Source organism: Sarcophilus harrisii, chromosome 2 (genome assembly GCF_902635505.1).
Source record: "Sarcophilus harrisii chromosome 2, mSarHar1.11, whole genome shotgun sequence".
Taxonomy (NCBI): Eukaryota; Metazoa; Chordata; class Mammalia; order Dasyuromorphia; family Dasyuridae; genus Sarcophilus; species Sarcophilus harrisii.
Genome location: NC_045427.1, coordinates 655,049,270 through 655,121,358, shown reverse-complemented (window position 1 = coordinate 655,121,358; position 72,089 = coordinate 655,049,270). Strand labels below are relative to the sequence as shown.

General features: G+C 39.9%; 1 protein-coding gene across 1 annotated transcript; it reads right to left on the bottom strand.

Moving 5' to 3' along the window:
- Nucleotides 1-28,504: 28,504 nt before the first annotated feature.
- On the bottom strand, nucleotides 28,505-49,591 carry NPS (neuropeptide S). Its single transcript, XM_031957024.1, has 3 exons — nucleotides 49,400-49,591; nucleotides 33,319-33,400; nucleotides 28,505-29,586 (listed from the first exon to the last, which is right to left on the bottom strand). Exons 1-3 carry the CDS (start codon nucleotides 49,513-49,515, stop codon nucleotides 29,407-29,409), a joined length of 378 nt encoding a protein of 125 aa, XP_031812884.1. The 5' UTR covers nucleotides 49,516-49,591; the 3' UTR covers nucleotides 28,505-29,406.
- Between the last annotated feature and the right edge of the window lie 22,498 nt (nucleotides 49,592-72,089).

Here is a 72,089-nt window from a genome sequence, read left to right as displayed (position 1 = left end):
AGCTCCCGTCCTGAGCACCTGCCACCTGAAGCCCAAGATCTGGGCTCAGCTAAGGAAACGAGGAAGGGGAAGCAGAAAAGATGATGATGGAGAATTAGAGTTGCCGCTGAGGGTGTGCTAGAGACCAAGGAAGGGAGAGAGGACCCCGGAACGCTTGGGAGGTTGCCCCCATCTGTGAGAGTGGCGAGCGAGCTGGAGAAGGACAGACAAGGCCTAGACTTGCCTGGGTCTGTGACCTTCCTGGGAAGGTGAGTGTAAGAGGCCCCACATGGCCGTGGGGTTGGCTCATGGGTGGCCATCCTGCTTCCCCGAGATGCTCAGTCTCAGGGGGCTGTGAAGCTTCTCAGATCCCTCCTGGGAGAGCTTTATCTCACCCATGGGCAGCCACCTTCTCTACCAGGAGTGAGGGAGGGAGAAATTTGGATTCTTGGTCCAGTGTGACCATGTCAAGAAATCTGAGACGTGTTTCCTTAACAGGCGTCAAGTTCACCTCCCCCAAGGGAGCACAAGAAACAAGGGGATGAGTGGTCGGCCTGGCGTCTTTGGCCCAGCCTGGCCCTGGGAACAGACAGTTAAGTTCTATCTAGGGTTGAATGGAAGAAAGACTCTTGGAGATTGTCTTTGGGAATGGCCTGGGACAGTCAGTCACCTCAGGCTGCCTCTTAGGCCCCAGGCTCCCTTGCTGGCAGCCATCTGTCCCTGGGGTCCTGTGTGGCAGAGACCTTGCAGTGCCATCTGTTCCCAGGGGCAGGAAGCCCGTCTCTTAGCTAATAATCATAACAAACACTTTCTAACCGCCGGGACCTGACGAGCTGGAGGGGATGAGAGCGTGATCATTTCTTCCCCCTCCACTCAACTCCAGGAAAACTACCAGGTCTCCGGAACATGGGCCCCAGCAAATGAGTCGAATGGACTGAGACGCTGTCCCTCACAGGCCAGGCCCGCCCTGTTCAGAAATGTCACATCCTTCAAAAAGCACAATACCTCCCGATTATATGTTGGATTAGGGTGGGCCTCTGGGGCCCAAAGCAGGTAAATGGCTAGTCACAAAGCACTGAGCATCAGGAGCAGGTTTGGGACCAAGTCCTGGGAAGGCAGAGCTTTTTCTGCTAGAATTCCTACAAGGGGCTAAATCAGTGGAAGTGATAGAGACAATGGTTGGTGCTTGACAGTTTTCTAGATGTACTTGGTACTTACTACAATTCCACAAGATTCACACCTTTAGGAGAGCGTATATAAGCCAGGAGCCTCAGCCAGGATTCAGTCGGGGACATTCAGAAGCCAGAGAAGGCAGGCGGGGAGAAGGCAGGAAGACAGAAGAGGTGGGAGGCTGTCCTGGGGAGAACAGGGAAACCAAGACCCAGAAGGCCTCTGGAAAAAAAGAGACAATAAGGATCTGGACTTGAACTCCTGGCTGCCTTCGGGGTGATTACTCTGAACTGAAAGGACGGTTGCCTCCAGAAGCCCCCAAGAAACCTGCTCCCAGAGGACTTTATATTTTAGAGAAGAACATTTTCCCACTAGCACGCTGCATTCTGAAATGGCACAGGACTTTTCATGCAGAAGGTAAAGAGTGGTAATCCGGGGGCTTCTGCAGAAGACCCAGACAAAAGGAAGAAAATTACTGATCACTTGACTAGACCCAGAGCAGTGGGCAGAGGGTAAGGACTCAAATCTTTAGAGGGTTTCTTTTCTCATTCTTTTTCCTGGAGATCGGAGCACCAGCTGATGGGCAGACAATGAATCTAACACAGATTCTCTTTCCCTTTGTCCTTCTTCACTTCCTCCTTTCCTCACTCTTTCTTCTTCTATTGTTCTCTTCCCTCCTCTTCTTTTTTTTAACTCTTTTCTTTTCATTCTCTCTCCTCTCCCTTTTTCATCCTCCTCTTCCTCTCTTTCTCTCTCCCCCTTCCTTTCTCCACCTCTCCATCTCTTTCTCCCTCCCTTTTCCTTTCTCTTCTCTTTCAATCTATATCTTTCCTCTCCTTCCCCCTTTCCCTCTCCCTCTTCTCCTTCCTCTCTCTTTCTCTTCCCCTGCCTCCTCACCCTTAGTTTTTAGCTCAGAAGTTGCCATTACTCGGAGTAAAGGTTCCATGAGCTCACCAGACATTATCGAATTCACATTGTTTACTGGAATGCTTCTTGCCTTATATCCTTAGGGTTCCTGTTGAGGATTATAGTCTCAATTTATAGAAGTCATTTTGATGGATTCATATGTTTGTACTGAGCCATAAATTTCCCCAAAGAATCCTTGTGTGGCCAGTTCTCGTTATACAGCTCTTTCCCTTTCCTTCTCCAGCAGAATGATCTGTTTGTTCGGGGGGTTTCAGCCAGCTGGGTGTCCTGTTCAGCATTTTCAAAAAGAAGCCCAGCTTCTAGGCCAGAGACACCGTAACTGGGACCAGAAAATTGCACCCCCAGGCAGAAGAGGCTTTAGATACTACTCTGAACCTCAAACGATTCAAGGTCTCTCACACAGTCCAATGCAGATTTGAGTGCAACCAACATATAAGAAATGTTTTAGATTTTGCCATGGACATGACACTCCAAATCTTGTCACCAAGCCTTTGCCTAGGCTGTCCCTCAGCCCTGCGATGCCCTCTCACCTCCCTTCTACCTCTTAGAATTCTTCATTTCCTTCAAAATCCAACTTCTACCACCTCCTACACGGGCTCTTCCTGATCCTTGCCCAGCTAGGAGCACTTCCCTTCTTGCAATGACCTTGTGCTTACCTCGACATGTGCACATGGACTCCTCTGACAGGGATCAGCTTTGAGGTCTGGGGCCTGTATTCTCTTTGTGATACTAAAAGCTAGCACAGTGTCTGGTACAAAGAAAAAAGCCTGGATTGGCTGGTTGATACCAATGGTGGGCACCGGGTCTGTCTAATCTCTAGGGACTTCTGCCTTTGGGGCAAACTCTCTTAGAAGAGAATGCAACAAGTTCAGTGCTACCCTACGTGGAAGGTGGGAGCCCCAGCCAACTGGTCCCAATGGGTAGAGACTCCATTGCACTGGTGCCCTCAATCCATGGACTCATGACAGAACTTTGTCTGGGGCAAAATCCTACTTTCCTTTCCCCCAACCCCAGCTTAATTCTACTCTTTTATCCCCAACTTTTTTCCTTCATACCCTCCAGCACCATTGCTCAATTATTCTTCACCAATTTCTCTTCTTCTCATTCCTCCTCCTCCTCCTCCTCCTCCTCCTCCTCCTCCTCCTCCTCCTCCTCCTCCTCCTCCTCCTCCTCCTCTTCTTCTTCTTCTCTCTCTCTCTCTCTCTCTCTCTCTCTCTCTCTCTCTCTTTTTCCCTCCCTCCCTCCCTTCTCCTCTTTCTATATCACAGAAATCTGGTTCCTTCATACATGCTTTGGCCACTTTCTTCAGGGCTCATTGCTCCTGTTCTTGTGGCATCTGACACATTGGGCCAAGACGCAGAGGAAGCACATTCCCCACTTCCTCACTGCCCTTTCCTGACCCTCCCTTGGCTACTATCACTCAGCAGCCTCTCCTTTGAGGGCCTCACCATTCAACCATGTTATCTAGAATAATTGCTAGTATCTGGATCATTTTCCCTCCTTGCTCCAAGATTTCAGGACCTGGCACAGTTTTACTTTCCAAGTCAGCTCCAAACAGGTTTTTAAATAGTGATCATGAAACTGAACTTAAATGAGTACTTAGGGGCTTTAACATAAATACTCTCCCATACCTTGGCCTCCCAGTTCATCAGCCTCCTAAAATCTTATGGCCTGCAGCTTCCCCTACCCGGACTGCCCACACAGTTAGCAGCATTCTGTGTAATAGTGTGAGGGCTCTCAGCCTGCACCCTTGCTTCTTTTTGTAAAAGCTTGCTTGGGCTGCCTCTCTGGACATGAATTCTACTTTTATGATAAAGTGTAGGCCCATATGGCTCAGACTATGGCCTGAGGATGAGCCCACCAGAAGGGGTGAGATGAGCTCCTATAACTAATATGGTCAACGCTGAAATTGCTCTAATCCCAATCCCCTGCTTCTCTCCTCTCACTTATTCTCCTGACAATCACTTCACCATCACTATTCATTTACGCCTCCTTAACATATCACTCTGGCTTCATTTTATTCTCTTTGGAGTCTTGACCTTCTTGAAGAGAACATTTACACACTGTCATCCTCCCATGCCCCTTGTCCTGTTTGTGCCCTGCCAATCCACAGTCTGGGAAGGCCCCCATCATCTACCTTCCCTTCTATCCTGGCCAAGAATAGATCACCAAGGGGTTGTTTGACTAGTGAGGAAGCTCTCTGGGCTCTCCTGGCCCTTGAGTCTTTGCTCATTGTCAGGATAAGGCTTGAAGCCTTTTGCCACCTAGGAAGCCTGTGAAAGGTTGGTCTCAGCTGACACAGCTTTCAAAAACTCGGGATGCTTAAGTAGACATCCTGGAGCTCCCCATCCAGTGAACACTCAATATTTGATTGTTGAATTGAATCAAGGAAAGAAAATTTAAACTTGAACACAATTGATAGAGAAATTCAAGAAGTATTGAAAATTGTATTGCTGGGAAAATGTGGTCCCGAAGTTTCAACTGGGTTGATACAACCAGACTGTAGCGAGCTTAAATGACATATTGTAACATATGTGTACATAAAATATATATACATATACCTATAAGATATGTATGCAATATGCATAAGATTTATTAAGTGCCAGAGAACACATGACCCTGATTAAACAGTATGTAGTTTGGAGATGAAACAATTTTAATAATGATGATGACTTCATGAGACTTACAATCTAATGAATACAATTTAAATTAGAAAGAATATATTGATAAATTATAGATCACCTCTTACGTCATTAATATGACGATGGAAGAGCAGAGAATATTTTTTTGTTTTCCTTTTTAATATTTAATATTAATTTTTTCTTAATTATATATAAACAAAAATTTAACATATTTTATTAAAACATAGAATAAAAAAGAAAAACAAAACAAAACAAGACAGAATATTGTCATGTGCCCAGCAGAACATCAGGGAGGATTCAAAATATAAAACAATAAATTACCGTTTCAAGAAAGGATATATAATACTAAAATAAATTATATTCATGAATGTCCATCTTTTCTCTACTTCTTTGTAGAATATTCTTTTGTTCTCTGCTGCTTGCTTTTTAAATTTTATTCTTTTTGCCCCCTTTCACTCTCCAATGCAGGCTGTAGTTAAGTAAGGATATATTATGTGTGTACACACACATACACTCACCTTTCTCATCCCTGCTAACTCTTCTGCTTTAATTCTGCTCCTTAACCTGCCTTGATATTATTTAACTCTCCCCCCACCATGGATCTCTCTCTCTTGTCTTCTTCCCCCATCCTTTGCTTCCTTATCTGCTCATTCCTCCCCCTTATTTCTTTATAGATTTTGGAGGATGCTATATCCTTCACGGTATAGATGTAGTGCTGCCTATTTAACCCATGCCTGATGCGAGTAGGTTTCCAGAACTAGGAGCTCTCCCTGCTCAATTTCTCTATGTCTGTTCTTCCTCTGCACCTTATTTGTATAACTTGATTACTATTTTTACCTTAAACTGTTTCAGTCTTTCTTTGAGTTACCCAAATGCTGATGTCAATCTTAAATATATGATATATATTTCCATGTAGAAAAACACAAACAATTTGTCCATGTTAAGTTCCTTTAAATTGATATTTTATATTGGCTTTTATGTATTAAATTTTCTGTTGAATTCAAGTTTGGCTGAAAGTAAGTCCTGTCACAATATAACATTCTCACTATTTTTGATGTTGTTCTCCTAATCTTGTTTTCTTACTCATTTTCTTTCCTTTTTGATCTGATTTTTTTGTACAACAAGAGAAATGTATAAATATGTTTACATATATTGGATTTAACATATATTTTAACATATATAATATATTGGATTGTTTGCCATCTAAGGGGGGGGACGGGGGAAAATCTGAAACACAAGGCTATGCAAGGATCAGTGTTGAAAAATTATCCATGAATATGTTTTGAAACTAAAAAGCTTTGAAAAAATAAGAAAGTATTTAACATGTATGGGACTACCTACCATCTCGGGGAGGGGGTGGGGGGAAGGAGGGGAAAATTTGGAACAGAAGGTTTTGCAAAGTTCATTGTTGAAAAATTACCCATGCATATGTTTTGTAAATAAAAAGCTATAATAAAAAAAGGAGAAAAGAAAGTAAGTCCTGAAAATCTGCAAGTTTGTTAAATATCTATTTTTTCAGTCAATAGAATAAATAATTTTGCTAGATATATTTTTTGATTGCAGGCCTAGTTTATTTAATTGTTGGTAGATGTGATTGCAGGGCTTGCAGTCTTTTATTGTGGCTCCTGATAAGTCCTATACAATTCTAATTATAGCTCAAATATGTCTGAATTGTCTTTTTTTCTTGTTTTCTTGCAAAATTGTCTCTTTGATCTGGGAGTTTCCAAATTCAGCAATAATATTCTTATGTGTTTCACAGAGGATCTCTTTAAGGTGGTGATCAGTGGATTTTTTCTATTTCTACTTTCCCCACATGTTCTATCATTTTTCTTGGATAATTTCTTACATCACTGTGTCAAGGTTCTTTTTTTGATCATAGCTTTCAGTTAGTCGAATTATTCTTATATTTTCTCTTCTTGATCTATTCTCCAGATCTATAATTTTTCTTATAAGATGTTTCACATTCTATTCTATTTTTTTTCATTTTTTTAAAATATTCTGTTCTGCAACTTCTTGATCTCTGATAGCTTTATTGGCTTCCCTTTGCCCAAGTCTAATTTTCAAAGCATTATTTTCATCTTTAAAACTCTGTACCTCCTTTTCTAGTTGGTTAACTTTTTTTGTAATCTTATTTTTTCTTGGATGGTTTTAATTTTATTTTAGTTTTTCCTCAATGTCTCTCATTTGATTTTAAAATTCTAGTTTGAGTTCATCTATAAATTCTCTGAGAAGGAAGCCATTTCACATTACTCTTTAGGGTAGAAGCTTTTTTTTTTTACTCCAATGTCCTGCTCTCAAGATGAATCCCAATCTTCCCTGTTCCCAAAATAAGTTTCTATGGTGAGGGTCTTTCTTTTTAACTGGTGCATTTTTTGTTTTTTTGATAAGAGGTATTAGTGTAAGGACTTCTAATCATTGGGTGGAGGGATGGTGCTTCTAGCTTCACCTCAGCTCTCCCCTTTGACCTGGAAGCCCAAACCAAGAGCTCCCCCTCCAGCAAGTGTTCCAGCCAGCATCATCTTTTCCCTCCTGTCTCTGCAATCCCAGTGTGCCCATTCCTTCTCACCTAGGACCCTGTCCCTTTGGCAGTTGGGCCTGACATTCCTCACTAGCCCAGGTTCACTCAGTCTTCCCGGACCCAGACCCTGACTCCTCATGCTGTCCTAGAGGTAAAAGTCTCTGTGATTCTTGCTGAGGCTCTAGGTACCCAGGCTCACCTAAAGTACCCCACTTGGTGTTTCTATGGAGTTCAGAGGTTTTCACACTTCACATGGGTTAATCCCAGCCTGCGGTCTTTCTTTCTTTTTATTTTCAAAACATATGCATAAATAGTTTTTAACATTCACCCCTGCAAAACTCTGGGCTCAAATTTTTTTCTTCCTTCCTTTCTTGATTCCCTCCCCTAGACTGCAAGTAATCCAATATAGGTTAAACACATGCAATTCTTTTACACATATTCCCACAATTATCATGCTGGACAATTGGATCAAAAAGGGGAAAAAAGTGAGAAAAAAGCAAAGTTCAAGCAAACAACATAAAAAAGGTGAAAATACTGTTATGGTCCACCCTCAGTTCCTACAGAATCCTCTCTAGGTGCAGACGGTTCTCTCTATCACAAGGCCATTGGAACTGGCCTGAATCATCTCCTTGTTGAGAAGAGCCTCATCCTTCAGAATTGGTCATCACATAATCTGTTTCTGTGTACACTGATTTCCTGGTTCTGCTCATTCCCCTCAACATTAGCTCACGTAAGTCTCTCCAGGCGTCTCTGAAATCATCCTGCTGATTGTTTCTTACAGAACAATAATATTCCATCACATTCATAGACCATCACTTATTCAGCCATTCTTCAACTGATGGGCATCTACTCACTTTCCTGGGGTCTTTCTTGGGCCCTTTTGGTTGTTCCAGGAGGATCCCTGTTCTGGCCCAAGTATTCCTGATTTTTCACAAGTTTATGTTCACCTTGAGGTGCAAATTTGTTCTGTTTGAGGGGGAAATCTGGAGAGCTTGAAATTTACCAACCTCCTTCACCATCTTCCCAGAATCTTCCCCCTTGATATTCATTTTTTAAAATTTTAGTTCCAAATTCTCTCTACTCTTTACCCTCTGATCCCCTCTTTTTTTTCCTGAAGCAATTGGGATTAAGTAACTTTCTTGCTCAGGGTCACACAGCGAGGAAGTGTTAAGTGTCTAATCCTAGATTTGAACCCAGGTCCTTTTGACTTCAAGGTAAATACTCTATCCACTGCAATGTATAGCTGCTCCACTCCTATTCTCTCTTTGAGAAGGCAATTTGACACAGACTATACATGTGCAGTCATGCAAAACGGTTCCATGTTAGCCATATTGGAAAAGAAAATACAGATACAAAAAAAAAACCCAAGAACAAGAACAAAAAGTAAAAGAAGTATGCTTCAATCTCTAGTCAGACTCCAACAGTTCTTTCTCTAGAGAAGGTTAGCACTTTTCCTCCTATGTTCTTCAGAACAGTTTTGGATCTTTGTCTTGCTGACAAGTCACTCCCAGTTGATCATTGTACGCTATTGCTATTACTCTGTACAATGATGTCCTGGTTCTGCTCGCTTTGCACTAGTTCATGGAAGTCTTTCCAGGTTTTTCTAAAAACCTACTCTTAGTCATTTCTTATAGCACAGTAGAATCCCATCCACCTGTTCAGTCATTGTACATCCCCTCAATTTTTCATTCTTTGCTACCACAAAAGAGCTGCTATCAAACATTTTATACCTATTTCCTTTTTCTTTGATCTCTTAGGGGTACAGACTTAGAATGGTGTTGCTGGGCCAAAGGGACGCATATTTTTATACCCCTTGGATGTAATTCGTAATTGCTCTCCAGAATGGCTGGATTAGTTCATGATTCCTTTAACAGTCCATTAGTGTCCTAATTTTCCCACTTCTCCTCCAGCATTTGTCGTTTTCCCTTTCTATCATATTAACCAACCTGATTGGGTACCTCAGAGTTGCTTTAATTTGCATTTCTCTAATCAATACTGATTTAATACATTTTTTCATCTGACTATAGAGAGCTTTGATTTCTTCCTCTGAAAACTGCCTATTCATAGCCTTTGGCCAGGAGCATAGAATTTCAATGAGGAAAGCAAAGATTAGCCAGTTATTCCCCTGATTTTATAGGTGAGGGAGGGAACCAAAGGTCAGGAAAGGAAAGGGCCTTGTCTAGGATCAAACAGTCATAGAATCAGGGTCGGGATTTAAAGCCAGGAATTCTGATTCCAAATCTTAGGCTCTTCCCATTATAACTCATCTGGGGCTCCTCAGTTGACCTTGATTGAGAGAGGGGTGCAGTGTAATTGTCTGGAAATATTTTAAAAGATATTTTGGTTAAAGGACATGTAGAATTGCCTCTGTGAAGAGGTAATAATAAGAACAATAATAATAGCTATAATTTATATAAAACATTAAGATTTATAGAATATAAGTACCCATCTTGGAGTTATCTTATGTTTTTCTTTCTCCTGCATCTCCCGCCATATTTAATGCCTTCCCCCAGCTCATAACCAATATTTCTTGTAGCCATCTTGTCATTTCTATCCAAGCAGCCCCTCCACCCGAGTTAAGGCTTTTATCACTTCTCACCTGAATTCTTGTAATTGTCCCCTAACTTGCCTCTTTGTTTTGAGCCTCTCTGTATATAATTCACCTACTGCATAGCTGTCTCCTCTGATGTGTTTTTTTTTCCTGAGGCAATTGGGGGTAAGGGACTTGCCCAGGGTCACCCAGCTAGGAAGTATTAAGTGTCTGAGGCCACATTTGAACTCAGGTCCTCCTGACTTCAGGGCTGGTGCTCTATCCACTGTGTCACCTAGATGCCCCTCATTTGACATTCTTAAGATAATAGATCTCACCAAGTCATATCCACCACTGCTCAACAAATTTTACTGGCTTACTATTAGCTCTAGGATACAAAAAAAACACAGCCTGTCATTAAAAACCCTCAATAATCTGACACTCACCTATCTCTTTAATTGTATTTCATGTTACTTGCTATCATGTATTTTTAATTCTAGTAAAACTGGAATATTAGCTTTCTCCCATCTATCACCTCAACACTTTTGTACAGACAGTCTCCCTCACCCTAATCAACAAAAAGCCTGTACTTCTCACCACTATAGTAGAGAACCCCTCATTTCCTTTAAAGTACTGGGCAGATTCTATCTCCTTTATGGGGTTTTTCTGCTCCCCTCTTTGCCCATCTCAGTCTGTAGCGCTTCTTACCTCTTGGAATTACTCTGAATATCTATTTTATTTATTTCTTTGGGAACATGCATTCTCGCAGTAGGTCAGTTCCCTGAGGACAAGAATGGTTTGATTTATGTCTGTACCCCCAGGAGCCTGCACAGAGATGATGATTTGTAAATCAGTGTTGAATGAAAAGGAATCAACCAGGACCATAACAAACTATCAGGTTAGAATCAAGGTCATCAACACTTTCCTGACCCCTACATTGGAAACTGCCTGGAAATCCCTGCTAACACAAACAGTGATTAGGGATCTTTCCTAGAAGAACCAGGAGCTCCAAGTAAAGACTTCTTAGCTACTTGTGACCTGATGTTTGCATTTGTGGCCAATCTGTGGGCCGTTTTTAAAACACTTTGCCTTCTAATGGAGCATCATGGTTAGCATGGCCCTATTAGGAAGTGAGTAGAGGTGATAATATTATTTAAGGAAAAACGATCTCAGGACCAGCATTTTACCCCTACGATCAACATCCCCTTTTCTAATTGTGGTCTAAGTGCAGGTTCATAGAATTTCAAAATAGAGAAGAGATTTCTAGGTCAGTGTCCCAAAGGACCCTAGGAACCACTCTGAAAGGTAAGTATTCAGCTTTGGTTTGATTTCCTTTGAAGGAAATCTCACTCTCTCACAAGAGAACTTGGAGATGGCTCTAACAGCTGAAGACTGGAGGTAGCACAGGATAAAACACTGCATTTGGACTCTGGAACACCTGGTAGTCTCCATAAAAAAGAAGGAAGTTCGGGGGAGCAATATATTTGGAATAAATATAGTGAGTTTCATTTTTGATATTTGAGTTTGAGGTGCCTAATTCAAGTGGGTAATGTTGTAGTGGGAACAATATCCTATCCCACCCCATGCAAGTTAGTATATTTTTTCCCTTAAAAGTATTTTAATTATCCCCAGAGTTGGGACTGTCAAGTGTGACTGGTAAGAGGGCAAAGAATTAAGGAATTCAAAAGCTGCTGATTTGGAATGTTTGAATTAGGTAATTCTGGAGTAAAGAAGAGCTAGGAGCTATAGTAGATAGAACACCAGGTCTCAAGTCAGAAAGGCTCATCTTCCTCGGTTCAAATCTGGCCTCAGACACTTCCTAGTGTAATCCTAGGCAAGTCACTTCACCTTGTTTGCTTCATTTTCATTATCTGTAAAATGACCTGGAGAAGGAAATGGCAAAACTACTCCACGATCTTTGCTAAGAAAACCCCAAATGGACTCACAGAGAGTTGGACAGGACTAAAAAACAATTGGACAACTGTTAAGAATGTGAAGGGAGGGAAGGGAATTCAGAGCAGGGGAAGGGTAGGAACTGGGAGAACAATAAGTGGAGGGACTGGAGCTCCAGGTCAAGACAAATAATTTGGGGAAGTAAGAGAATGGGAGAGTTTAAAGAATAGGAGAACAGAATTTCAAGGCTCTGGATAATGAGCATAGACCACATTTGGGTGATGGTGTGATCAAAGGCACGACCATGTCCTTGTCTTAACAGGATGGGGTGAAGAAATAGATCATGTGAGCATAAGAGGCTGATAATCTGGGAGGCTGAGTGCCCTAAGAAACATCAATGTGCATAGAGAAAGTGATGTTTGTGAAGTATTTGGGGACTTTAAAGAGTTCAATAAATGTCTGCGATCACAATAATGATGATGAGGACAAACATGCGTGCTTAAGTCTGTCACTGCTTGGACTAGAATAGAGAGTTGCAGGAAATCAGTATGGAGAAGACTTTCCACTATGGAATGAAACAGGATTTATTGGAAAGATCCAAAGAAGCCAGTATTACTCAAGAGCTTTGGGTACTTACAAAAAGATACAGATCCGGGACAGTTAGGTGGCACAGTGGATAAAGCACCAGTCCTGAAGTCAGGAGGACCTGAGTTCAAATCTGTCCTCAGAAACTTAACACTACCTGGCTGTGTGACCCTGGGCAAGTCAATTGCCTCAGCAAAAAAATAAAATAAAATAAAATAAAATAAAATAAAATAAAATAAAATAAAATAAAAAAAGAAGGTACAGATCCAAGTGGGCCATATTACCCCAAATCCCTGATTTCTGATAACTGAGGACTTGGGAAGCACCAGCATCCTGCTGTTCCTGCAGGAATCCTCCCTAACTCTCCCAACATCCATATCCAAGGTGTTGCCAAGGCCTGGTGATTTCACCTTTGCAGCATCTCTCATAGATTCCAAGTCTCTACAACAACTCTTATTAATTTCACCTCTGCAGCATCTCTTGTTGATTTCACCTCTGGAACATCTTTTGACAATTTCACCTTTGCAGCATGTCTCATAGATTTTAAATCTGCAACATCTCTTGTTGCTTTTACCTCTAAAACATCTTTTGTCTATTTCACCTTTGCAGCATATCTCATAGATTTCAAGTCTGCAACATCTCTTGTTAATTTCACCTCTAGAACATCTTTTGCTAATTTCACCATTGCAGTATCTCTCACAGATTTAAAAATCTGCAACATCTCTTGTTGATTTCCTCCAGAACATCTTTTGCTTATTTCACCTTTGCAGCATCTCATAGATTTCAAGTCTGCAACATCTCTTGTTAATTTCACCTCTAGAACATCTTTTGCTAATTTCACCATTGCAGTATCTCTCACAGATTTAAAAATCTGCAACATCTCTTGTTGATTTCACCTCCAGAACATCTTTTGCTTATTTCACCTTTGCAGCATATCTCATAGATTTCAAGTCTGCAACATCTCTTGTTAATTTCACCTCTAGAACATCTTTTGCTAATTTCACCATTGCAGTATCTCTCACAGATTTAAAAATCTGCAACATCTCTTGTTGATTTCACCTCCAGAACATCTTTTGCTTATTTCACCTTTGCAGCATGTCTCATAGATTTCAAGTCTGCAACATCTCTTGTTGATTTCACCTCTGGAACATCTTTTGACAATTTCACCTTTGCAGCATGTCTCATAGATTTTAAATCTGCAACATCTCTTGTTGCTTTTACCTCTAAAACATCTTTTGCCTATTTCACCTTTGCAGCATATCTCATAGATTTCAAGTCTGCAACATCTCTTGTTAATTTCACCTCTAGAACATCTTTTGCTAATTTCACCATTGCAGTATCTCTCACAGATTTAAAATCTGCAACATCTCTTGTTGATTTCACCTCCAAAACATCTTTTGCTTATTTCACCTTTGCAGCATGTCTCATAGATTTCAAGTCTGCAACATCTCTTGTTGATTTCACCTCTGGAACATCTTTTGACAATTTCACCTTTGCAGCATGTCTCATAGATTTTAAATCTGCAACATCTCTTGTTGCTTTTACCTCTAAAACATCTTTTGCCTATTTCACCTTTGCAGCATATCTCATAGATTTCAAGTCTGCAACATCTCTTGTTAATTTCACCTCTAGAACATCTTTTGCTAATTTCACCATTGCAGTATCTCTCACAGATTTAAAAATCTGCAACATCTCTTGTTGATTTCACCTCCAAAACATCTTTTGCTTATTTCACCTTTGCAGCATGTCTCATAGATTTCAAGTCTGCAACATTTTTTATTGATTTCATCTTGTTAATTTCACCAGTATCTCTCCTAGATTTCATCTCTGCAGCATCTCTCCAATATGCTCCCCTTCCCTCCTTTGACACTGTCCCTACCTTGGTACAGGCTCTTATTATCCGAGGCCTGGATTATTGCACTAAGTGCTAATGGCTGCAGTATTCCTGCCTCAGATCTCTCCCCGCTTCAGTCTATTCTCCATTCACTTGTCAAAGTGATCTTCTTAAAGTCCCTCCTCTACCCAATAAACTTCAGGGTCTCCCCTTTGCCTTCTGAAGCAGGTACAAAATCCTCTATTTGGCATTCAAGGCCTTTACTAATCAATCTCCCCCACCTTTCCAGTCTTTTAATACCTTGTCTCATAACATCTATTTTGATCTAGTGACTCTGTACTCATTTCTGTTTCTTTCAGCTACTCCTCAAATTGAATAATCTCCATTTTCTCCACCCCTACCCCTCCTGAACCATGTTTATCCCTCTCTGATTTTATTATGTCATTGTTTGACCAGGTAAAGAACAAAAGGTCAATTGTCTCCTCCTTCTGGACACCTTGCTTCTTCTGTCATTCTCTTTTACTTTAAGTATCTGGGAAGTAAAATAGAAAAAAATTGGGACGGGAAGAGGCAACTCTACAGTTTTTTTACTTGTCAGATCAAGAGCAAGGGTTGATGGAGTGGATGGTGGGATGACAGTGTGGGAACAGAAAGGCTATATTAAAGAGTTGTCTTTTAGCCCCCAAAGTCAATAGGAAATGAAGTTCAGTCATTCTCCGACTGCCCCTTCTCAGACAGAGATTCATCTCCCCTGTCCCTCCCATGTGGTTCCCTTCCTCACCCACTCAAATATTAATGGGATTGAGTAATAGAAGTGGAAGTTTTATGACTCTATCTGAAAAAGTCCCTCTACCGAAGGCTTCAGCAAGATAGGTGGCTGCCACTTCAAAAATAAATCTCACACAAGCGAGCTGCAAAAAGAGATGAACCCTTCTGACACATGCCTGGAATCATAAAGACTGGCTATGCACTAACTTAATGCTGAATTTCAACCTATTAGATTTCTGCCTCTGTTTCTCCATTTGCAAATTTAAAACCTACTCTTAATAAGGGTTTTAGTGATTGAGATTTAAATTCTTACACTGCAGAAAACTTTCTGAAAGGTGATTCACATTTTAAAATAAATATTATATATCACCTAGGATACCTTCTTTTATATATGAGAAATCAAGAGTCATCTTGGGTTCAAGGCACTTGGTGAGTCAGTACTTGTTCAAAACTACAGTTCTTGAGTCCCCACCTGTATGTTTCCTTGATGAGTCAGCCAGAGGACAAAACAATAGATGTTTAATTAAGTAACATAACAGTGACAAAAAGTCACACCCACACACACATACATAAATATTCTTTCACACAGTGGGAAAAAAAAACAGGTATAGAGCATACATATAACCAAGAAACATGGGAAGGGCACACAGGTAGAAATGGCCTTCAGCCAGAATACACAACTGGAGGGAGCACATATGGCCACTTCCCTATAGAGAAAGGGCAACTCAAACCACCCACACCATAGAGCTTCTGGAGACCTCGGGCAATATTGCTGTACTGCTCTCTGATGCTCCCTGCTGAGTATCAACATGAGCCCTCTGAGGGAGACCTTCCTGTGGAATGTCTGCATTGGCCTCTTAGTCCCTGAACTTCCTTCTATTGTATTCTTCTGAACTTCAGCTCTGTGGGGCATCTTTTGGGATGTTGGCTCCTACATCTTAAGGTTCAGGGTCCTAAAAGTCTCTTGATGATAAGGTCAGTACATAGCCAAGGCAATGATTTCCATAACGAGCAAAGGCAACCGAGAGAGTGTTCCCAGTTAAGATGAACAGAATCATAGAATTTGAAAGCTGAAAGGAATCTCAAAAGCCACCTAGTCCATAGATCATAAACCAAAGAAGTCTCCACTTTGCCAGCCTCCGCTTAATGACCTGCAAGATCACTCACTTTGGGACAGTTCCAACTAGAAGTTTTTTCCAGTGTTGTTTAGTCCTCTCAATTTTGTCCAACTCTTGGTGGCCAAATTTGAGGTGTTCTTGGCAAAATTATTGGAGTGCTTTGCCATTTCCTTCTCCAACTCATTTTATAGATGAGGAAACCGAGGCAAATAGACTTAAGTGACTTTCCCAGGGTCACATAACTCATAAGTATCCAAGGCTGGATTTTGATTCAGGTCTGAATCCAGGTCCAGCACCCTATCCACTGCACCATTTCTCTACCCTGATATCAAGCCTAAATTTGTTTGTTCTCAACTTCAGTCTGATTCTGCTGTCTGGGACCAAGTAGAATAATTTGAATCCCTCTTCTTCTATATGACTGCCCTTGAAACATTTGAATACAGCTATCATTTCTTCCCTAAATTTTCTTTTCTCTAGGTTAAAACACCTTTACTTCCTACAACCGATTATCATGCCATCAACTTAAGGCTCTATTATTCTAGAAGGTTTCCCCTAGACAGTCTACAGGTGATTGACATCCTATTTTGTTTGTCTTAAATTTATTTGAATTCTGAGCTTAACAAACACTAAATAAAATAGCCTTTTCAATTTCCTAAGGACAGAACAAAAGAGAATTGCACATGAAATTGTGGATCTCTTTTTAAATATACAATATACAATATGGTTTTCTCTTTAAATATATAATAAAGTCAACCTGTAGTGTTCAAAGCTATTTTGTCTTTGATTATTTCTGAACTTCTGTTCTCTACACTAAAGAAAAGAGGTCTCAAAGACTCACCTTTTTCCTCCTCCTCCTCCTCCTCCTTCTCCTCCTCCTCCTCCTCCTCCTCCTCCTTCTTCTTCTTCTTCTCTCTCTCTCTCTCTCTCTCTCTCTCTCTCTCTCTCTGTCTCTCTCTCTGTCTCTCTCTTTCCTTTCTTTGTTATGCTATCCCTCCTTTCTCCATTTTCTCCCTTTCACTACTCTCTTGACGTCACTGATCCTCTTTAAAATGAAGGATGAACAACAACATTCCTATTAAAAAAAAGGGAAAACAAATTCTCTGTAACAGATACATTTGGCCAAGCAAAACAAATTCTTGTATTACACATTCCTGAAAATATGTCTAATGTAGTATCTTGAAATTACTTATGCCAAAAGGTATGTATCATCTTTCATCAGTCATTTCTTAGTAATGTCTGATGCTTCATAACTCCATTTGGAATTTTCTTGGCAAAGATACTAGAGTGGTTTGCCATGTCCTTTCCCAGCTCATTTTACAGATGAACAAATTGAAACAAAAAGGGTTAAGTGGCTTGCTCAGAGTCACACTGCTAGTCCCTAAGGCCAAATTTGAACTTAAAAAGAAGAATCTCCCTGACTCAATCTGGCACTCCAACCACTGCCTCACCTAGCTGCCCTTTAATTTTTTCATTAAAAAAAATTCTCTGGAATCAAAGATGATCCTTGCATGAATCAGAATGCTCAAGTATTTTATTTTTATTTTATGTTGTTATTGTATAAATTGTTCTGATTCTGCCACTTTTTCTTCATTAATTCATAAAAGTCTTCCCTGGTTTCTCTGAAACCGTCCCTTTAATTTCTTATGACACAATGATATTCTATTAATTCGTGTACAATAATCTGTTCAGCCATTCCCCAATAGATGGGCACCCTTTTAGCTTCAAATCTTAGTAAATCAAAAAGACTTGCTATATTTTTGTATGTATAGGTCATTTCCCTATTTGTTTTATTTCTTTGGTGCATAAATTTGTCGATATCTTTCTTCAATAAAGGTGCTCAGAAATGAACTTCTAGATGAGATCTGATGGAGAGAGAAAGCAGCAGAGCTATTACTTCCTCCCTGTTGCTGAAAACTGTGCTCATCAATATAGTCCCAAATTGCATTAGCTTTTTTTGGCTTCCACATCACATAGCTGACTCAAATTGAGCTCAAGGACTACTCAAACCTGAAGTTCTTTTCCTAATCAATGTTATTTATCCTTCCCTCCTAGCTTATACTTGTAACATTAGTTTTGTTTTTGTGTTTTCCACCCAAGTGCAAGACTTTACATTTATCCTATTTGAATTTCAGCTTATTAGATTCAGTGATGATTTGTGTCACACACACACACACACACACACACACACACACACACACACACACACATATATATATATTTTTTTTTTCTGAGGCAATTGGGATTAAGTGACTTGCCCAGGATCATACAGCTAGAAAATATTAAGTAGTCTGAGGCCAGATCCTTCTTACTTCTGGGCTGGTGCTCTATCCCACTGCATCACCTAGCTGCCCCTTATAAATCTTTTTTAAAAAATTCATTTTAAAGTGGAGATTAATAAAATTGAAAGTAAGAAAACTATTGAATTAATAAATTAATAAATAAAACTAAGAGTTGGTTTTATGAGAAAAAACAACAGAATTGATAAACCTTTAGTTAAGTTGAATAGAAAAAGGAAAGAAGAAAATTGAATTGTTAGTCTCAAAAATGAAAAGGTAGAACCTTTCACAGATGAAGAGGAAATTAGAGAAATAATTAGAAGTTATTTTGTCCAATTATATGTCAATAAATTTGATAATCTAAATGAAATGGAGGAATACCTATAAAAATATAGATTGCCCAGGTTAACAGAAGAGGAAATACTTTATTTAAGTTGTCCCATTTTAGAAAAAGAAATAGAACAAGCTATTAATCGAATCTCTAAGGAAAACATTTTTAGGGCCAGATGAATTTACATGTGAATTCTACCAAACATTTAAAGAACAATCAATCCCAATACTTTGCAAACTATTTGAAAAATAGAGATTGAAGGAGTTCTACCAAAGTCCCTTTATGACACACATATGGTGCTGATACCTAAACCAAGTAGGGCAAAAACAGAGAAAGAAAACTATATAACAATTTCCCTAATGAATATTGATGCAAAAATCTTAAATAAAATATTGACAAAGAGATTACAGAAAGTCATCCCTACGATAATACATCACAGCCAAGTAGGATTTATACCAGGAATGCAGGGCTGGTTCAATATTAGGAAAACCATTATCATAATTGACTGTATCAATAACCAAAGTAACAAAAATCATATTATTATCTCAATAGATGCAGAAAAAGCATTTAATAAAATCCAACACCCATTCCTATTAAAAGCACTAGAGAATATAGGAATAAATGGACTTTTCCTTACAATGATCAGTAGCATCTATTTAAAACTATCAGTAAGCATCATATGTAATGGGGACAAGCTTGAACCATTCCCAATAAGATGAGGAGTGAAACAAGGTTGCCCACTATCACCATTACTATATTATTACTATATATATTGTATTACAAATGTTACTTTTAGCAATAAGAGAAGAAAAAGAGATTAAGGTAGGTCATGAGGTCATGAGGAAACCAAATTATTATTCTTGGCAGATGATATGATGGTATTATTAGAGAACCCTAGAGAATCAACTAAAAAAACTAGTAGAAACAATTCACAATTTTAGCAAAGTTGCAGGATACAAAATAAATTATCAGCATTTTTATATATTACCAATAAAGCAGCAAAAGATACAAAAAGAAATTCCATTTAAAATAACTGTAAATAGTATAAAATATTTGGGGATCTATCTGCCAAGGGAAAGTCAGGCACCATATGAACACAACTACAAAACACTTTCTACACAAATAAAGTTAGCTCTAATCAATTGGAAAAATATCAAATGCTCATAGTTAGGCCAAGCAAATATAATAAAAATGACAATACTGCCTAAATTAATCTATTTATTTAGTGCTATATCAATCAAACTCCCAAGAATTATTTTACAGATATAGGAAAAAAATAAAAATAGTTCATCTGGAAGTCAAGAATTTCAAGGGAATTAATGAAAAAATGCCTAGTTGTGGCAGACCTAAAACTATATTATAAAGCAGTGGTTATCAAAACCATTTGGTACTGGCTAAGAAATAGAGAAGTTGATCAGTGGAATAGGTTAGGTTCACAGGACAAAATAGTCAATGACTATAGCAATCTAGTGTTTGACAAACCCAAAGACCCCAGATTTGGGGACAAGAATTCACTATTTGACAAAAACTGCTGGGAAAATTGGAAACTAGTATGGCAGAAACTAGGCAATGACCCACACCTAATACTGAATACCAAAATAAAGTCACAATGGGTTTATGATTTAGACCTAGAGTGATATTATAAGCATATTAAAATAATTTACCTATCTATGGAGAAGGAAGGAGTTTGTGTCCAAAGAAAAACTGGAACTCATAATTGAACACCAAATAGATAATTTTGATTATGTTAAGCAAAAAAAAATTGTATAAACAAAATGAATGCAGACAAGATTAGAAGGGAAGCAATAAACTGGGAAAACATTTTTACATGTAAAGGTTCATTTCTAAAATATATAGAGAATTGACTCAAATTTATAAGAATTTAAGCCATTCTCCAACTGATAAATGATCAAAGTTTATGAGCAGACCATTTTCAGATGAAGAAATTGAAATAATCTCTAGTCATATGAAAAGGTGCTCTAAATCACTATGATCAGAGAAATACAAATTAAGACAACTCTGAGGTGCCACTACACACCTCTCAGATTGGCTAAGAAGACAGGAAAAGATAATGATGAATGCTGGAGGGAATATGGGAAAACTGGGACACTGATGCATTGTTGGTGGAGTTGTGAACACATCCAACCATTCTGGAGACCAATTTGGAACTATGCTCAAAAAGTTATCAAACTATGCATGCCCTTTGACCCAGAAGTGTTACTACTGGGCTTATATCCCAAAGAGATCTTTGCCATTTTGTAGTATCAAGAAACTGGAAACTGAGTGGATGCCCATCAGCTGGGGAATGGCTGAATAAGTTATGGTTTATGAATGTTATGGAATATTGTTATTGTATAAGAAACAGACAGCAGGATGATTTCAGAGAGGCCTGGAGAGATCTACATGAACTGATGCTAAGTGAAATGAGCAGAAGCAGGAGATCATTGTACACGGCAACAAAAAGACTATATGATGATCAATTCTGATGGACATGGTTCTCTTCAACAATGAGATGCCAGTTTTAATGATCTGGTGATGGAGAGAGCCCTCTACACCCAGAGAAAAGATTGTGGCAACTGAGGATGGATCACAACATAGCATGTTCACTCTTTTTGCTGTTATTTGCTTGCATTTTATTTTCTTTCTCATAAGGGGGAGAAATTGGAACATAAGGTTTTGCAAGAATTAATGGTGAGAATTATCAAGGAATATGTTTTAAAAATAAAAAAGCTTCAATAAAAATTTTAAATTTTTAAAAATTTTGAACTTAAGAAATAAACCAAGCATTTACATAACAAAATAGAATGGGAAAAAAGAGGGTTGCACCTGAAACTGCAGGTCTATTATGTACAACTTGTTATTTCTTTCAAATCTATAACAAAATTATTAGGTAATTTTCTTTTTTTTTCCCTTCCCTCTCCTCCCTCCATCCTAGAGATAGCAAACATTAGAAAAAATTATGTATAGACATTCATATCTATCTACCTCCCTATGTGTGTATGTACATGTACATATATTTATATATAGACAGTTCTTAAATGAATATGAGTTATGCTTTTTAACTAAGTCATTTTTAAAAAGTGTCCTAGAGTGCAGAGCAGGACCGAGGGCAGGGAATTCTATTAGAGACTGCTGCATCACACCAATGAGATTGATGAAGATGAGAAAACTAAAAAATGATGGTTGTTGTGCTGGTAGAGCTTGGATAGGACCAACCCTTACAGAAACCAGTTTGATTGTCTTACAAATGAGATTGAAGAAGAGCACAAATTAATACAAGTAGGCAACTGCATTTTCCTTCATTCTCCTGGCCCACAGGCCTCCCTTTATTCTGTATCACAACCATAACAACGAATTGGACCTCTGTGCTGTGTTCTGGTCAGTACCTATCGTACTTGTCTCTCTACAGTAACATTACATGGAGCAATATTGATTCATCCATTATCCTCGGTGATCTGAGAGAAACATCAGATGCTTCTCCCAGCCTTCGGTTTGGCTCACTTTTCACTTAACTGCTTAAAAATCCTCTGCTCGGGGTTGTTTGCTGCCCAAATTTGGAAGCAGATGAGAGATCTCGGAGGTCATCAAGTAAAACCCCTTATTTTTTAGAGGAAGAAGCGGGGACCAGTGAGGCAAAGGGACTTGCCCAAAGTCAAGCAATCAGCTGCTTGATGTTAGACTGGATCCCAGATATCCCAGATCCCAGGTCAGGAATCTTATCTGCTCCAAAATGACAATTCCATTAATTCTCTCCTGAACCACTGCATTGAGATAGGATCAATACTAGTTGATTCTTATTATGATACAACCAAGTATCCAAAGGACAATATTTTTAAAAGATTTAGGGATGGGCTTGTTGCAAGCTAATTAATACTTAGTGCCCTCCCCCCCCCAATGCTTCCTTAGTGGTCTATGCAGCATTATGAGAATGCAGGGGAAGCCTCCCTTCGGGGAGGATGGGTACAAGAGCTACCAAGAGCCTGCAGGTCTAAATGGGTCGCCAAGTACCACATAGGAAGAGTCTGTGTCAGTGAGATCACAGATACATTTCTTGGAGGAAGAGGAAGGGAGCTTTAATTTAGGGACATTTGCCAGCACTTGGGTAGGAGACAGGGGTGCGTTTGTGGGAGCACTGGGACCTTTCCCCTTTCTCCTTTCAGAGGGAAAGTCCCTTCCCTTACTCCATGTGCTGACAGACCCGGTTATTTCTTGTTTGTTGGGATGTCCAACTGTGTAGTCCCTTAGACTCAGTCTTCTAAAAGGGTTTTCTCTCACTATCTTTTTTTTTTAATTTAAAAAAAATTTCTTTACAACATTATCCCGTGCACTCACTTCTGTTCCGACTTTTCCCCCCCTCCTTCTATCCCCTCCCCCAGATGGCAAGCAGTCCTATACATGTTAAATATGTCACAGTATATCCTAGATACAATATATATGTGCAGAATCGAACAGTTCTCTTGTTGCACAGGGAGAGTTGGATTCAGAAGGTAAAAATAACCCGAGAAGAAAAACAAAAATGCAAACATCTTACTATCTTCAAAAATAAGTGTCTACAATTAGTCAGCACTCATAATATGGCACTGGAATGTTTTTTGTGTTTTTTTTTCCCACAATAAGCCATTAACGATAAGCCAGAACTCAAAACCATCTACATTATGATTTTATTTATAAAGCAAAGTATCTGGCCATGAATTGTTTCTCTGCTAAGATTTTTATGGTGCAAATTCTCTTTTTCATATGCTGTTTTCCCTGAGGTTAAAATATTTTCAATCTAGAAGTGGGAAGAGATTTTTTTCCAATTAGGCTTATGGTGTTTTATGATTCCAGCTCATCCATATAAATGCAAATAATGGAGGATCAAGAAGAGCCTCAAAAAGCCAAATCTCTTTTCATTACTCAGGCCCCTTCCTTTAGGTCAGACACTTTGGGGATGCAATATGCAAGATGGAATCACCAAATTCACCCCTGGGTTATTAATGCCCTCGCTGATTTTATGCTTTGTGGGTATAAATAATGTCTATCAAGCCATCTTATTAGTTTCCTTGCCAATAACATTTACAGGTTAAGAAAATATTAATTTTCTGGACTATCTTCAGTGAATTTTTTTTTCCAATTTAGTTAGGCTCTTTTATTTTTAGCTATTAAGCTTCATGGGGCCATGCACAGCCTGAGACTGTGAGCTGGCAGAGAAATGAACAGAGGTTTTCTGTGCCTGGGATTTCAGATACTGAGAAGAAAATGTCCTTGAGGTAAGGCAAAGGTAGGGAAGTAGAAGATTTAGCGTGGGTCTTTTGATTCATTTTGAAGATACTCCTGGCATGTTGTTACTCGATAAACATGCTGTCAAAGAGATATAAATAGTTCTCAAAAGAAGAAATGCAAACTATCAACAACCATGTGAAAAAATTGATCTAAGTTATTAATAAGGGAAATACAAAATAAAATGACTCGGGTTTCACTTCATATACATTAAAGTGTCAAAGATCATAAAAATGAAAATAATCCATATTAGAAGGACTGAGGGAAGAAAGGCACATCAAAACACTACAGGCAGAATTTTGATTAGTTGAGCCATCTGGAAAATAGTTTGGGATTGGCTGAGAAAAGTGACAAAGTGGTTAATGACCTTTTACCCAGAAATTCCACTAATGGGCATATACATAACACAATAAGGTCAAAAAGAGAAGGAAAGTTTCACATACACAAAAATATCCATAACTGTATTTGTCAGGAGTAAAACCAAAAGCAAAAGCAAAACCAAAACTGGGTTATATAGGAGGAATCAGATGTAATTAAGTCACCCTACTGTATATAAAGTAAGTTACAAAAATTATGCCTTGGGACTTCATGTGTTGAATGAGTACCATATATTTTGCCTTCTAAATGGATGATGGAAGAGTAGAAAAAAGGGAAAAATTCAGACTTGAAAATAAAGACTTTTGAAAAATCATACTCTGGCAACTTGTTAAATTGTGAACAAGTCTTAATCAATCAACCATTCAATCCCATGATTTAAATAAATTACAAGAAGTACTTGAATGAAATATAGTGAACTTTTGACAGAAGACAGACTGGCTAAAGAAATGTAGTCATGCCTTGTGAGTAATCTAAAAAAATAGCATAATTCCAGATCGGAGAGATTTTGAGATTCTGGTTATGGAGTAGAAGTGGGGGAACTTTCTGAAATTCAAAAGAACTGATGGCCTAGGAATGAGCAACAAAAGAGGAACGGAAGTTAGTGTGAAGCTGAGGCCCCTTGGAGCAGAAGACTCAGGCACACCTCACCTGCTCGAGGACTGAGGGCAGGTCCCAGAGAAGGTCAGCCCTTTCTGCAGTTTCTGCTCAAAACCTGGCTAGTAGCAAACTAGTGGAGAGGAAATAAAAGGAGACAGAGAGACAAAGACAGAGACAGAAATAGAGGAGAAAGAAACAAAGAGAAACAGAGGGAGACACACAGAGAGAAGAGAGATAGAGGAGAAATAGAGACAGAAAGTATAATTCAAGTGTCATAAATCTGATGTACATCATCTGTGTGACCATGGTCAAGCCATTTAATGCCTCTATCCTCCATGAATTACAGGTGCAGAGAAGGTGCTGCCCTAATTATTATAGAAAGGTCCTTGATGGGACCTCCCTACCCACACCAAGGTCCTTGATGGGACCTCCCTACCCACACCAATGACATCCTAGCCCAGGTCTGACAAAACAAAACAAAACAAAACAACCACAACCAGAAAAATGTCCATGATTTTCATTCCCCTGGCTCCCCCAGCCCTCGAATGCTCTTCTTCATCTCCTATTACCTTCTCTGGCTTCCATCACTTCTTAAAGATTCCTTTTGGATCCCCAGCACTTAGCACAGTACCTGGCACATAATAGGTGCTTAACAAATATTTGACTATGTGACACTTGGAGAATGATTGAATAAGTTGTGACATATGAATGAGATGAAATACTGAAATGAAAAAAATTATGAATATCAGGCATTCAAAGAAATAGTTTATGAATTAATGAAGAATTAAACAGGTATCCCATGGCCATAGCAATGTAAAAGGCAGTAATGAGTCAACGAATGCTACGCTCAGATCTCAGAGAACTGAAGATGAAGCCTGGAGCTCTCCTTTTGACAGAGATGTGGTGACTTACAGCCCTCAATAATCTGTGAACATGAAACAAGATTAATGCACCTGTGGTATTAGTTAACTCGTTTTCTTTATTAGAGGAGGTTCTAGGGAGTCATTATTGGGTATTTCAATAGGGTAAAAAGTCAAAAGCATAAGTCTTACATATGATGTTTTTGTTAGTATAAAATCAGTGACCTGGGTAAATAAATTGAACTAGATAATGAAGTCATAAAATGAGATTGGAGACTTTTTTGATTTCATAGGGTCTATACTCAGAGGAACTGGAAAATTGATGGAATTATATAGATCATTCAAAGAAAAAACCTTTTTTGGGGGGGAACCATTGCTCTCTGCTTCTTTTCCCTTCATCATCTGTCTTTTAAAAGAGTTACCTCTACTTACTGCCTTTTCTTCTCAGTCCTGCTCAGTCCTCACCCCTTAGGAGTGGTATTTATTAGTGAACCAGCTCAGTTGAAAGTTGCCAATGAAGGCTTGGCCATGGCATATTTCAGTCTCCTTCAGACTAGTGATCCCGTGGCTTTCTGGGAAGTTGTTTTTCTCTGATTTCTCTTACATCTGCTTTGTCTCTGATGGCTTCCCTTCCCTCTCCCATTCCTTCACTGTGGGGAGAGTCCTTGCAGAATTATCCTTCTCTGATCCATCTTTCTCACTGCTGTCTAATTCATTATCAAGTAGAAGATGGCCCCTGAACTGATAGGATGGAATTGTGTGGAACATTAAGATTAGCAACAGGAACAGGGAATGGTTAGCCTGGAAAAGAGTTGAGGAGCCTGCCTTCAAGGACTTGAAAGACCAACATATGCAAAATGGTTTAGTTTTGTCCTGCTTGACAAAGCAGTCCTACAGGATGAGACTCGGAGCAATAGATGGAAAGTAAATTTGGATTGGATATCAGGAAAAAATTTCTAAAAATTACAGTTATCCCAAAGTGGAATCAGAATCCCCAGAGGTGTCAGGTTCTCCCTTCATTGGAAATACTCGGGCAAAGGCACTTGCTAGGGGCATTGTATGGAGGAACCTTGTCCAAGTACAAATTTTCTGAGATCCTTTTCAGCTCCAAGACACTATAATCCTGTGAAACCTTCAATGCTTTAAATATTCTTAGAGTTTCTAGCACAGAATTAGATGACTCTTTATGTAAGATGTTGATCAAAAGAATTTCCCAATTAACTCAGTGTGTTTATGGGGATTTAATTGTGTAGGACTCAAGAAATATTATGCCATAGTGAGCTGATTTGTTCATTAGCTCCTTGGTAAGAGTGCAAAGGACAGCTCCTGAGTGGTTTCTAATATTCATGAAATGATTTGATTACATAGAACTCTTAGAAAAAATATACTCTTGTATGAGGAGCTACTCCTTTCTGTCGCTACAAAAGATCTGACAGATCTAATGTTATTTTCCCATATTTTACTTTTCCCTTATATCTTTCCTCTGGAGTCATACAATGTGGAAGGATGCCCCACATCCTTCTGTACAATGATGGCTACTTCTTTAGTTGAGGTACATAGTAAAGAGCATCTGCTTGCTCCAGTCCCTTGAGGCATTGGGAGGAGAAAGCTTAGACCTCAAATTCCTAACGTCCTGACTTTGTTTTCCTTTTTGAAGACATGTCAGAGAATAGAGAATGGAAGTGGACTTTCTAACCCTGAGAGATGGCAGTAGTCAGGTCAGTGATGAAGTATCAAGAGTCCATGCAGAGGCACATAAATAAAGCAAACATGTTCTTGCCCATACATCCCAAGAAGGGAGTTTGTGGACAATGTTCCTGAATCTCTGCCTCTTGTAGTGTAGAGGAGCCAAGGTTCCTAGAGGCAGCAAAATTCTAGCCTTTAACAGAAGAGGCAGATTTCCTGAACGATGTCCCCGTAGTCAACTTTGAGAACAACTTCAATTGAAGAGTTCAAAAGGCTGATTTTTTAGAGAAAGAAAAATTCCCCTTAACCCCTTAACCAGACAATACCCACATAGCCTTTATAGGCTGAGAGCAGTAAAGGATTTTCCTTGAGATGGGGAGGTCTATAGTATTACTATATATGAGTACTAATAATAGATGAGTAATACATATTACTATATATGAGTGCTCATCTACATATGAGTAATTAGAACAACACAGAGTAGAAAAAAAGTAAGTTTGCCCTCTTGGGGGAAGTCCCGGTCATAGGATGTCATTTCAAACTGAGGAAAGATCTCTGTGGGAGTTAGGATTTTAACCAGAATCCCAGGACACCATTCTAATGGCAATCACAAGTTTTGTATGATTTTAGGAAAAGTTATGGGCTACTGTAAATGCTTTATGTATTTTCTACATCTGTTTATAGGATCCTGATGGCAGTTTTTGTGAGGTAAGAGAAAAGGCTATCATCTACCTAAAATGCACTTATAACCTAAAGTGTTTGGACAGGAGCTAGGAACTTGGAATTCATATTCTTACAAAATTCTCAGGGTAAATTCTGGTGGGGGCCCATGAGTCAATGCTGACTCCTGTGAGATCGGTTCCCCAGTTTAGATCCCATGAGTCCTAAATTTGGAGCCACAGGTCATGTCTATACAATCCTATATATATTTAAGGTTTCTACTCTGAAAAAGGAGGTTTGGTTAAGCAGTTTCTTGGGTTATGCGGCGGGAGAGGGGGATGCTTATTTGGGGGCCAAGGACTTAATGTTTTGTAACATGAGAGACTGAGACAGCAGTTAATTCTCTATCTTGTTCAGTATGTTGCATTTCTATGTTAGGTTTTGAAAGAAGCATTTTGCTCTTCCTCAGAATTAACCACACATTTATTTGCTTATATCCTAGTCTTTAATTCATTACACATTTAACCAATAGCTTTTTCAAAATGGTATAAAATAGAGGAGATCTAGATCCAGGGTTGCCAAGGAGCCCAGATGTTCCTTAAATGAGGCCTGATTTCCCATGATTCGCTAGACAGAGTCCATAAAACATCCACACCAATGATGACAAATAAACAAACATTGCCTAATTTTGGTTGCTGCTTTAGCAAGCCCTGCCCCACCTCCCCCCTTCCCCTGCTCTTCCATCTTGTGATAAAGTAACAAATAGACTTCTACACAGTCAAATGATCATCTGTTGTTCTGGTATAATCACAAGTGCAAGGGGAAAGCAGGAATCAAATTGGGGCGTCCCTTGTGATGTCTGTTCCTGGCATTAATTGATTAACCGAAGAAAACATACCTATCCTTCAAGTTCGAATTTCTTTGATTACCCAAGACACTCTTAAAAATGAGATGATGCATATCTAGGGAGTCAGTCCCAGCTAAATCATTCAGAAAAAAACTGTATTAAAAAGAAATTAGATCTTCACATATGGCCTTCAGTAGCCAATGACTCTTGGGTATTCAGCAGGATATTACGTCACTCTTTATCATATGTGTTCAAAGTACATGTCCCAATTTAGATCAATGGGATACAATCGAATTAATTCACTAATCCATACTCTCGGAATTAATGCAACAGTGACTCTATGTCATCCTTACAAATCCACAAAATTTGGGAATACTACTGTGATAAATGGGTATGCAGTTAATATTGTTGTGGGGTAAGGGGAACCGTAAGGGGGGGAAGTGTTTTAGTTATTCTTAATTATTGAAATCAAAGTGATTTTTTTTAGCACATTCCTTGTGCCCTTTTGAAATTTGTTATTTAAGTCGTTGAGCCTTTTTTGCATTGATTCACGATTTTGCTCTTCGGAAGGAAGTTTTTTTAATTCCTGTTCCAACTCCGTTGCGAAAGGACCTTTTCATGACATTCTTCATGATAAATGGCTTTAGAAAAGCCAGCTCTTCACTCCTGTCCACTGCAGCTAAGCAGCTATTCAGCAGGATGAGAAAGTAATCAGATTTTTCAGACAGCTGGCAATTCAAATAAAAAAAGGAATTATTGCTTTAAGGCATTTTTCCATCCCCCCCCCAAAAAAAAGCAAGAGTTAGAGTTGAAAGTTTTTTTCATCATTAAAAAGCAAACATTTCCAACACTTGAAATTACTCCATTTGATATAATCAACAAAACTGACTGCCTTTTAAATCAGCAGTTTTGTTGAAATGCAAGTTCTCCATCTATATCCAGATTAATATTGTTATATTCCTGTGCTGTTTTTCCAACTGCTATTTGCATTTACAGTGACCAGCATGATTAAGACATAATTACATCGTTTCAATGACACTAAAAATAACATAGCTTTGAAGATTTTCAATCCTTCAAAAGATCTTAGATTTTCTTAGTATAATGATTCTCTTCTCTTATATCACTCAAAAGTATGTCAACTAGACAGTCATCTCTGGACTCTCAAAGTTAACACCTAGCAAGGAGCCTCTCTTCCTGTGACTGATCCAATTCAGATACATCAATTTAAATGGAAAGGACTTTAATCATCCTCTATTCTAATTATCCCTCACTTGGAGAGGGAGAAACTGAGGATCAGAGAAATTAATTGAACTGCCCAAAGTCCCCCAGTTAGTAAATGGCAAAAGGAGGATTGGAACCTAATTCCTCTGACCCAGCCAGAACATTTCCTGCTACACCACGAAATGACTCGTCTTCTCTCAACAGATCCATAGTCTATGGTTGGCCCAGATTTAAAACCTTTCCAAATTTTTACGATTAATAAGGTCTTACTTGCTATTACTATAGACTCTGAGAATTCAAGGCTACTTTCATACCATAAGGAGGCATCTGAGGACCCAAGTGATGGGCTTTTTTCAAGATAAATTATTACCAACATCCTTTGTTTTATATCACCTTATTTCTGAATATATTGCTCCTTGGCAGTTAAAAAAATAAAATTAAAAACTAAAAAGAAAAGAAAAAAATTAAAAAGAAGAGAAAAATCATTGGCAAAGCTAGCTGAGGCATCAATAGTCTGATAGTCCATTATCAATATTCCACATTCACTGTCCCCACCTCTGCAAAGATTAAAAAACAAGTAACAGAATTTTTTAATCGACTCTCTGACCTATGTTATTCAAAAATATTATCAGGGTCGGTTCACCAACTTTTTATATAATAGTTTTTCTTTGTTATACTATCTTCCTCTCTTAATGTTTTAGTCTAATTGTCCTGTAGGGGGACTGAAGGTCAGGATGGTGTCACCTCTTTTGGGAAATCTCCCTCTGCTATACAAAAATATTAGCTTTTTCCATTAGGAAAGGAGCAGTGTATGTCCTGAGCCACCACACTCATTAGGCTTTCTCTCCTCTATAGTTTCAGAGTGTGTGCAATGCACCAAAGTAGATTCGGAAGAGGATAATTAGGCTGAAAAAATGATCATTGAGTAGGAGCACTCTGAGCAAAGATGCTTGAGAAAGCACCTTGCCCAAGCAGAGCCCGGGCGGTGCAAAAGCATCAAAGCTGGAAGCCATGAAAAGCAGCCCCCACGGAGGGCTCCAGACTCATTTTGCAGAAGAAACACCCCTCCTCCTCAGTCTCTGATACACACACACACACACACACACACACACAGAGAGAGAGAGAGAGAGAGAGAGAGAGAGAGAGAGAGAGAGAGGGAGGGAGGGAGGGAAGGAGAGAGAGAAAGAGAGAGACAGGGAGAGAGACAGAGAGAGAGAGAGAGAGAGACAGACACAGAGAGAGAGAGAGAGAGACAGACAGACAGAGAGACAGACAGACAGAGAGAGAGAGAGAGAGAGAGAGAGAGAGAGAGAGACAGAGAGAGAGGGAGGGAAGGAGAGAGAGAAAGCGAGAGACAGGGAGAGAGAAGAGAGAGACAGAGAGAGAGAGAGAGACAGAGAGAGAGAGACAGACAGAGAGAGAGACAGACAGATAGAGAGAGAGACAGACAGACAGAGAGAGAGAGAGAGACAGAGAGAGAGAGACAGACAGACAGAGAGAGACAGACAGAGAGAGAGAGAGACAGAGACAGAGAGTGAAAGAGAGAGACAGAGAGAGAGTGAAAGAGAGAGACAGAGACAGAGACAGAGAGAGACAGAGACAGAGGAGACAGAGACAGAGGGAGACAGAGGGAGACAGAGACAGAGGGAGACAGAGAGGGAGACAGAGAGGGAGAGAGACAGAGAGAGAGAGAGACAGAGAGAGACAGAGAGAGAGACAGAGAGAGAGACACAGAGAGAGACACAGAGAGAGACAGAGAGAGAGACACAGAGAGAGACACAGAGAGAGACAGAGAGAACGAACAACATTTCCTTTTAAGCTATGTAAACAAAGCATTGAAATGGAGAGTAAAGGAGATACTTGGCTCCCGTGGACTTCTGGATCTCCCACCATGCATATTGTTTGGGGAGTAATTCAAAACAAGGTTAGCCAGGATATCATTTTCAACCCTCCTTTGGTGAGTGCATTAAATGAGGCCGGGTAAAGAGGCTGCCCATCAAGAAGCAGAATATTCTGGAATTTGGACCAAATGGTCCCAGGAACCACACATATGGGAAAGTGACCCGTGAGTCTTGGCCACATGCCCACTGGGCAGCCAAGACGGCCAGACACAAACTTAGACGGCCTCGACCACAGAGACTGACATACTTAGAACTTCATCTATTTTGAAATTGGGGACCAGATGGCTTGGAGTCCCTCCATCGGTACCACCTTCCCCAGAATACACTTAATACAGATCCCCTTAAGGTGATAAAGCAAATGTCTGAGCATTAGTTTGGTGGCTTAACTTCCCAGCTCTAGAAACTGAATCCCTCTGTGGCCTGACTGCAGGGAATGCTCTGAAGGGCCAAAATGTGGAGTTGTAGGTGATGTCATTCCAGATCATCTCTGTGTAGATCAAGGGAACCCCCCAATCAAGGTCTGAGGAGTCCAAAGCTAGATTCTTCCTGGCTCTTCTATCACACACTAATTATCGGAGGGGAGATGGTTGGGAAAATTCTCTGACTTGAAAAATAGGATGATGTGTGAAGAAGTAATGCCAGAAGCATTTGCACCTAAAAGAGCCCTTGTAACCAAACATGAGGAAATTATAGAATCACAGAGAGGGCAGCGTGACTAACCAATCATGAAATCAGGAAGAGCTGGGCTCAAGTCCTGCCGATGGCACAAACTGACTGAGTGGCCATGGGAAAGTGTTTTGGCTTCTCAGGAAACTCTTTTTGAGCTGTTGATCTGAATTATTGGGGAGCTTCCCTTTACAAATGGAGTCACATGTTCAGACTGAGAGACACAGAGCAGAGAGCTAGGGACAAAGAGAGAAGCAGAGACACAGAGAGTGGGAAGGAGGGAGAGAAGTGGGGGGAAGGAGAGTAATGACAGAGAAAAAGATGGAGAAAATGAAAGACACACAGACAGCAAGACAGAGAACATAAGACACAGAGACAGAAAGAATAAGACTGAAATCTCAATAAAAATAAACTTTTGACTTGGTGAATGGATCTATGTAGGATAAAGATGGAGGAATATGAGTAGTTCTGGATGCTAAAGTGAGCATTTCTGTGATATTGTCTACACAGATAAGGAGCCAAACAGATTCTGAAAATACTTCCTGAATCTACTGAGTAAAACATAGTCACTCTACAGCCAGGTCCTCGTGGTATTTTGACTGAAGACATTTCCTAATGACAATTCCCAAGTATGACCAGGATAAGGATAAGCAGCAGAGAAAGGAGCCTTACCGTGGAGGAAGGAGTTGGCTTGCAGCACAGCATCTGCATGGACGAAATCCAGAGGACCAGAAGAAGATTCAGTCTCAATGAGCTGCAAAGGGAAAAACATCCAATGAGTCGCCACCAGCCGGCACTGTCCCATGGCAGTCACCTACCCCTTGCCTGTGCAAGAGCGTAGTCCTCTTACCTGGCCATGATTTACCTGCAGAATCCGTGCCAGCCCACGGCTCTCTATGGCCAAATCCTCACACTTACTGCCAGCCCTTCCTCGGGTGACCCTTTTATAGGAATAAAAATGTCACTGGCTCCCATCTTAACGTGAGTCATTGGTCCTAGGGTGACCTTTTCTCCTAGTTAAGTGGCAGATGATGAGAGCTCAGTGGCAGGACCAACCTGCTTTTTGCAGCTGACATCCCTTCGAGTTTTGTCACTAAACAAAGTGTCTCCAAATCCTTGACTTCCAACCCATCTCACGTCTGACAAAGGTCTTGGGAAATGTCAAAAGTCTGTCGTGCCTGGAGTTCACACCCTCTCTAGGATGACATTACTCCCTGCCATGGGGCACACCCAGTCTGCTGCCCACACAAAATGAGGTCTCAGAGAAGAAAGACCAACAAAATCTTTTCCTTGGCAACACACTCAAGTTAATTAACTGTCCTTCATCAGACGGTATTCTTTTCAGAGCTTGATAATTAAGCACTTATAAAAGAGTGATTTTTTCCCACAAGCCTCCAGAAAGAAGGAAGAAACTTTTCAAAATCTCTCTGTCCACATCATCTAGCATCCTATGAAGAGAAATCAACATAATACTTAAGTATGAGCAGGGCTTAATATCTCCTCAAAGCCTATGCCACAATTAGACACATCAATTTGATTCTATGTAACCAGCTTTACACTATTCAGTGTTTTCTGCGCATTCCAACTTCAAATCATCGGTATCGAAATAATTTATATTTATCCCCCAGAAGAAATGCTCCAACTTTCAGAAATCCCATTCCCCTGAGAGAAAAAATGAACGAAAATCTATTTGCTCTTTTCATCTGCCCTCCTTGAGGAGGGCGGGTTGTTGGTGGGAAATGATGATTTGGAGCTTATAATTTATGTCAATAAAATTGACATCCAAATTGAAATCATCATTCCCCCAGCTCTGCCCTTTTCCTCCACTCCTTTCTATGTTGACGCTCTTAGGTAGTAAGGATTGAAATGTCAAAATAATCATCTGTTACTCTTTTCTCTTATTAATGCCTTCACATGGTCACCATGTTCAGTAGTCTCTTCCCCCCGCCTTCAATTCTCTTTCTAAACTTTCCCCTTTTGCCCCTTAATGGCCACTATTGTAGCTCCACAAATTGCTTCCTGCCTGTATCACTCTGATGTCTTCCCAAATCATTTCTCCCCACCCCATTCAGTGCCTGACCACTCTTCATTTAATTTTTTTTCTTACAACCTGAGGAATCTTCCTCAAGAATTCCTCTGCTCAGAAATTGTCATCGGCTCCTGGTCTATAGAATAAACTTTAAACTCCTTATGTTACCATTCAAGATAGTCCACAATCTAACACCATTGACTTTTTCTGGCTTTGTAACACATACTGCCCTCCAAGCATTTTACCTTTCTGCCAAACTGGACTATTTTCAAGGGGGAAAGAGTCAACATGGTGGAGTAAGGGACCATAATTGCATAAGGAGCAGAGCACAGATTAGGAAGAAAGCAAACAAACCTCTCGTTGGATCATACCACATTGATAGCACTAAAAAAAATTACACATCTCCAGACTGAGCTGTGAAAAGCAGTTCAAGCAATACATCCTTCCTTCTTCCAAAAGTGAACAGAGCCCAACTCTAACATAAAGTCCAAAGTCAAGAAATAGGCTAGAAAAAATGAGCAAACAAGAAGAGAACCTTAACATAAAAAGTTATATGGTGACAAAGATCAAGACAAAACTAAGAAGACAATAATTTGAAAAAAGAATCTATAAGAAAAATACAAATTAGATGCAAGAATTCCTAGAGGAGCTAAAGCAAGATATTTTTTTAAAAAGAGCAAAAATGATTCTAAAAATGAGAGCAAAGAGAGGAAAATTGGTGGGGGTAAGCTATGTGAGAAAATTATGAAAAAAAGAATTAACATCTTGATAAAAGAGGTACAAAATATTGAAGAAACTAAGTCCTTAAGTCCTTAAAAATTAGAATTAGTCAAGTAGAAACTAATGACTTCATAAAACAAGAAACAGTAAAACCAAATTAACATGGAAATAAGAAGGAAAGAGACTAAGAGAAAGAAGGAGGAAGATTAGGGAAAGGGTAGATAAAAGTAGACAATAGTCAAAAGAAAGACAGTCTTGAGGAGGAGACAGGATAAAAAGAGAATAGATAGAAGAGAATAAGATTGAGGGAAATCTACAGTTAGTAGACTATAATTGTTGCTATGAATGGGATGAACTCTCCCATAAAATAGAAGAAGATGGCAGAATCTAACAATGTTGTTTACAAGAAACTCACTTGAAAAAGACAGAGTTAAAATAAGGAGTTGGAAAAGAAGGCTGCTTCAGGAAAATTTAAAGAAGCAGGAGAAAAAGACCTAATTTAAAAAATAATAGAGGAAATGACATTTTACTAAAAGGTGCAATAGACAATAAATTAATGTCAAAGTTAAATATATATATACACCAAATGGCATAGCATCCAAATTTTTGAAGGAAAATTTAAATGACTTACAGGAGAAAATAGACAATAAAAGAGGTGGGAATCTCAATTTACCTTTCTCCAACTTAGAGAAACAATCATAACAAAGACTGCTATTCTGGGTGTGAGCAACAAGTTGGAAGACTAGACAATTTCTCTAATTCCAATGACCTCTAAAACCTTCAAAAAAAATCATGAGCCAAAGATGAAAGAATCGGCTTTTCCCATGGTTTAGGATGCTCAAAATTTAAAAGAAAATGAAAAACCCCCTAAAACCCAGGATCTGGTCTTCACTAACCCTGATTTTACTTGGTACTTCTTTCCAATCTCCTATGCTGCCCACAGAGAGGCTGCACTAGCAAATCCAAAGACACAATGCAGCTTAAATCAAAACCCATCCCTGGACTCTGTTTCTCCTTTTCTCTTCTTCTTTCCTAGACCCATAAAAGACCAGCTCTAGGCTATGGAACTTTCCTCAATCCTTAACAGCCACAGTAGTCACAGCCTTTCAGGAGCAAAATCCTACTGGGAGTTGAAACCCATAAGAACCAACACTAGTGCAAGGAAAGCATTCACTACGAGTGCCAGAAAAGGCAAGCTCTCAACTTCTGGTAGTAGACCAAAGAACTAAGGAACTGAGGGAATGATACAGGTCACCGGAACAGGACATTGTACATGAGGAAATTCTATCCAGCACTCCACCAAGCCAAGAGAAGAGCAAAAGATCCAGTTGGAGACAGTTCTGACCACCCAAAAGTCAGGTGAAATAGAGATCTAGGCTCATGAACCATGAATTGTCAAGTGTAGGAGGAAATGTTTTGGCATCCAGCCCACCAAAAATCACAATTAGGAGAGAATCAGAAGTGAGTGATAAGGAAAATAAGACTGTGATCACCAGATTCTTCTGTAGAGTCACGTTAAGCTAGCAGTTTAAATGACTTTCTACCTAGTTATACCTGTTCCATCTCATGCCTTACCTCTCTCCATCTCCATCTCAAAGTAAAAAGGAAGGAATGAAAATATCTAAAATTTCAGGAAGAAGAAATCTCAAAGACCTTGAAGATATTCAACATTAGATAAGTCATTCAACAAAATAGATAAGTCAATAGGAGAATTTACAATTGAATCAATATAGCCTTTTGCATGCTTTGGGAGGTTGATCTCTAGAAATTTTGTGCATTTAGTTATTTGGAATAAAGTTCTCCTTCCATCATCGCTTCTTGTGTTTTGTTAAGATTATATAGAAATTATGTTGACTTTTGACTATTTTTTTATTAATTTATTTATTCAGTTGGAGAAGGGCTAAATAAATTATGGTATATGAATGTTATGGAATATTATTCTGTGAGAAATGACCAGCAAGGGCAGCTAGGTAGCACAGTGGACGGAGCACCAGCCCTGAAGTCAGGAGGACCCGGATTCAAATCTGACCTCAGACATTTAACACTTCCCAGATGTGTGACCCTGGGCAAGTCATTTAACCCTAATTGCCACAGGAAAAATAAAAAAAAAAAAGAAATGACCAGCAGGATGATTTCAGAGAGGTCTGGAGAGACTTTCATGAAGTGATGCTAAGTGAAATTAGCAGAACCAGGAGATCATTGTACGCTGCAACAAAAAGATTATACAATGATCAATTCTGATGGACATGGCTCTCTTCAACAATGAGATGATTCAGACTAGTTCCAATGATCTTGTGAAGAAGAGAGTCATCTGCCCCCTGAGAGAGGACTGTGGGAACTGAGCATTTTCACTCTTTTTGTTGTTGTTTGTTTCCATTTTATTTTCTTTCTTATTTTTTTCTGTTTTGATTTGATTTTTCTTGTGCAGTAAGAGAATTGTATCTTGACTACTTGCCATCTAGAGATGGGGTATGAGAAGAGAGGGAGGAAAATTGGAATATAAGAGTTTGCAAGGGTTAATGTTGAAGAATTATCCATGCAAATGTTTTGAAAAATAAAAAGCTTTAATAAAAAAAGAACATTTTGAAAAATTAAATTAAATTGATTTTTATTATATGCTTTATGAATCATACTGGGAGACAAAATCAGAACAAAAGGGAAACACCATGGGAGAGAGAAAAAACAGAAAAAAGAAGTGAACATGGCACATGTTGATTTACATTCACTCTCCTTAGATCTTTTTTTCTGAATGCAGACAGCATTTTCTGTCCAAAGTCTACTGAGATTGCTTTGGATCACTGAACTACTGAGAAGAACTAAGCTTTTCATAGTTGATCATTACACATTCTTGCTCTTATGTACAATGTATTCCTGGCTCTGCTTGTTTCACTCAGCATCAGTTCATGTACATATTTCTAGGACTTTCTAAAATCAACTTGTTCATCATTTTTTACAGAACAATAATATTCCATTACCTTCATATATCACAGCTGATTCAGCCATTCCCCAATTGATGGGCATCTATTCATTAACAATTCTTTGTTATCACAAAAAAAGCTGCTACAAACATTTTTGCACATGTGGTCGTTTTCCCAAATGATTTCTTTAGGATACAGACCCAGTAATGGCACTGCTGGGTCAAAGCGTATGTACAGTTTTATAGCCCTTGAGACATGGTTCCAAATTGCTCTCCAGAATAGCTGCATCATTTTATAACTCCACCAATGATGCATTAGTATCCCAATTTTCCTACATCCCCTCCAACATTTGTTATTATTTTTTCTTGTCATCTTAGCCAATCTGAGAGGTATGAGGTGGTACCTCAGAGTTGTTTTAATTTGCATTTCTTTATTCAATAGTGATTTAAAACATTTTTTGTCACATGCCTATAGATGGCTTTAATTTCAGATGACTGAAAATCATCTGCTCATATCCTTTAACCATTTATCAATGGGGAAATGACTTGTATTCTTTTTTCTTTTTTTAATTACGACTTTTAATTGACAGATGATTTATAGTCTTAGAAACTTGACACAGTTCTTTATATATTTTAGAAATGAGACCCGTATCTGAAACTAGCTGTAAAGATTTTTTCCCAGTTTTGTACTTCCCTTTTAATTTTATTTCTGTTGGTTTTGTTTGTGCAACCCTTTTTAAATTTTATGATCAAAACTGCCCATTTTGCCTTTCATAATGTTCCCTAGTTCTTCTTTGGTCATAAACTTCTCTCTTCTCCTGAATATGTATTTTGTAACCTGCAAGTTCGCTAAAAATTTAAATGTCTAAATTAGTATCTCTGCTGATTCCCTGGGAGTTTCCAAGCAAACCATCATATTATCAGCAAACAGGAATATTTTTGTCTCTTCTTTGTTTTATTCCTTTAATTCCTTTATCTTGTTTTATTGCTAGCATTTTCAGAACCATATCAAATAATAGCGGGAAGACTGGATAATCTTGCTTCGCTCCTTTGTTTGCTGGAAAAGGTTCTGATATTCTTATTGTATATGATGCTTGCTTTCAGTTTTAGATAGATGGGTTTTTTAAATGATATTAAAAAAGATCCCTCTAAGTTTTTATTTTGTAGGGTTTTTAGCATAAAAGAGTGCTGTATTTTCCCAAAGGCTTTCCCCACATCTATTAAAGTAACCATGTAATTTGGGCTGCTTGGATTTTTAGTATATTAATTTATATTGACTGTTTTCCTAACACTAAACAATCCTTGCATTCATGGTATAAACATTTTTTTGATCATAGTGATGATTTCTTGAGTAAATCATTGTAACCTTTTAAATAGTATAATGTTTAAATTTTGTGTCAATGTTTATTAATGTTTTTGCCTGTAGTTTGATTCCTGTGGTTTATCTTTCCCTTATTTAGTTATTAGGACTGTATTTGTCCCATGGAATTAATCTGGTAGGCTTTTACTTTCTTAATTTTGGGGAATAATTTGAGAAGTATGGGAACTAACTTCTTTAAAACTCTGATAAAATTCTCCAGTGAATCAATAAGGTCTAGGAATTTTTTCCTTAATAATTCTTTTATAGCTAAATTCATTTCTCTTCCTGAGAACAGATTATTTAAGACCTGTAATGAGTCTTCTGATAGTTTGGTTATTTAATATTTTTGAAGACATTCTTTTATTTCTTTGCTGTTCTGAGTTTTCTTAGCCTATAGCTGCATATAATGTGATTTGATTATTTTTACTCTGCTTTTGCTGTGATTTGGCCTTGCTTATTTGTTATTTTATTGGTTTGATTTTTCTGCTTCTTATTTTTAACGAGATTAGCTAAGAATTTATCAATTTTGCCAGTCATTTCAAAGAACCAACTTTTAGTTTTATTTATCATTTTATGATGATTTTTTTCTTTTCATTCCCCCTCTCATTTTATTGTCTCTTCTTTTGTCCTTATTTTAATTTTTTGTTGATTTTCTAATTTTTGATACATATTCATTTCATTAAACTTTTCTTTTTCTATTTTGTTAATGCACAATTTTAAGAATATGATTCTCCCCCAAGGGCTGCCTTATGTGCATTCCAGAAATTTTGGTATGTTGCTTCATAATTATCATTTTATTTCATATAGTTATTAATTATTTCTGTGATTTGTTCACATGAATGAGTCACTCATTAAGATTTCATTCTTAAGTCTTCATTTCAGTCAGTATCTTTTATTTGTATTCCCTGAATCAGTTTCAATTCTTATTGCATGAGAATCTATAAAGGTTGTATAAGCTATTTCTATCTGTTTATAATGTCTCTGACCTAGTGATATGGTTCATTTTTGTAAAAGTTTCATGTGGTGGGGGTGGAGCCAAGATTGTGGAGAAAAGGCAAGGGACTCACTTGAGCTTTCCCAAATTCCCTTCCAAATAACTTTAAATAATGCCTCAGAACAACGTCTAGAGTAGCAGAACCCGCAAAAGAATGGGATAAAGTAATTTTCCATTTCAACAGCTTAGGTCAGCAAGAAAGAGAATGAGAGCGAAGCAACTTGGGCTACACCAGCACAGGCTTTTCCCCAGCAAACTAGCAACGAGTTTTGTGGACGACTGAATTAGTGGTGGTCAGTGGCTACTTCCAGAGCTTTCATTCCACAGGCGGTAAGGGAGTCAAACAAGTGGTTAGAAGGAGATTATAGTACATTGTTGGTGGAGTTGTAAATGGATCCAACCATTCCAGAGAAGAATTTGGAATTGCCCAAAGAGCTATCAAAATCTGCATACTTTTGATCCAGCAGTGTTACTACTTGTATCCCAAAGAGATCTTAAAAAGGGAAAGGGACCCAAGTGTGCAAAAACGTTTGTGGCAGCCCTTTTGTGGCCAGAAACTGGAAACTGAGTGGGTGCCCATCAATTGGAGAATGGCTGAATAAGTCACAGTATATGAATGTTATGGAATATTATTGTTCTATTAGAAACAATCAGCAGGATGATTTCAGAGATGCCTGGAGACTTACATGAACTGATGCTGAGTGAAATGAACAGAACCAGGAAATCAATATTCATGGCAACAAGAAGATTATACAATGATCAGTTCTAATGGATATGGCTCTTTTCAATAATGAGATGATTCAGGTCAGTTCCAATGATCTTGTGATGAAGAGAATCATCTGTACCCAGAGAGAGGGATGTGAGGACTGAGTGTGGATCCCAACATAGCATTTTTACTCTTTTTGTTGTTTGCTTGAATTTTGTTTTCTTTTTCATATTTCCTTTTTGATCTGATTTTTCTTGTGCAGCATGATAATTGTATAAGTATGTATATATATATATATATATATATATATATGATTTAACATATTTTTTAATGCGGTTCACATATATTGGATTACTTCCATCTAGGGAAGGAGGCGAGGGAAAGGGGGAAATTTGGACACAAGGTTTTTCAAAGGTCAATGTTGAAAAATTATCCATGCATAGGTTTTGAAAATAAAAAGCTTTAATAAAAAAGATGGAGTTAATAGGATTCTTTTGCTAGAGCTAAGGGCAAGAGTCTGTTGCATTATCCATTCTTGGATCAGGGTCACAGTCCAGGGGCAAGGAGGAGTACTTGCACACTAGAGCTTGTGGCCACAGGGGAGCTGAGACCATGAATACAGTTTCAGGGCAGAAAAGCATGATTGTGGTTCCTCAGACAAAGTACAGTCCAGGAGAATAGTAAATATCTCTCTCCTTAGATCATATCAAATTGAAGATCTGAAAGCTTACAGACCCCCCAGAATTATCTCTAAAAAGAAATGCACAAAAACAATCTGAAGCTTAGGACAGCATGCCCTTTACCCTATGAATACAACCAAATTTTAATATAAAGTTAACACCAGGAAATAGTCTGGGAAAAGGAGTAAATAACAGCAAAAAGATCCTGATCATAGAAAGCTTCTGTGGTGAAGAAACAGGGGAGATCAAAACAAACTCAAATAAAGACAACAACAAAAAAAATGCTGCATCCAAAGTCTGAAAGAAAATGTGAATTGGTCTCAGGTCCTGAAAGATGTCAAAAAAGAATTTTAAAAATCAAAAGAGAAAAATGGGAAAAGAAATGGCAGTGATGCAAGAACATCATCAAACTCTTGGTAAAGGAGGCACAAAAATTAATGAAGAAAATAATGTCTTAAAAACGATAGGCCTATTGGTAAGAGACACGAAAAGCCAAATAAGAAAAAGAACTATATCCAAAGAGTTATAAAACTGTGACCCACTGATAGCATTACCAGGGCTGCATTTAAAAGAGATTTTTTTAAAAGGGAAAAGACCTGTATGTACCAAAAAATATTTATCGTGGCTCTTTATTGGTGGCAAGGAATTAGAAATTGAAGGGCTGCCCATCAGTTGGGAAATGGCTGAACAAGTTGTGGACTATGATCGCGATGGAATGCTCTTGTGCCATAAGAAATGATGCTTTCAGAATTACCTGGAAAGACTTAACATGAACTGGTGCAAAATGAAGCTAGCAGAACAGTATATAAAATAACAGCAATTTGTACAACGATCAGCTATGAATGACTTTGCTATTCTCAGCAATACCATGATCTAAGACAACTCATAAGGACTTATGATGAAAAATGCCATCCATCTCCAGAGAAAGAACTGAGGGAGCCCGAGTATAGATTCAAGCATATTTTTTTTACTTGAATTTTCTTTTTTTTGGTTGTTCTACATTTTCTTTCACAACATAACTAATATAGAGATATATTTTACATGATTGCACACTATTATGTCAATTCATCAAATTGCTTCTCTTTTCAATGAGGGTGATGGGGAAGGAGGGAGAAAGAATTTTGAACTTAACAGTTTTGAAGACTGTTTTTACATATAATTGTGAAAAAATAAAATTTTAAAAAGTTAAAGTTTCAGGTGGGGTAGAGAAATGTGTATAATCATTTGCTGTCTCATTTAGAAAATACTGTAAGGTTTTTAATCTTAGTTTCTTTTCAAATTTGCTTAGTTCCATATTTTTCCTTTTGTTTGTCTTTGTTAGATTTATCCAAAACTAATTGATGAATATTGAAGTCTCCTGTCACTATTACCTTATTGTCTGTCTTCTTGAAACTCAGATTAATTTCCTTTATGAATTTGGATGCTAAGGCATTTGGAATATATATTTATTACTGACATTGTTTTGTTGGAGCTGCAATTTGTATAGCCATTTCTCCTACACCATGAATCTGAGACCTTTCACCATTCCAATTCTTTCATCCAGATACTTGACAGCTTATCAGCATCCCTGCCAAAATGTGCCATTATGTGACTGTATGCATAATACAGGGCTGTATGCAACAGTACAAAGTTGTTATGATTAGGGTGGAGTTCAGAAGGGCCTCTTCTCCTGGACACTTTACCATTCAGAGCAGTTCAAGACTTCATTAGATTTCTGGCCAAATTCTACAGTGGATTCCCATCTAGTTTATAATTCACATGCCTCTCTGCCTACCCTTACCTCCTCCATCTCATAGAGAATCAAAGATCTTTGTAAAGTACCTAACAACAGGAGCTTAAGAAATACCTGTTATCTCCTTCCCTCACCTTGTAAAATTCATTTTTTTCACCCAGGTTTTAAACTCCTTTTCCCCCTTTCAAATTTCATCTCATTCATTTTGGCCCAGAATTCCAGCTTGCTGAGATCTTGATGAGCTCTGACTTTTATCATCCAAAGTGTTAGTCACACCTTGTGCCATCCATGAATTTAGTCAACTTATACATTTATCTAAGTCGGAATCTTTGAGTAAACTGCCATCCTCCTCCTTTATTTATTTATTTCTCCCCCTCTTAATTAATTTATTTATTTGTTTTCTCTTGTAATTCCTGCCCCATTTCAAGATTAGGTCACAGTCTTTCTTATACAGATTTCCTCCATTAGGGCCTTCTCTCCTGACCCCACCAAAATCATGTGTTTACTTTGTAGAGAAACATAAATATACGTGTATGTATACAGAAGTAGCATTTGTTAATTAGCTCACATGTAGCTCATCTCCCCAATTCATGCTGTGCCAATAGGATACTTCCTTATTGATATATTGATTATCTATATAATATATATTGATTGAAATCCTGAGATTTCCTTAGCTGGGTATCAATATCTCACCCCAACAGAATCTAAGCTTCCTGAGGGTAAGGATGAGCTTTTGTCTCTGTATCCTCATTATGATGAGAGATGGGGGTGAGAAGTTAATTTATCTTGGCTTATGGACACTGTCTCCCTGGAGATAAGTGGTAGGGATAAGGACAGGAGGACCAGATACAAGACCCTAAGAGAGGCAGGACAGGACCAAAGACACCTTCTGTCTGCTCCTTCCCCACCAAAGTTTCATTAAACACCTACTGTGGGGCGAGGTATCCACATTAGGAAAGCATTGCACAGTGGTCAGTGTGAGGGACTGAAGGCCAGAACATCTGTGTCTGAGGCTTTTCTCCAGTAGGACACCCCGGTCATATCATCTTTTCAGCCTTAACTTCTTCATAAGTTTAATGGGGATGATCATAGTACCTATTTCACAGGCCTGTTATGAGGATCCAATGAGATGAAAGATGCAAATTGTTCTTAAACTTAAAAACTTAAAAAAGTGATGGGAAATCTCAGAATTGTTACAAAATTAAAAACGGTTCCTGAAGCTTACCTATATGTGGATAATTAATCAATCGGTAGGCGTTCATCATATATGAGAAGTGCTGGGGAGATGGACAAAAATGAAATTGTGTCTGCTCTCAAGGAGCTTACATTCTATTTGAAGGGGCAACTTTACACGCAGAGAGGTACAGATACTACAGATGGACCAAAAAAATGCAAGAATTTCTGGGCTTGGGGGGGAGTCATGGAAGGTCTTTTGTAGGAAAGGGGTCTTGAGCCAAGGAGTGGAGGGAAGGAGGGAGTTCATTCGAGGAACGAGGGAACAACCTGAAAAGTTCTAGCCAAACAATAAGCCATTGAGTGGTCCTGGTGAATTGGAAAATGCCTTCACATCTTACTTGGATGCCGTGCTGGCTCCTCAAAGACCCCATCAAAACCTCCATATCCTCCATGGCACAAGGCCGTCCTCGCAGCCCACTTGGGGTTTCACAGAATTGTTCAGTCAGAGCTCAGCCTTATGATTTCATGAGGAATCCAACGTCCCGAAACCTTTTCAGATGTCTCCTCATGAGTCTCGTCAGGGAGAGGAGGCCAGTGTTCTTAACCTCCTGTGAGTAGTCTGCCAACTTTAAAAGGTTGATGAGTTCCTAAATAGACCAAATGCTCATCAGAACCCCGCCAGCCTGCTAGGATGAGCTGAAAGGGGTAAAGAAATCTCTGTCTCTAAAAGATCACCAGGACCTCTTGTTATTTAGCTTCAGTGTGGATGTCCTGGGGATCAGTGGGGAGGAGTAAGAGAAGTCTGGAGGAAGGAAAACCAGCTTTCTGGCCTAGCCTTTTAGCTCAGAGCCAAAACTCAGAATTGTAAAGGCATTTAAATAAATTTTTTAATGACTTAAGCCAGAAAAGGTTAGCGCCTTGGTTCAACTGAGGCTTTTGCTGCCTTTAAAAAATATATACAAATTGATTTCCCCATCTCTAATTATAATGCCCATTAAGCCCTGCATCTTTCACTGGATATGGAAAAATCTATTTATTTTTACAGTTTCTTAATACGTAATAGCCTTATATCCTCAGAAAGTATAATTAAAATGCAGAATGTGTGTAAGTGAGTTTTCCAGCTTTATGGCAGCATTGTGGAAATTAAGGCTGGTGCAGGGTTGGATTTAATTCCTTGGAATAAATCACGGGCCCAGTTCGGCTTGGTTACCTGAATTCTGTGGGTCCATTTGTGTGCACATAGTTTGAAGTGAACAAAGGCACATTTTTGAAACATGGAACAAGAAGTAAATCCAGAAATGATGGGATTCGATTTTGGGATAGCACGTCCAGAAAAGTGTATTATCTTCTCTTCTCCTCTCTTGCTCATTATTCTCAAAGGGATCAGTACTCTCTTGTTCCTCCCCAAGTGTCCCTCAAACGTGAGTCCAAGAACTCAAATTTGATGACTCATTATCAATGGGGTCAAGAATTCAAACCATGACTCTCACACTTAATAACTGATTGAAAAATAATTTCTCTTAAAGTTTCAGCTTTCTCATCTATAAAAAAAGGAGTAATAATAGCACCTACCACCCAGGATTGTCGTGAGGTTCAAATGAAACAAGGCTCAACTTAGAACTTGCCACATAGTGGTCACCATATAAATGTTAGCTATTATTAATAGCTATTATTAGATGATCCTTTGGAAGTGATATTAGAGAAATGATCCCTATTCAGAAATGACATCATCTTTTTTGGCCTTTTTCAAAAGAATTATTATTTTATTAATGAATTTCTTTCCATTCCTGAGGTTCTATAAGTTTACTATATTATTATGCTCATTTTCCAGATGTAAGAGTCGGGAATTATACCTGTCCCAAATAATCACAGAAGGCCCAGACATCTAGACTGAATCAGTAAGACAGAAGTAAACTCAATATGAAAAAGTACCTAATCAATTTGAAAGGATCATAAAGGCCTTTGAATGAAATCCCAAAAGAAAAGAGATATGATCGTTTTCACAGAGCTATATTTAAGGGGAACGTCAGAAGGATCCCATGAAGGGAAAAAACCTGCAGTAACTCAGTCATGCATTACCCCTTTGACGCATTGGTTTCCTAGTCATGTGGATTACCACATTTTACTATGAATTTAAGGCGACTTCTCCCACAGACCGGTGTGTACAAGGATTTGGAGGAATTACTTCTCTAACAATCACTGCCATATCTGCTTAGGAAATATCCACTGCAGAAGTTAATTAAATGTGACTGAAAAGCAACAGGCTGAAGCTTGTGAGGGATAGTACTAGAAAATCCATATTCCTCCCAAAGTTGCCCCTGAAACCGTCAGAGGAGCAGTGGTTCATGACCCACTGAGGAACCAGCCAACCCTGCAAGTGCAAGTTAGGGTAATGAGTCCAGAGAGGGGGCTACCTTTAGCTAGGGTCACCTGGCCACCCGCGAGATGCTAAGGCAATCTTTCTGAACTCATGACTATCTCTTGGTGGCTCAGCAGAAAGGACACCCTCAGGGGCACCAGAATTGGAGAACTGCACTGGACAGTTTGCACAATTAGCTTCTTGATGAGACGCCTTCAGTAAACCTGAAGGTAGTTGTTTCAGGTGGACGGCTCGCCCAGGGCAAGCTCTAACAGTTATTCAGAGGATGACTTTGGAAGAAGCTGTCATTATCAGAGGCAAAGCAGAGGGGACGTCTTTCTGGATTTGAGCTGATCTCACTTATGGGCTCATTCTCAGCTCTTTGCTCCTGGATCAGCCTTTACTTCTGCTCTAAGCTTTAATGTCATGTCACCAACTACCTGCTGGATATTTCAAATCAGTGGACCAAAGGCAACTCTGGTTCAACGTGCCAAAGAGGAAGCCACATGATTCTCTCCAAATCCAATCCCCACTTTTCTATCAAGGTTATTGTTGAGTCCAGTCACCCGGGTTCACCCCCAGAAGGCCCTCTCTGCTTTGAGTTGAAAGCTGCACTTTCAATCCAGTCCACTTTATCTCAAATGCTCACAAAGCCTCTACTTAGATCCAGCTCTCAATCATCCCTCCCCTAGACTACTGGGAGAGTCTCCTAACTGGCCTTCTAATTGCTTCACACTTCTTTTTGCTTCATTCCATCCCCCCCACAGCAGCTAAAGTGATGACAGATCTGATATAGGACCTTGCCTCTCCCAAATTGAGTCAATTCCAGGGGTTCTCCCCAGGAAAAAAAAATGCACAGTTCCTCTCTGAGACATTTAAATAAATCCCTTCTCAATCTAGTCCCAAACCTATCTTTCCCATTTGTCTTATATTATTAAATATAATGATCATGTCATGAAATACGATATGATTACATTTCATTTTATATTATAATCATCAGACACTGTACAAAGTGGCCCTTTTACTGCTCAATGCAGTCGATAAACATTTATTAAACACCTACTATATCCATGGCACTGTGCTAGGTTCTGGGGACACAAAAAAGGGCAAAAGACAGCTCCTGTTCTCAAGGAGCTTACAATCTATCAAATGAGGGAGGCTACATGCAAATAATTATATAGAGCAAGTTATCTCCAGGATAAATAGGAACCCTTGCAAAGGCTGGATCTCACCCTGAGAATGCCGTCCTTTATCTCTGTCTTTTAGAATCCTTTTCTTAAAAGTCCATAAGACCCAAGCACCCTCTTCTACATGAAGATCCCCCCTCCTCAGATACCGGTGCCCTCCCCCCCACATCCTCTGGTATTTCTTTTATTTGTTGTTGAGTCATTCCAGTCCAGTCATGTCCATCTCTCTGTGACCCCATTTGGGGCTTTCTTGGCAAAGATACCAGAGTACTTTGTCATTTCCTTTTCCAGCTCATTTTAGAGATGAAAAAACTGAGCAGAGGTAAGTGATTGCCCAGAGTCACAGTAAGTGTCTGAGGCTGGGTTTGAACTTGGATCTTCCTGATCTTAAGCCTAGCACTATATCCACTCCATCACATCCTGTGTGTGTATATATCTACATCTATATCTATACATATATAGGTATACACACATACAGATAGAAAGAGATCTAGCTATATTTCCCATATATATTTCTCTAGGGACATGTTTCCTTCCTGATAGAATATAAACTTCTTGATGGCTCAGATTTTTCCTTTTGATTTTTGTGTCCCCAGCTAGAACATGACTAGTCATATAGTAGGAGGTTAATAAAAGCTTGTTGAATAATTAAGCAAAGATTTAGCTGGCAAACAATCTGCCTGCCAAACCACACCAGCCCTCCTCACTCATTCATTATCCTTACAGGACAAACACTTCCTCCTCCTCTGAGTCTCCAGGACCCTCTCCGGAAAGGAGGCTCAAGTTTGTCCCAAGTGCTCCAGGTCCAGAGCTAGGGAGCTCTGGCATTCACAAGTCGATCTCTTGCCACTGGAACAGAAGCCTTTGCTCCCCCAGAGCACTGTTCTTTTTACCTTAGAGTCTTTTTTTCCAGATTTTCTCTTTTCTTTTCTCTTCTCAGTTCCATAACCTGGCACATTGAGAGACGTTCTCTACCTTTGAGAGGGGACCAGCTGGCCCACACAGCCATGACCCAGCAATGACCAAAGAACCCAACAATAACCCAACCTACTCTCCTTACTTACTAGAAATACATGCTCAGCCCTGGGCTTTGCACATGGTGATGGGGTTGATGAGTCACTTCCTTTATATCTTATTCACAACACCTGGACAGGTTCTTTAGCACCTCTTGGTAATTTGACAATCCAATCTAACTCCCTTTCTCTTCTCTAATCTTCTCTTGTCAGTTTGTCAAGTAAACAACAATATTTGCCTCACCATTTTATTTTATTTACCTTTTCTTATTTTCTTTGCTTTTCAAGTACCCTTTTCCATTTCCATCTTTTCATCTTTCAATTCAAATGGTTTTTCTTTTCCCTCTGCTTTTTTTCCTTGACTCCTCCCCATCTCTTCCACCTTTTTCTCTTCCTCCTCAGGTCTTTCTTTTTAATCCTCCCTTTTCATAGATAATCCTCTCCCCATTGTCTTGTTCCCTTCATCCTTTTCTGTGGTCTTCCCAAATGTCTCCTCCCCAATTCCAGGATCTGGTCAGGTTCCCAATTCCAAAGATCTCCAAACCACAATTTCTTGATCTAGCTCAGATCTTTCTTTTCAGGCTCTTTCTCCACACAATCTTTGGACGTCTAAAGAAGGATTCTTGCAGAAAGGATGTCAGTTTTCGGAGCCACTTATAACTCACAATTTGGTAGCTTAAGATAGCAGATTCACTGTGGAGAGATCCTATCAGTCAATAAGACCTGGAGTCTCAGTCTCTTACCTACTGATCCCTATGATTGTAGGTAAATCACATAATCCAAAGCAATTTAATTCTACATATATTTAGGTGCCTAATATCCATCAGGGACGGGATGTTAAAAAGACATTGCCCTCTAGGAGCTTCCACTCCTAGTCCTTCATTTTCTCTATTAGAACTTTAAGAATGTCCATACCCTTCTAGGACTATTGCATGGAGCACACACATTCTCATTACCTTGTTTCTTTAGATGGAAAGAGTGATGGCCTCTCAAAGGACCACAGACAGTCAGTGGTGATTGACTCATCACCAAAACTAGGGATTATGAATACACTAAACCATCCCCCCCACTTCCCTGCATTTTCCCCTCCTGCAACATATCAAGATGTTTCTCAATTTGTAAAATACCACTTGCTTATTGATGAATGGATCTGGTAATGAATGAATTGGTCCAATAGAACATAATTAATTTTTTTTGGATTCAAGAGTAGATATGGGGATATTTTGGGTAAATATTTGAGATGCTCTATGCTGATTTCAATAATTCATAATAAAATATGCTATTCATTTCCTTCTGACTAGCATGTTCTTGTATTACAAAATTCTGCACCTGTGACTATTTTTCTTATACTTTGATTGTTTTTTAATGATATCATGGATTTATTTTTTTAAAGGCAGATGCTGCATTTGATGCAGTTGCCTTGCATTATTGACTGCGTTTTGCCTTGGAAATCCCACTTATCATTTACATAGCATTCAGCATAGGATTCAAGCTCCTCTTTCTTTCTTTCTTTCTTTCTTTCTTTCTTTCTTTCTTTCTTTCTTTCTTTCTTTCATACAGAATGAAGAAAATAAGCCTACCCAGAGGTCAGGGGACCAAAGGGCACCAAAGACTAGATTCCAATTCATCCTCCAACTCGGTGCCTTCTGCTCTGGTGCCTCAGTTTACTCATCAATCGTAAGGCACTAGGATGCATGCTCTTTCTCTGCTCCTTCTCTCAGAGAACTCTTGGGAGGATGTAATTAAGAACTACTATTGGTAGCCAGGTGATACAGTGACAGAGGGCTAAATCTGAATTCAGGTCCAATTTCATTAGCTGTTTGACCCAGAGCAAGTTCCCCCCACCCCAAGCCAGTTTTTTCCTCATCCTCACACCTGCCCTGAAAGGGAAGGAGGGGCTGGATTAAGGCAGGAGGTATTTAGGTAAGAAGGATCATTTTTCCTGACCTTGGGAGTAAGTTGTGCAAAGCTAGCAAGCCTTAATGGCTGGAGACACCTGCCCTTGGTCCTCCCCGGGCACACTGACACTCCTAGGCTTATTTCTGGGGTGTACTCTGAGTGTGCCCCGTCCCCCCTAATTAAGCTCTCCTACAACAGGTCTGCCCTCCTCAAGTCCTAGGAAAGGAGCCTTGAGCCCAGATTGTCCCCCATTGCCCTCTCAGGGACCCTCCTGCCAAGCTTGAGGATGCTGACCTTTTCCTCAGGGCTCATCTTTCCTTGGTAGAGTCTCTCAGCTTTTCCACTCTCTGGGTTTGATGAGCCCTGTTTTGTTCTCCACTCTTTTAAACTTTATAGTCTTTTATTGGGATTTTATTCACGGACAAATAAATACAAGGATCTTGAAATTTTATCTAGTGGAAGCTTCTGCCATTGGCTGGAAACCATTCGGCTCCCTCTGCCAAATGACCTCCAGTGATTACCTTGGGAAGACCTGGCTTTTCTGAATTCTGGACGGGATGTTTCCAACTAGGAGAGGACCTGCGTGTTCTAATCTAAACCCAAATATTTGCCAAGTTTGCTGTTTTTGAAATCAGACTTTGCTTCCATTTAGCGGTTTGGAAACTTCAGGGTCAATTAAGCACTTTTCATCCCCAGTTTTGTAAATGTTTTTGGTTAATTTTTATGAAGCACCATCCCAAGCATCCTTGTTTTAAATGGATGGGTCTTAAAAATGAATAAAATAAAATAAATTGATGGGTCTGAGTGTCAGGCCCCTATTTTGGTCCTGTTTTAAAATACCATCACCCTAGAGACTCCTAATCTTCAGCCTATCTGCCTTTGAATAACCCATTCCCCATGCCTAAAATCCCTTCTTAATGTCACATCACAGAATTCTCGTCTTCCTTCAAAGCTCTTACTCGAGGCTGTTCCTAATTTCACAACTCCTTTGGGGATTTCCTCAGTGGAGATACTACAGAGATTTAGCATTTTTCTACAGTTCATTATACAGATGGAGAAACTGAGGCAAATAGGTTAAATGACTTGTCTAGGTCTCACAGATAGTGAGTGTCTATGTGACAGACATCAGATTTGAATTCTTCCTGACTCCAAGCAGAATGTTCTATTCATTACTTTATCTATTCTAACCAGGGGTAAAGAGAAAATAACAGACTATTCTCTAAGGGCCAGAATGCAAAGCAATTACGCCAGAGACCCCTCTGATCTCAAGGGGTCTGAATGACAGGTGGTAATGATTGCTTTATTGATAGAACTTGCTCAGGGAAGACATTGATTAGTGTCCCTGTTACATTAATTTGAATTGAATTGAATCTCCTCTGATAATTTAAAGATACACAATTCTAATTTTGATAAACAATTATACTCTAATTTATTTAGGCAACAGGTTTACGGTTGCAGGAGCCAATAAGACTAGCTCCCCCATTATAGAAGTTTGTATCCTTCACTCTTATTACATATTTAGTTGAAAGCGTATTTGAATACAGATTGGATGCCAGTGAGCATGAAAAGTTAAAGGCTGAGAAGAGCTCATGGGAGAGAGAGAAGAAGAGGGAAAAGCAATGATCAGCTGGGTTCTCTCTCTTCAGAAGATCCAGACTTACTCTGGAGGGTGGCCAGGGAGTCCAATGATGATAAAAGGGAGGGAGAATACCTGACTTCTTGCTGATTTAGAGAAGGGAAGGGAAGGGAGGGAAGGAGAAAAAAATATTTGGAGCTCAAATTCCTACAAAAATGAATGTTGAAAACTATGTAATTAGGAAGATAAAATATATTTAAATTTTTACAAAAGGAAAAATGAGAGAGAGAAGGTTTGTGCTTTGTAAGATGGAGGAGAAAACATGAGATCACTGGCTTAGGACTTAGTTTTTATGTTTTGCCTTTCAAGTTACAAGGAGGAATGTCTTTCAATGACCTTTCAAGGTCAATGTGATATAGGAGAAGATGCTCTGCTCTGGGGGTGGATTTTGGCTCTGTCACGTGCCAGCTTTGTGATCTTGCACAACTCACTACCTTTATCTAAGGCTAAAGGGAATGATCTCCCTTGAACTGCCTACTCACGCAGCTCTGGTGAGGAAATCATTTTGTAAATCTTTAAAAATGATAGAAATGTGAGCTGTACTTGTCAGAGAATTCATCATTCAAGGTTTATCAAGCACTCTTGCCAGACACTGTCTGAGATCCTGGGAGTACAAAGACAAAAAATAAAATAATCCTTATCCTCAGGGGGTTCCATTCTATTGATGGGTACACATAAATTCAATATGTCTCCAAAGTGATTGTTGAGGGAAAGGAGGGTCCAAGAAATGGAGGGACCTTAAAGGCTAGGTCCTGCTTAAGAGATGGCATTTGGGCTAGACTTTGAATGAAGAATTTTAGAATGTGCAGGTAAACAGGACAGCACCCTGAGCATGAGGCACAGCCTAGGCAAAGGAATAGAGGCTGGATTTATAACAAAGTCATGTACATGGAACAGCAAACAATACAGTTTTGCTGGAATATAGATGGGAAGTGAAGCACGAGTCACACAGGGAATGATTTTTTAAAGGCTAGACAGAGGAATGCATATTTATTTCCTCCTGAGGCAATAGGGAGCTAGAGGTGTTTTTTGAGCTGAGGAATAATATGGTCAGACATATTTTAAGACTAGCATATTGTCTGTATCAAACTGCTATCTTTTCAAGGGAGGACAGGAGAGAATTTGGAACTCAAATTTTTAGAAATGCATGTTAAAATTATTTATACAAATAATTAGAAAAATGTAAACATTTTCATTAAAAAATAAAAGGCTCAAAAAAAGGAAAAGATTTCTTATGAGTAGTTGTGTGAAGGACAAATCAGAAAGTTGAAATACTAGAAGCAATTAAGAGGCTGTGAGAGATGATGAAACCTCAAGGTGGTGGCTATGGGAGTGAAAGATCAGGAGACAAGGCAAAATACAGAAGACTTGGCCACCAATGGAGCTAGAGAGAAAGAAGAATATTTTAAATAATATTTTATTTTCTTCCAATTATATGTAGAGACAGCTTTTAATATTCATTTAAAATTTTCTTTTTCTCTCTCTCTCCCTCCCTCCACTCCCTTCTCCCTGAGATGATAACCATTCTGATATAGATTATATAGCTATAATCACGCAAAACCCATTTCCACTGTTGTGTTGTGCAAAAAGCATAAACCCAAAGACAAAAAAAACCTGAAGTTAAAAAAAATGCTTTGATCTGCACTCAGAGTCTATCAGTTCTTTCTTGGGATGTGGCTAGAATTTTTCATCAAGAGTCCTTTGTAATTGTCTTAGATCATTGTATTGCTGAGAATCGGAATCTTTCACAGTTGTTGATGGTGAATTGTTGCTGTTATTGTGTATAATAATCTCCTGGTTCTGTTCACTTCACTCAGTGTGGGTTCACGTAAGTATTTCCAGGTTTGTTTGTTTTTTTTGCCAGCATTCTGCTCACCATTTCTTATGCACAATAATAGTATTGCATTACAACAATAGATTCCAATTTGTCAAGTCATTCCGCAGTTGGCGGGCCTCCCTTCGATTTCTAGTTCTTTGCTACTACAAAAAAGAACTCCTATAATTTTTTTTTTTACAAATAGGTCCCTTTCCCTTTTAAAGAAACTCTAGAATTTAGCCCCAGTAGTGGTATTTCTGGATCGAAAAGCATGCACAGTTTTATAGCCTTTTTGGCACAGTTCCAATTTATTTTGGTCGAACCAGTTCCCAGTTCCACCAATAGTGCATCAGTGTCCCAGTTTTTCCATATCTCCACAAAGATTTATCATTTTCCTTTTTTGTCATATTCGCCAATCTATCAGATGGGAGGTGGGATCTCAGAGTTGTTTTAATTTGCATTTCTCTAATCAACAATCATTTAGAACATTTTTTTGTATGACCGTAGATAGCTTTGATTTCTTCAGGTGAAAACTGCCCCTTCATATTTTTTGACCATTTATTGATTGGAGAATGACTTGGATTCTTCTAAGTTTGATTCAGTTCTTTATATGTTTGCTAAATAAGGTCTTTATCAGAGATACTAACTGTACAAATTTTTCCTCAGCTTTCTAATCTTATTGTTTTTGGTAGAAACAATTTAATATTGGCAAAAACTTTTAATATAATAAAATTATCCATTTTACATCTAGTAATGGTCTCTCTATCTTGTTTGGTCATCAATTCTTTTCCTCTCCATAGATCTAACAAGCAAACTACACCTTATTCTCATAATTTGCTTATGGTATCACCCTCTATGGGTTTTTTGTTGTTGTTTTTTTTGCTGAGGCAATTGGGGTTAAGTGACTTGCCCAAGGTCACACAGCTAGGAAGTGTTAAGTGTCTTGAAGCTAGATTTGAACTCAGGTCCTCCTGACTTCAGGGCTGGTGCTCTGTCCACTGTGCCATCTAGCTTCCCCGACCCCTTAAATGTGTACCCATTTTAACCTTGTATTAGGAGAGTGTAAGATATTGGTCTGTATCTAGTTTCTGCTATATCGTTTTCCAGTTTTTCAAGCAGTTTTTGTCAAATGGTGAGTTCTTGTCCCAAAAGCTGAGGTCCTGGGACTTCACAAATATTAGATTACTATGGTCCTTACTACTATGTCTTATGTTTTCCCTCTATTTCTTATATTTTCACTCTATTTCACCATTCTTACTTTCACCACCATATCTATTTAGAAATTTCCAATTTGCAGTTCATATGAGACCAAAATTCACGAGAATGACTAGGGATAGGTACCTAAATCTGGGAGTTGTTTGCACAGAAATCAGTTTGAACCCACAGAACTGACAGGTTCCCTAAGAGAAAGGGTTTATAGGGAAGCAGAGAGGTCTTGGGTCAAAGTGAATACTTCCCCAAATCCCAAGTTTGGGCTACTTCCACCCACTCTCACCCTTTTCTCCCCCCTTGTTCATATGCTGCTGACAAATGCTGGAGGAAGGCATCAAGTTCTGTGAACTGAGTCCACGATAAATTTGAGCGGCTTCATCTCATCTGCCCCAAATTCATAGTTTTCTATTCTTTTGTTGACTCCTTACAGCTACTCTTCCCAATCTTTTCTTCTTTCCTCAAACTCTTAGCAAAGGACCTGATGCTATCTTTTATTAGGAAAATAGACGTTAGCCACTGTCTTCCCTCTTTCTCAGTTCTCACCTCTCAAAATCCCCCTCAGTTCTATTCTTCATTATGTAAGTATCTCATGGAAGAGGTGACCCCACTCCTTGCCTGGCCAGCTCCTCTACATATATCCTTGACTGCATTTCTTCTGGAAGCTTTTCCCTTCATCGATTCCCATTCTATTCCTACTCTTCAATCACATTTCAACTGGCCTGACTTACCTGGTATTCCCCATTACCTGCCCCAGGAGCTCACACCCTTTTGGGGAAATAGAAATATAAGTTAACATAAGGAAATTTGAAGAGGGTTCAATTCAATATGGCTTCAGAGAGAAGATTTCCACTGAGCTAAGCCTTGAAGAAAGGGAAGGATTCTTTTTCTTTTCTTTTTGAGCTAGGTCTCCTGACCAGGGGCAGGTAGGGGGTGCAACAGACAGAGCATCTGGAGTTAGAAATACCTGAATTCAATCTGGACCCAGATGTTAGCTGCATGACCTTGGGCAAGCCACTTAATACTCTCTGTCTCAGTTTCCTCACCTATAAAATGAGCTAGAGAAGGAAATCATAAGCCTCTCTAGAATCTTTGCCAAGAAAATCCCAAATGAGTTAGTGAAGATTCAGACATGACTGAAAAACAAATTTGGAGGGTTACCCAGAGCACTTACAGGCAAGAACTGTCAATGAACTTTGGGTCAAGCCCTGGATCTGCCAATTTTGTTTAATCAAAGGGAAGCATTTTAAGATTCTACAGCGTCTCTTGCATCCATTTGGGAGACAGTGGTACCATGGACAGAGCAGTGGACATTTGAATCTAAATCAGGCCTCACAGAATTACTCACTCTGATCTTGAGAGGGAAGAAAGGAAAGAAAAAGGAAGGAAGAAAGGAAAGAAGGAAAGAAGGAAGGAAGGAAGGAAGGAAGGAAGGAAGGAAGGAAGGAAGGAAGGAAGGAAGGGGAAAGAAGGAAGGAAGGAAGGAAGGAAGGAAGGAAGAGGAAAGAAGAGGAAGGAAGGAAGGAAGGAAGGAAGGGGAAAGAAGGAAGGAAGGAAGGAAGGAAGGAAGGAAGAGGAAAGAAGAGGAAGGAAGGAAGGAAGGAAGGAAGGAAGGAAGGAAGGAAGGAAGGAAGGAAGGAAGGAAGGAAGGAAAGGAGGGAGGGAGGAAGGGAGGAAGGAAGGGAGGGAGGAAGGAAAGGAGGGAGGGAGGAAGAGAGGAAGGGAGGGAGGGAGGGAAGGAAGGAAGGAAGAGAGGAAGGGAGGGAGGGAGGGAAGGAAGGAAGGAAGAAAGGGAGGGAGGGAGGGAAGGAAGGACTTTTTAAGCACCTACTATGTGTCAGGCACTATACTAAGCATGAACAAGTCTCTTAACCTTTGTCAGCTTTAGTTTACTTATCTATAAAATGGGTATAATAGCATCTATCTTCCTGTGTTGTCATGAGGTTCAAATCAGGTAACATAATTCAAATGCTTTGCAAACCTTCACAAATCTCTCATCCATGTTCCCTCCTTTTCACTTATAAATGCACTTCCAGATTTTCCTCATTTCTCTCCGACTTCTTCAATGTCTTCCCAGTTGGTCTCTCCTCTCCCATCCATCCTCCACCCAGTGCTACCTGTGCAATCTGAGCACTTCACTTCCCTGCTCAAAGCCCTGCAGTGGCTCCATGTTGTACACCTCTGAGATCAAATACAAGCCTTCTGTCAGATGTTGAAGCCCTTCCTGGGCTGATTCCAACCTTTTGGGCTCCATTCCTCTTATTCTCCTTTGTGAATTTTACCATCCACCGGCCTGTGGAGGAGTCAGGTCTCCTCGCTGACAGGCGCCTCTTTCCTTGGGCTGACTGACAGCTTCCTGGACAGGAGGCTTGCTTCAGGATCCATTGACGCAGTTGCTGAGGACATAATTGGTATTGGCAGGCTCTCCCACCTCCTAACTGCTGCCAAGTGCAGGTCACTCCTTCAAGTCGGTGCATGCAGTTGGACGCCCAATCTTCGGCCTTCTCTTTTTTTCCTGCTTAAGGCCCTAATTTTCTCTCCCCAGATTGCAGAAAAAAAATTAATACTGTACCAGGTCGACATTTTGGTGCTTTTGGTTAAGGGGGGAAGGACAGAAGCTTTCATCAGAAATAAGCAAAAGAACTTGCAAAAAAAATGTAGGGTGGATGAAGAAGAAGCTTCCAGGACATCCCCTGCAAAGTGGGCCTGGGAAGTCCCCTCTTTGCTGCCTCTGACTCTCCCCGGTGTGGGTGATTGGCGCTTCCAAAGAGTGGAGGGCACAACTAAATGCCCCTCTTGTCCTAGACCACTCAGGTATGGAGGCTGCCCATCAATCACCAGCGAAGGATTTTTTGGGGGGTGTCTTAGAAGAGTTCATGCTCCCCTTTGCAGAAAAATGTTTTAAACACAGAGATATGTATGAATTGTAGAATGTTATGTGGAATTATAAAGGAAAATGATTATATTAAATATACAAATTATAATATATATAAAATATAAAATCAAAATATATCTCCAAATTGGAATGGCCTCTATTTGCCCTTCTCTCTGGGAAATTTTCTTCTTGCCCTTCAAAGCCCAGATCACCTGCCACTTCCTCCAGGGATTTTGATGGGGAAGTGATTTCTCCCTTCTCTAACCTCACAATTATATGCTAGGGTTGGGTCAAATCTGAGATCATTGAGAAAATGAGTGAATCTTCCAGGGTCACACAGCCAGGATGTGTTAAAGGCAAGACTTGAACCCTTAACTTTGGACTTCAAGAGCTTTTTTTCTGCACATCTTACCACATTGCCTCTCTCCCTCATTTTATGAAAATTGGGAGTCAAACCTAGATCTTCTGAACCAGCCCAAAGCATGTGCTTTATACCTGTAATATTCCTCTACTAAATTGTAAATGTCCCAAGGACAAGATATCAGCTATCCCTATCAATGACAAGCACAGTGCTCTACATGCAGTTGGCACATAATAATTATCTGTGACAAGCACAGGACTCTACATAAAGCTGGTACATAAAAATTATCTGTGACAAGCACAGGGCTCTACATAAAGCTGGTACATAAAAATTATCTGTGACAAGCACAGGGCTCTACATTCAGTTGGCACATAATAATTATCTGTGATAAGCACAAGACTCTACATACAGTTGGCATATAATAATTATCTGTACATCTCAAGAGCCCTACCTATAGCTGGCACACAATAATTACCTGTAAATTGCAAGGGCTCTATATACAGCTGGCACATAATAATTATCTGCAAATCTCAAGGGCCCTACCTATAGCTGACACACAATAATTACCTATAAATTGCAAGGGCTCTACATCCAGCTGGCACATAATAATTATCTGTAAATCTCAAGGGCCCTACCTATAGCTGGCACATAATAATTACCTAAATTGCAAGGACTCTACATACAGCTGGCACATAATAATGGCCTATGGATGCTATAGCAAAAGCAGAAGGCTGCCTTGTAACCCTGGCATGCCTGGGCTTTGGGGGGAGTACATAGGGGCTGCTGCAAAGAGCAGGTACCCGAGAACTGCCATTTTGAGCAGGAAGCAGGTCCCAGGTAACCTGCACCTGGGTGCCCTTGCTTGGCTCTCTCAGCCAGCTCCCTTCGGAGAAGATGAGTGATGGGGAGCTGGCCCTGCCGGGCTGGAAATGTCAGCAGGAGCCGGGTGAGATGCCCATCATCGGGAGCAGAGCGGCTCTGGCTCCCCACCCGGCGCCCACTCTGACAAGCCTTTTGTGTGGATCAAAGCTCCTGCACCTGATTCACGCTGAAGAAAAGGCTGGGCCAGGAACGTGGCAGAGCTTGGAACGGACGGGCTCCCCGGCCCCCAGCACCATGTGAGCTGAGCGAGTCCCCCTGTGTCCCATAGGAGACCCCACACTGTCCCCGTGGCCCTGACCATGATGGCCTCCCTTTGCTGGCCAGTCTGTGTCTACATTTCCATCCCTGGGGGATTTATCGATCCCTGATGGAAACCAGAGAGTCCATTTTTTTTCCCTCTCTCATCCCAATTTCTCATGTCCTTCTCAAAGCCATCATTTTGGAAGTGAGGAGAGAGGCTGAAACACCTTCCAAAAGCCAGGCTGTCCCCGGCTACCAGGACCACAAAGCAGCCCTCGGGGCTTCTGGCTGAATGACATGCAGTGAGCTGGAGGCCCCCTGTCTGGCCCAGCCCCATGGCTGTCCTTGAAATTGCGGAGCTCTGGGCCTCCTTCTGACACTTAAAGGCCATCTAGCCCCAGTGAAGGCACTTGACCTCCCATTCCCTCTTTACTTCTCACTTCCTTTTCTACAAAATGGGCTTGATAAAAATACCCAGGAATTCTTGCTTCACTAGGTGACCATGAAGTCCAAATGAGTCATTGCAAAACAACCCTCTGTGACTGTGATTCTCCTTGACTTGGGGCCTCTCAGACCAGTGACCGAACCTATGAGACACTCAAGTCCTCAGCCTGGATGAGTAATTATCTACTTCTCACAATGGGCAGCTCACTACCTCCGGAGGCAGCTGAAAGCGACCTCTGACATTGCCCTCTGAAGTCAAGCTGGGCTCCAAATCATCCTCAAACATTTGAAGAGAGTTCTTTTTGTGCTCTGGCCCCAGCCTTCTTTGTTGTTTTGACTTGACCCTTCTGGGGTATGACCTCCAGTCCCCATCTTAACTCAGTGTGAAAACATATTCAGCTAAGCAGCAAAAGGCATCAGTCCTAAAGCCCAAAGGCCGGTCTCATCTCTGCCTCTTTAGAGGTTCCGTTCCAACATCCCCTCCACCAGGCAACAAATGACTGTTATTATCTCCATCACATCTCTTCAGGATGGCTGTTCTTTCAGTTTCCTCAGCCCCTTTCCCTCCCCTCCAAAAGACAAACTACCCTGAAGATCCAGAACCACCTGGATGTTTTGCAGGATGCCCAAGATGCCTCAGCACCAATTTTTCAGACTAAGATTTCTATTAACATTCCCCACCCATGCTCCCATCTGCCTCAGCCGATCCTGGCAGTCGCAGTGATAAGCTTTTTTTTCCCTCGATGTTTTGAAGAATTCCTCCCTTATCATTTACAGTCAGTCCTCAACTTTTAGGGGAAAATGCCCTAGAAAATGGCATGAAAGTAAAAAATGCTAATGTTGATCCACTGAACCCATGCTTGAGTCTCCACCACCACCCAGAATGGTAATCTTTCACCGGAGACTGCTGAAAATTCACTTTTCTGCATACAATTCTTTATCATAAAACATTAAGTCTGATCATACTCACATTTCATAACACAATAACCGTGAAATAATCCACAAAATGCAGTATAAAAAATTGGCCAAGTGCAAAGCATTTTTCTCACTAGTGATTTCTTAGAATTCTGTGACCTTTTGTGCTAACATCTCAATTAAAAAAATTGCCTCAGCAAATAGTCACTTTTCATAACACATGAAATCTACAGAATCATAAATACTGAACAGCAAATAAAATTCTTAAAACTAAACATTCTTAACCTGAATGTCACCTTCTGCTGTGTCAGATGACAGGATGATAAACATGGTACTATGTGTCATAAACCTCTGTACTTTGGCCACCCTCTGAAAACCAAGGGAGACTTCTGCCGGATGTGAGAAGGGTGAGGTCTCAACGTCACTTGTGGCCCTCTGTCCTGTTGGAAGGACATCAGTCTGAAACACTTTCCTCCTTGTGGCTGACACAGAATCATGGATTTGGTAACAAGATTTTCTCCATGGTGTGAAGTTGATCTAACACTTATTTTCCTACTACTCTGCATGGCTCACTTTGCACACTTGGGTTCAATGTCCAAAGGACTTGCATTGGGCTTTTGGGGGCTTAATGGAAATGCAAAACTTGAGTTTTGAAGGCAAACAATGAAAATGTACAATGTACGCACAGGGAACTCTTTCCTTTACTAGACTAGGGTGAACAAGACATCTTATAGGATAGCAGCCACTCCACAAACTCACCTCCTTTGGGACACTTGTTTTTCCTCTAGTGCTCAGAGCTGCAAATATGTAAAGCTGAAAACCTGAAAATGAAAATCAGGCAACCAATAAAATCATGTGAATGCTTGAAGTAAATTAAACACGAATGTTGAGGATCGACTATCTCTATGATAAAATAGATACAATCTCTCCTTTTCCTACTCACGACTGAACTGTCTGTCTCTTCTCTCTGTGTCTCTCTCTTTTTTGGCTTTGGTTTTCTGCTTCTCTCTCTCTCCATCTGTCTCTGTCTCTCTCTGTGTCTCTGTCTTTGTCTCTCTCTTTCTCAGTCTCTCTCTCTCTCTCTCTCTCTCTCTCTCTCTCTCTCTCTCTGTCTCTCTCTCTCACACACACATACACACACACACACACACATTTTCCTAAAACTGGAGGGCTCAAGGGTCACCTTCCTAATTTTACCCCCTTTTGTGCTTTTATTCACCGTCCATTCTCATGACTGCCTTTTTCCCATCCTGCTGTAAAAATGGCTCTTCCCTATGCCTACACTCTGAAATTTAGGAACAACTTTCTTTTGGAGACTAAAAAGAATTTTGGCAGTTTTAAAATGTGTTTATTTTGACCACTGGTAGTGTTTTTGCTGCAAAGTACTCTAGGAAAATCTACTCCAGTGGTTTAAGGATCACTTGTATGATTTCTCCCTTCACTGATGGAAATAGCATCTTCTCTAAGCTTGAAGAGATGATCTCCCTAAGCTGCTGTGGGCTGAAGGAAATCGCTCACCCTTGTGGTCAAAACTTCTGGTATTGAGTGTGGGAAAACACATGGGGTGAAAAATGTGAACAAAATGGCAGAAGTTGTAACATTGCAGAAAGTTTCCCATGTAACCATGGTGACCTGTGAAGGCCGAGTTAGCTCTCTGGATGCCTTAGAATCGGCCGGAGTCAGGATAAGCAAAAGTTCTTGGTCTTTATTCTTGGTCTTTGGGGGTAGAAGTGAATTGGATGGATGCAGGATCTCCACAACCTTCCTTTTCCACTTCTCCCTCCACTATGACTCTGGATTGTCTTACTTTACTCCCTAATCCCTCCCACAATTCTCTGTATACACCAAAAGCTTGAGCCAGCACAGGATAGTGGGAAGGGCCATTTTCCAAGCATATGCTAATAGAGTATTGTCCAATCGGTAATTAGCCTTAAATGCTCGGTTGTCTGCATCAACTCAGAGTTTCAGCCCTCTACAGTGACTCCAAAGACTGACACCCTAGAACCCCACTGTTTGACATGAGTGGGAGCAGCAGTTGTCCCTAAGCACAGTCAAACAAGTTAGAATTTTATGTCACTTTTTAAAATAAAATTTAATTGTTGGTTTTAAAATCCAGTTTAGTTTTAATTTCTTTAGTTTGATTGTGAAAATGTCCATTGTAAATGAGTATTCAATAAATGTTCATCTCAAAAAAAATCCCTGGCTTTCATTCTCATGAAACGTGCTGACTGCCCACCCCCTACTTGTGGTTCCGCTAAGTGGTCGGATCACCATGGAAAGAATTTTCGATGATGCTAATGATGAGATAATGCAAATATCCAGAACCTCCGACCCAGAGATCCCACGGGTAGGTCCACACCCAATGGAGGGCAAAGACGGCAAGAAAAGTCGCACAGAAAGCAGGATTTTTCACCATAGCTCTCTTGTAGTTGCAAAGAACAAAAATAAATTAGGCATTCCAACTGGAGAGTGAGAGCACAAATTGGGTACCTGGATGTGGTGGATATTATTGTACATAAGAAATGATAAATATGAAAAATTCAGTGAAACTGGAGGGGATTGTAACCTGAAACAGTAAAGTAAGAAGAGCCAGTAAAATATAACAATAATTGTAATAAAAATAATGTTTTGTAGTATTTTGAGATTTATAGGATGGAATATATATGTATGTATATACATATACATATAGATATAGATATGTTTATAATTTAGCAATATACTCAATGACTATAACAATGTAAATGGAAGGGAAAAACACTAACAAGAGAAAACTGAACACTGCAATTACGACAACCAGAACTGGGAAGACTTGGAGAAACATGTCTCCATATTTTTTGTGCAGAGATGGATACGTGGGACATCACAGATATCACAGATATGGCCAAAAGCTACTAGAGCAAAAACAGACTTCTTAAAGAAAATATGATGGGCTTCAACTTGCTCCAATCCCACTTGATTCCCAGAAAATTTCCCACTAGAGCCCAGAGCCACGAGGAAATCTCTCTCAACTCTTCTTAATTCCCTAAATCCCCTCTGTAGCTTGTTGGTATATATTTGTTTTCATGTTGTTTCTCCCATTCTATGATAAGCTCCCCAAGAGAAGAGCCTGCCTTTTGCCTCTTTTTGTATTTCCATGCTTAGCACAGGGCCTGACAGAGGAGGTACTTAATAAATGTTCATTCTCTGGAGTGATTTGCCTAAGATCACACAAATGGTAAATACCAGTCAGGATTTGATCCCATAGCCCCTGAGTGCGAGTTACTCTTTGCACTGTACCACAATTCTTTTTTAAAGGATGGATACAATCAGATATTATTCGGGAGAGACTGTCCTTATTCCCACTTTTGGCAAATAAAAGCAGCCGTGGCAGCCTAATGGATAACGTACTTGACCTTGGTATCAGGATGGCCTGGGCACCAATACCACCTTAGACATTTACCATCTGCATCACCCCGGGAAGCTCAATTAAGCTTTTTGCAACTCGGTTTCTTTTTCTGTGAAATGGGGATAATAATGGCTCTACGTCCCACTGTGTTTATGAGGATCAGATAATAATTGTAAAGTGCTTAGCACAGTGCCTGATACATGGTAAGAACTATATTAATGTCAGGAGGGGAATTATTTTTCTATTCTATTCACAACCAATTATTAAACTGGGATCCAGGTTTTTTTATTCTATTTCCTCATTCAGGGACCAACCCCTGTAGGTTAGACAATGAGTCTTTGAAAGGCAAAGCTGATAGGGAGATTGCCCTAATTTTGGGGTGCACTCTCCTCCACCCCATTCAGCAAGGAAATCTTAATTCTGTTTAGAACATAAACAGAATCTAATCCAGGGAAATTCCTGCCCAAAACAATAAGTTAAAAAAAATAAAAAAGACACAAAAAAATCCCAATGAGCTCATGGCCTTGTATCCTTCCCCTGGACTTGAGTATGTCCTAGCTCACGAAAGAAAACTGGGCTGATTTCCACCTGTTGAGGTAATCCCCTTTTCTAAAAGTATATTAAAGTCTTCCGTCTCTTCATGTCTCTTATTTTTGGTTACCAAGAGAAACCATTCATCAATTCATCAATTATTAGCTTAAGAAATTGATTGCCAACTACCCAGAAACCCTGTCTCTTGGGTTTTTTTATTCTTCACAGCTAACTATAACAATCATTATTATTACATTCTAATTGTAGGATAATTGTGATTAGATGTATGCTTGCATATAATATATTACTTTTATTAAACATATATTACATGTATAATGTTTACTGTTATCTGATATGCACTCTGAAGTGTCTGTTATTGATATTATTCTTTTCAAAGAGTTATCACTTAGCACTTTGGAGCGCGCCCCTTGGCTTTGGCTCATTTGTGACTGCATTTTAGCAACGTTCCACAGGTCAAGCATCTCCAGCCCGGCTGGTTTTACTAATCAGATGGGGAAACTGAGGCCCGGGAGGATGGTGAGTCATCCCTGCTACTCTCTCCCCGTGTGGGCAGGAAAATATTATCCAGAACCAAGGAACCCCGGCTTAAATTTTTCCTCTGGCAATTACTAGCTGCATGACCTTCGCAAGTGACTCAGAGTCTCTGGGTCTCAGTTTCCTCTTCTGTTCAATGGGTCTGCTCTGGTCTATGAAAGGTATTCTAGGCCTATCACAGGGAGCACCTCATTAGGATTGTATAATCATCGCAGCAATATCCACTTTAATGTGTGAAATAAAGATTGCTCCAGAATGTGCAAAATGCCTTTCCTATAGGATTTCACATTCACTTCCTAAGAACCCTTTGAAATAGGGAATTAATACCAATGTTTTTATTCCCACTTTATAGATGAGTAAACTGGGGCTCAAAGAATGTAAGTGACCTTTCCAGAGCCATCCAGCCATTAAATGTCACCAGCGGGACTGGAACCAAGATCTTCTGGCCAAGTCTAACACTCCTTCCATCAGAGAGGGAGGTACAGGGGGTCAGAGAGATTATCTCACCCAAATGATTCTTTTTGCAGGTGAAAAACCTGAGGTAACCCCTGTAACCTCCCAAATTATCCCCTAAACTAGCCCCGCTCAGAGCCGGCCATTCTCACTTCCCCATTTGTTTCTAAATGGCGCCTGGAGAGTGGCGGAGCCCCCGGAGCCCCGGGGCCCTTCCTTTTGCTCTGTTTCCATTGGCTGACTCAGGCAGAGCTCTTGGGGGACACCTGTCACAGAGGCCGTGGGAAGACCAGCCTGGAGCAGGTCACAAGTGGGGATCCTGGGCGGGGGTTGGTAGAGATGGGAGGGGCTGCTCACCTGCCCCAGGCGACCTGCCTCCCTTAATGTGGGTCCCAGCTGGTGCCTTATCTGTGGCAGCAGGAACCCCTCCTGCTCCCCGGCTCCCCGGCTTGTTGCCAGCTTGCCCCCATCCTCCATTTCCCCTGCCCATTTGGGCAGTCACTGCTGGGGGACCCCGGGGATGGCTGCCCCGCTCAGGTGGCTTCCCAGGCTGGCCCAGCTCCCTTCCCAAGGAAGGGAAGGGGGCGCCCGGCTCCCGAGGAGATGGACGTGCCTGGGAGAAATACGGCTGAGAAGGCCCTGAACCCTGAGAACCCTGAAAAGGATGAGGAATTTTTGGTTGCCTGGGAAACAGCTCCCTTTGTATCCCTGGGATCAGTCCAGGCTCATCCTCTAAATTGAGCTTTCGATGCTGTTCTCATCATCCTGATGGGCAGCATGTTGAGAAAAGCCTGACATGGGATGAAATGGGCCGGCAGAGCACATGGGCTGATCAACCCCTCTTAGTGGGAGCTGCGTGGGTCTGACACCCAAGGGATGGCGGGATGGCGCCCGGGTCGGCCCGTCTGAGCCTAGGGAGGGAGCTCGGTTCCTGCCCAGAGAAGCCTGCTAGAGGCGCCAGAAATGCAGGAACCTTCAAGCGTCCTGCCTGGTCCCAGCAGCTCAGGAAACTGGGGCTGCCCACCAGGAAACAGCAAGTCGCAAATAACAGACCTGCAGTTCCATGTGTTATCATCTTTTTTTTATTATGCTGTAGAAATGCTTGTTTTATTCCATAAATTAAAAATATTCTAAACATATTTTAGGAATATGATAAATTAAGGAATCAATTTAAAAATTTAATTTTAATTAAATTAAAATTTTTAAATAAAAATGTAAAACAGGCTCACTTAGTTGAGGCATTTGTGAGGTAAGTTTAAGTCTAGGCTGGTGACTTATTAAAATGAGAACACGTATCGACACAAACTCCCTGTTGGCTGTATTGAGATACCCCTGTTGGATACGGCATCCGGAGAGCTGGGGCTCATTGTCCTGGGAACAGTCAGCAGAGAGGAGCAAAGTGATGCAGACAGTAGAGTGGGAGACTTGGGGAGAATCAGGAAGACCTAAGTTCCATCCCACCTCTGACATGTGCTGGCCACGGGACTGTGGGTGAGTCATTTAACTCTGTCAGGCTCAGTTTCCAGGTTCATAATGGTACCCAGCCCTTAGAATGGCTGTGAAGACCCAACAAGATGGCAGCACATGTAAAGCGGGCAAAGAACCAGGTGTGATGGGGATGGGAACTGATAATTTCCTGAGTGTCTCCTCTCATCCCGTGCAGTCTATCTGCCCCTTCACACAGAAAGCAGAAGCTCCCTTGCACCCTTCTGGGACCCACAATCCCCCAGCTTTCCTAAATGGGCCAGTTCCATAAGAGCAAGCCTATTCCAAATCTGGTATTTTCTCCTAAAGATGCCCATGGTTGTCTTGCCTTCATCCTTTGCATTCATTCAATGTATATATACAAAGCACCTACTATGTGCCGAGTTTACACAATGTTTTGGGGTTAATAAAAATGCTTTGCACCAGAAAGAACATAATTACCTTGCACCAGACTGGAAGTGAGTGCAGTGACTATAGAAACTAATTATCTCTGTGTTGGGAGCACGGCTGAGTTTGTTTTTATTTGTGATCCTGAATTATTATGCGGCAACTCTACAAAATTATTGAGAAAAAATAATTATAGCAAATGAGATCAGACTCAGAGTGATACAGATTGCGGCAAATTGGAAAGCCTACCCTTAAATATATGTGGCATTTTAATTGTACTGAGTATTTTCTGTAACCCGTTTATCCCTTTCCTCCTGAACTTTTGATTCACTTAACATCCGATTTATTTTTTATTAAATTTTAACAAGATGCATAAATTGTGAGCAGCAGGAACAACAGGTTCATTATCAGGTATCTGTCTGCTTGTGTGCGCTTGTGTTTATGTGCCAAGATGTACCAAGACAAGTTTGGAGAATCATTGGAGACCATTAAAATTCCAGCATAAAATTGTCTCTGTACTGAGCCAACCAGAAAAGACCGAACAGACCATCCGCTGGAAATTAAACGTGAGTCCTGCTGAGCTGGAGGACTTTGTGGAGGTCTTTCACTCTGTCCTCACTGTCCCCCTTCTCTGGTACAGAATTATTTCCCCACTGATTTGAGGGGGTCACGAAAGCAGACCCTATCCCCTGCCCACCATCGATTACATTCTTGACACCTCCTGCATCCTAAGTCATTCAATAAATGTCTATTGGATATGCAATGTTTTAGCACCGATGGCATGCGAAGCCCTTCTCCCAGTAATCCTCAGGGTGGCATATTTATGATCCTTTGAATAGGTTCTTTTGCCCAAGTCAAAGGTCCTGAGTCATTTTTTTCCCTTCTCAGAGCTTCCATTTCCTTATCTATACAATTCAAAAGTTGGAACCTCTAAGGTTCTTTTTATCCAATGAACAAAAAAACATAAGCAAAGGCAGCAAAACTGATTCCCGTGGCTTAACTTGAACCAGAAAGAACCTAATAAATTGATGTGTGTTGATTCTGCTCCTGGTTCTGAACCACTTCCAATGTTTCTCTGAACCTTTCAATTTCATTCATGCAGCGGTTCTCCAAAGGATGGTTCAAGGACCTTGGGGGGATGCTCGAGACCCTTCCAGAAGGTCTATCTGGTCAAAACTATTCTCATAATACTAAGATGTTGTTCAACCCTTAAAATGCTCCTCCCCTTTCCAGCTGCAGATCTGCATGAGGCTGGCTTTTCATCATTTACTTCAACCAAAATTTTGCATCACAACAGACAGAATGCAGAAGGAGAAATGAGAATCTAATTGTCTCCTAAACAAGACACTAAAGAGGTTTGCAAAAATAGCTGGAACAATGTCACTCTTCTCATTCATTTTTGGTTTTTGTTTGTAAATTTTGGTAAAATGTATTTGTTCCATAGAAACCTGTTATTTACGTTAACAGGGAATGGATTTATTTATTTTTTAAATGAATAAATATTTTAACTGTATTACTTTTAATTATTAATGTGAAAAATATCAACAGATACAGCCTAGAGAAACAAAGCTTCTTAAGGAAAGATCTTCAATTTTTTAAAGAGTACAGTTGTTGTTAAATAAGCATCTATAGCCAGGCACCGTGCTCATCTCTCAGAGGGAGCCTGGTTGCACAGTGGACAGAACACTGAACATGGCACCAGGATCCGAGTTCAAATCTGACCTCAGGCATGTACTAGTTGTATGACTCCAAACCAGTCATTTAACATTTTTTAAGCCTTAATTTTCTCATCTGAAAAATGGAATTAATAATGACAATTATCTCCCGGGGCTGTTGTGAAAAAAAATCAAATGAAATAATGTATGTAAAATATTTCACAAATCTTAATTATTCATTATTAATTAGTTATTACTAATTACTAAAATTAGTTATTATTATTATTATTTCTGTAATATGTAAGTCCAGATTTCAGCTTGCGAAGTAAAAGCCAGGTTATGATTAGTATTTTGACTAGTAGTAATAGTATTTATATAGAGCTTGAAGTTTTACAAAGCTCTTTACAAATATTATCCCCACAACGATATTGGGAAATAAGTGCTATTGTTCTCTCCATTTTACAGATAAGGCTACTGAGGCAGACAGTTTTTTTTTAATGACTCACCCAGGATCACATAGCTAGAAAGTGTCTAAGGTTAGATTTGAATTTCGGTCTGACTGTGTTGAGAGGAGACTAATAAATAGTGGGCCATCTCTGAGGTTTTTCCCAACCCAGAGAATCTGTGCTACTGGATGCCTTGCTGATCAAGAAAAAATGCTGTCTTCCCCTCTCGAGATAGCCAGATGGATCCTCAGAGCCAAAGAATATAAAGGAGATGAGATAATTGCATAAAAAATGAGAATTTTTTAAGTAGCTGGGTTTGAATAATCAATGCTCTTCCAAAGTGACTCAAATTAGATTGAAATCCAGAGCAGAGCAGCCTCCCAGTCGCCCAGTGTGCGAGCCAGTGACAAATGAGAGAGTAACTGACTCCTGCCACCAGAGAAAGAAAAGGGTCATTTTGGTTCCTGCATCACCCTGCCATTTCTGCAGCAAAAATGCAGCTATCAGCCCAAGTGGATGCTCTGGGGAACAGCTCCAAAACCTGCATCTTTTTTACTCAACCATAAGAGGCCTTGGAAAAATTTAGTTCAACCTTCTCTCACCCCATTTTAAAGGAAAATTGAGACTTGGAAAGGAGAAGCATTTACCTAAGGTCATTTGATGCTTAAGGGATGATTCTTTTTAATTTTTAATATACATTGTTTTATGAATTATGTTGGGAGAGAAAAATTAGAGCAAATGGGAAAAACCATGGGAGAGATTTTAAAAAAAAATAGAAAAAAGAAGTGAACAGAGCATGTGGTGATTTACAGTCAGTCTCCTTAGACCTTGCTCTGGATGCAGATGGAATTTTCTGTCCAAAGTCTATTGGGATTGCTTTGGATCACTGAACCACTGAGAAGAACCCAGCCTTTCATGGTTGATCATTGCACATTCTTGCTGTTATTGTGCACAATTGTTTCACTCAATAGCTGTTCGTGTAAATCTTTTCAAGATTTTCTATAATCAGCCTGTTCATCATTTTTATAGAACAATAATATTCCATTACCTTCATATTCAGCCATTCCCCACTTGATGGGCATCCACTCTGAAGAGATGATTTTTAATCCTATCAGTGCACTGGGAAAGCATTAAGGTTGGAGTCCAATGATTTCCCAGCTTCTGCATATCCTGTATTTCATGCTCTAACTTGCTTTTTGCCTCCCTCTGGGTGATCTGCAGCTGTCGTTATTCACCCTTGTGGGTCCTAATCCCACGGTCCAGCTAGATGGTCTCCATCCCACTTGGCCTGCAGGACATCCTCTCTCCCCTTTTCCACTGGCTGTTTCTCGCACTTAGCGAGGGATTCTCTTCTGGTTTCCTCCTCTCAGAATAGCTACTTTCCTTCAAGACTCAT

Excerpts from the sequence above, each read along its gene's own strand:
- NPS (XM_031957024.1), bottom strand. The coding sequence starts at position 49,515 with ATGGCTGTGTGGGCCAGCTGGTCCCCTCTCAAAGGTAGAGAACGTCTC. Across the intron at positions 33,401-49,399 it reads CTGGAAAAAAAGACTCTAAG|CTCATTGAGACTGAATCTTC; the intron begins GTAAAAAGAACA and ends TTCCCTTTGCAG. Across the intron at positions 29,587-33,318 it reads AGCCAACTCCTTCCTCCACG|CTGTCTGAAAAATCTGATTA; the intron begins GTAAGGCTCCTT and ends TTGAATTGCCAG.